Source organism: Castanea sativa, chromosome 3, assembly GCF_040712315.1.
Source record: "Castanea sativa cultivar Marrone di Chiusa Pesio chromosome 3, ASM4071231v1".
Taxonomy (NCBI): domain Eukaryota; kingdom Viridiplantae; phylum Streptophyta; class Magnoliopsida; order Fagales; family Fagaceae; genus Castanea; species Castanea sativa.
In genome coordinates this window covers 25,728,507-25,800,595 of record NC_134015.1, presented here as the reverse complement: position 1 = coordinate 25,800,595, position 72,089 = coordinate 25,728,507, and the positions used below count along the sequence as shown (strand labels likewise).

The 72,089-nt window shown below is 34.4% G+C and overlaps 5 protein-coding genes and 1 pseudogene across 6 annotated transcripts in view; 5 read left to right on the top strand and 1 right to left on the bottom strand.

Annotated features, from left to right (window-relative positions):
* Positions 1-4,260: 4,260 nt before the first annotated feature.
* Positions 4,261-9,921, top strand: LOC142627980 (annexin D5-like). Its single transcript, XM_075801896.1, has 6 exons — positions 4,261-4,501; positions 5,696-5,841; positions 6,009-6,227; positions 8,454-8,669; positions 8,750-8,839; positions 9,339-9,921. The coding sequence occupies exons 1-6, from the start codon at positions 4,297-4,299 to the stop codon at positions 9,540-9,542; spliced, it is 1,080 nt and encodes a 359-aa protein (XP_075658011.1). The 5' UTR covers positions 4,261-4,296; the 3' UTR covers positions 9,543-9,921.
* An 858-nt stretch (positions 9,922-10,779) lies between these two features.
* On the top strand, positions 10,780-14,546 carry LOC142627981 (purple acid phosphatase 17-like). Its single transcript, XM_075801897.1, has 7 exons — positions 10,780-11,000; positions 12,753-12,909; positions 12,981-13,088; positions 13,370-13,494; positions 13,607-13,735; positions 14,058-14,125; positions 14,232-14,546. The coding sequence occupies exons 1-7, from the start codon at positions 10,803-10,805 to the stop codon at positions 14,449-14,451; spliced, it is 1,005 nt and encodes a 334-aa protein (XP_075658012.1). The 5' UTR covers positions 10,780-10,802; the 3' UTR covers positions 14,452-14,546.
* A 5,900-nt stretch (positions 14,547-20,446) lies between these two features.
* LOC142628076 (purple acid phosphatase 3-like) lies at positions 20,447-25,012 on the top strand. Its single transcript, XM_075802039.1, has 7 exons — positions 20,447-20,849; positions 22,562-22,718; positions 23,432-23,539; positions 23,686-23,813; positions 24,088-24,216; positions 24,322-24,389; positions 24,475-25,012. The coding sequence occupies exons 1-7, from the start codon at positions 20,655-20,657 to the stop codon at positions 24,686-24,688; spliced, it is 999 nt and encodes a 332-aa protein (XP_075658154.1). The 5' UTR covers positions 20,447-20,654; the 3' UTR covers positions 24,689-25,012.
* A 7,997-nt stretch (positions 25,013-33,009) lies between these two features.
* On the top strand, positions 33,010-50,035 carry LOC142626781 (purple acid phosphatase 8-like; annotated as a pseudogene).
* Positions 50,036-55,298: 5,263 nt separating this feature from the next.
* Positions 55,299-61,540, top strand: LOC142626780 (purple acid phosphatase 3-like). 2 transcript variants are annotated; one of them, XM_075800484.1, is made up of 7 exons: positions 55,299-55,713; positions 58,895-59,051; positions 59,493-59,600; positions 60,067-60,194; positions 60,650-60,778; positions 60,904-60,971; positions 61,054-61,540. In XM_075800484.1, the coding sequence occupies exons 1-7, from the start codon at positions 55,519-55,521 to the stop codon at positions 61,268-61,270; spliced, it is 1,002 nt and encodes a 333-aa protein (XP_075656599.1). In that variant the 5' UTR covers positions 55,299-55,518; the 3' UTR covers positions 61,271-61,540. The 2 variants fall into 2 exon arrangements, with proteins under 2 accessions (XP_075656599.1, XP_075656600.1); XM_075800485.1 differs by lacking the exon at positions 60,067-60,194 and having other exon boundaries at positions 55,460-55,713; positions 59,493-59,596.
* A 9,336-nt stretch (positions 61,541-70,876) lies between these two features.
* The window catches only part of LOC142628745 (uncharacterized), a 1,615-nt gene continuing 402 nt past the window's right edge, over positions 70,877-72,089 (bottom strand). The window contains exons 2-3 of the mRNA XM_075802786.1: positions 71,892-72,056; positions 70,877-71,548 (exon numbers count right to left, since the gene is read on the bottom strand). Coding sequence (XP_075658901.1) covers positions 70,877-71,548; positions 71,892-72,056 — 837 coding nt within the window. The remainder of the gene's footprint in view (positions 71,549-71,891; positions 72,057-72,089) is intronic.

Here is a 72,089-nt window from a genome sequence, read left to right as displayed (position 1 = left end):
AGTTAAACATAATTTGACAACGTTTGTTAAACATAATTTAACAATTATTGTTAACAATTTTCGTCAACATCATTAAAAATAGATTTTAATCTTTTATAACCTCAAAATATCAAACCTTTATGCACTTAAAGTAATTAAGATAATAACAAGCATATAAACCATAAAATTAATTATGCAATTAAGCTTGAATGTCACAGCTACAATAACATAGTAGCATCTTATTTATATGATGATACTGTAGCAAAATTGTAAATTTTTTTACAATTACACTATCGGATAATGCACACTTTTATGGTTTTGATGCTAAAATCCCCCATCATATACCATTTGTAATACCTAATGCCAATGCTCTAAGGTGTTAAAGTGTTTTCTTATTGATGGAAGGTCTTCTATATTTTCTTCTTCTCAAATTGTACTTTGTGAGATATGGGTAAAATAAGAAATAAATGTAATCTTCTAGCAACACTCAGTTAAGCTAGTTAAGCACCTTCATGTTTTGAATTTTTTGGACATTCTATGAATAACCTCATTACATTGTAAAAATGGTTATTGAGAGTTTACGACTCCATTGTTGGGAATGGGGGTTTAAGATTATTAGTCCGCACAAAATGAGATGTCTATAGATTATGCTCAAAACAAAGTATTTTCAAATTTAAAAAACTAAGGTTGTGTTTGTTTTGGGTGAAAAGGAAATTTGGAAAATATTTTACACCCTTAAGTGTGTTTGGGTGCACATAAAAATATGGTCAAACTGAAAATACATTTCAGTTAATGTAAATTGATGTAGAATAGACCGTCATGGCCTTCCTAGACTCTCATGCGCATCTGAAATCATTGTGCAAGGTAAAAAGGCACTAGTAAAAATCATAGGCCTTGGAGTCAAAATTGCATAAAATTTGGCAAGCTAAAGCGAAATAGCTTTCTGAGCAATAATTATCGCTTTGCCACAAGGTACCCCCTAAAAATGGTGAATTCCCTCATTGAGGCCCTCGAAAACTGCGATTTTGCCATTTATAGTAAATTTTTTCCATAATAACTTTTCACTCAAAAGTCAGAATAAGGTTCCACTTGTTTGGGATGACGCTTAATGTTAGTAGTTTATGATTCTGCATTAAACTCAATTTTCCCATTTTTGGTAAATTTCGGTATTATATCACCTAATCGCATAATTAGTGAGAATTAGAGTTTTAGACGTTTTTCTTAGTATTTATATGTTTTGTCTCTATCAGAGGCAAATTAGACTTCTATAAATAAACACAGACTATTATCAACAAACACAAAGTCTAACCAACCAAGGCTAAACAGATCCTCTTCCTCCCAAACAATCTCTCTTCCATATCTTCCTCCCTCTTCCTCCATCTTTCTCCTTCTTTCTCCCTCAAAACCCACAACCTCTCTTTACTTTTGATTTAGTAATTATTTGTTCTTGTATTGGAATTATATACTGTTCATTTCCATTTTGTACTTTTGATTTTTTTTTTATTTGTTATTATAGGAGGCAACACAGGAAACCAGGCCCAAATCAAAAATAGGAATGGGCTGAAATGTAAGCCCAATGCAATTTATTTGTAAAGGTGGGTTGTTAAGGTCAACCCTTCGAGCCTTAGTAGCCTCAATTGATGAATTTAAAGAAAAAGAAATATATGAGTCAATAGTTTAAGAAGAGATTAGTAGAAAGAAAGAACAAGGAGTATTATTCAAGCTTTCTCCTTAGGCTATCCGAGGAACAATTTTTCTTATGATAACAAGTCTTTTGTTTACACAATTCCTAATTCCTCTGTCCCTTTCTTTTCTCTCAGTTTTTCTGATCCCTTTTTAGGAGGATCATTCCTACTATATATAGCTATTGGGATTGCATCCTTGCCTTCCAGTTGGAGAGTCATTGATCCTTCCTTAGATACTTGTCTCATCATTGCTTTGTTGCTGGTGGTAGAGTAGCATGTAGGGTGTTAAGACACTATTCAGGGATCATTTTGCCATTAATGCGGCTGGCTGAGTTGGTACAGTACATTAAATGTGGAGATGATGGGTGCTTTATCTGGAAGCTTCCTCCTTGCATTGCTTGCACGTCTCTACTTCCTTCCTTAGTCTTCAATCATGTGGCCTTGGTAGGTCATCTAAAGTCTCCTAAGGAGTGTACGCTCCTCGGGTTCCTCGGGTGGGTTAACTTCCTTGATCTTACTATCTGGATTGTTCTTATTGCGCTAGGCTTGAGATAACGAGTAGTCAGGCCCAATTGCTTCCTCGGTCCGAACCTAGTTGGTAATATTCCCCTTTTTTAAGTCCTCCCCTCCCACAGTTATTGTACTAGAATTTATGTATTTTTTCATTTAAAAAATTGTGGATTTTGGCATTTTTTGTATTTGGTTGTGGAATTATTGTGTTTTACCGTTGAACTTTTATATACTATCTTGTGTTGTGCATATGTGATATATATAGGTATGGTGAGATACTCAATTGTATTGTAGGCATAGTTTTTGACAACTTTTTTGGAAAATATTTTAAATTGGGAAATAGGATTTACATGCAATACCAAACATGTATTTTCTAGAACGCAAACAAACAGTTGAAAATATTTTCATTTTTATAACACTCGCAAACTATTTTACATATTGCTAAACATAGCCTAAGCAATTTTGAGCTTATGCGACATTTAATAAAAGTGAGGTTAACATATTTGGGTGGAGGTCAACATCAAACACAAAAGACAAAATTGAAAGTTTTTAAGTGTAAGGATCAAAATGAAAACTATCCCAAACATAAAGGTTCAAAATGTAAAGTTAGTCAAAAAGAAAAACATTACAATCAATTATTACACGTGTCTAAATTCAAGGTTAATGTATGTATTCTTTTTTGAAATTTTGACTTTATTAAACACGCACACACACACACAAAGTACCTTGCCATCTTAGTGGTGACTCCAAATGTAAAACCCTCAATTTAGGAGAAACAATAACATCTGTTGAATTATTATTTTGAGAGGTAATAACATAGTCTCACTCATTCACATGAGTTTGCCCTAAATAACGAGAACTTAAAAATGGGCTGAGGTCGTAGTCTCTCAAACTAATAACATGATTTTTTATTTTTATTTTTTTTCATATTTGAAATAAGATAAATATGATATAGTGGTCTCACATGCATCCTTCCTGACTAGCACTAATTTAATATTAGAATTTAGGATGGGTCTCAATCAACCCAATTTATATATTATAAAATTATAAAATTTCTTCTCATTGAATAAACTATTTAACATTGAATATGGTCTCTGCTATAAGAAACCATGAGTGTAAATGGTGATTATGGAAAATAATAATAATAAAGGATGTCAAATTACAAAATTGTAAATATCTTTTTTGTATTTTTGTTCAATTTTTTCCTCTCTTTCATATAGATCTTTTAAGTTTAAGGTGTTTCATTTTGGCCCATGGAGTTTGAGTTTATTTTCAAAAAGGTCACTCTCTCTCTCTCTCTCTCTTAACGGCCAGATTACTCATATAAATGGAAGTATCATTTTTTTTAAATGAAGTCAAACTTGGTGGACCAAAACAAAAGATCTTAAACTTAAAGGACCTAAATGAAAAGAAGCCAAAACTCTATAAGTGAAACCAGTAATTTAATCTAGCGGAAATTACATAAAAATATCTAGAGTTTAAATCGTATTTTGTATCTAGTCAGTTATGTCAATTAAAATCCTAAATTTATGAAATTATTTTAATTTGAAGCATGTGTCCATCTTTGTTATTCATTTTCATTATTCTAAACTATGTTTCACCTAGAACTTGTTCCTAACTTAATTTGATAATTATTATATAAAGAAGATAAAAAGAGAAAGCTTTGTTTAGAGTAAGAAAATGAATATGAAAAATTCAAAATTCATTTTTCTTAGCTTTGGTTTGCTTTGAGTAATGTATAAATGTTTGCTTTTTGTTAAAAAAATCGCATAAATTTAATTGTTACTTTAATATCTTTTATTTTTTTTTTTTGAGAAACAATTTAGACTTTAATTGAGTGTAAGTAAAAACTTAAAACTTAATGTGGGTTTAAAATCAGCTTATTTATTCTCCAAAAAAAAAAAAATCAGCTTATTTATCTTTTTATTAGAAATACGTTAAAATATACCAAAAGCAACAAAAAAAAAATTTGAAAATTGAAAAAAATTGTAATTAAAAAAAGTGACAAAAAAATGAAATTTGAAAAAAAAAAACCGTCGATAAAATCGAGAAAATAAATAAATAATTTTTATGCTTTACCGTTTAAAAATCAAATAAACAATAAATACAAAGCACAAGGTTGATGACTTTTTATCTTGACTTGGTGCAAGGTTGTTCACTTGTCAGTTGTGCATTTATTGGCAAAACAAGACTACTGCCGCTGCTAAAGGACAAGAGTTTCTCGATCTCTTTGAGAGAACAAAGAAGAAGAATGTCTACGGTGACTATACCTCCGGTGCTCACTTCGCCTCGTGATGATGCTATGCACCTCTACCGTGCTTTCAAAGGTACTTTTTATTTTTTTATTTTTTGGGTACCAAGCAAGCATACCCAAACTCTGTTTTTGGGTTCTCTCTTTTTTTTTCACAAATATTTTCCTGTTTAGATGAGAACTTTAAAAAAGAAAAAAAAAATTTAAATGTATGGGAAGTGAAAATGACGTGGAAAAAAAAAGAAGAAAGCCCATTTCGAAGAAGATTCGAAAGGCCTAGTTTTTTTGGTTTGATCTGTGACTCAAAACTGGAACTTTGGAGTGCAAAATGACTTTTGAGGGTATCAAATTTAGAAAGTGAATGTTTGCTGTTTCCCCTTTTAATTTTTTGAAATTGAACACACATGATCTATCTATTAACAAAATAATTGGAGAGCATTCATTTTATGATGTGAGGAGAGGATTTAAAAGTGTAAAATGCTTGGCAGAAGTAGAAAACAACACATAAAAAAGAATTACAAGAAACACAGTTGCTTCTGATTACTTTCTTTATATGATTGGATTATGAGTTCATGTCATGTATACAATATTTCCACAAATAAGGGGTTAAAATATATTCCAATTAGGCCATAGAGCCATCCCTTGTTTATAAATTAATCCATCTCACACGATTTGAAAATGTGTTCAAAATTGGCCACTTATCTGCATTGTGTCCGGTCTAGTACACTGGAGCATTGGACCGAAGCTTTGCCTGAAACTCGGGTCCTTGACAATCATATGTATTTTATTTGTATCATCTTTACCTTTCCAGTTCATTGTCCTATTTGAAAAGCAAGTGTATTCTAACTATTTGTTGATTTCTGTTATGTTATGATTGTGGCAATATGCTATTTTTTCAATGAATTGAAATGAAATTATGTGTGGTGGATTGAAATAGATGCTTGAAAATGTTTTCATCTTGCCCGTTTGTCAACTTTACTTCTTCGACAATGAAGCATAATAGAGTGACTAAATTTTATGATCCCTCCTTTTTCCGGGCTTAAGACCGGATTGGAACGAAATTTATAACACTAAGCATCAATTCATTAATTAACCTTTACATATATCTATACATTGCTGTTCCATTTATAGATAATCTTATTTCATTTCAAGTCTGATACTTTCATGATAGTTAGTGAGAAATATAATCTATATGAAATTGGGTTCTGAAAGTTATGGTCTTTATTTATTTATAGTTTCAATCAACGTATTTATCTATCTTCATTTACAGGATTTGGCTGTGATACTGAAGCAATTATCAATATTCTTGCCCATCGGGATGCAACCCAGCGTGCTCTTATTCAACAAGAATATAGAGCCATGTATTCTCAAGAACTTAACAAACGCTTGTCTTCAGAGCTAAGTAACAATGTCAAGGTATGTGAAAGATTTTTTTTTTTGTGATTTCATTCCCACGTTTGTGAAAAGTTGTAATCCTTATCATTTCTACTTTTGTCTATTATTTTACTATGCACTAGTAATTGGTGGATCTCTCTCTCTTGTGAACCTCATTTAGATATTTTTGTTTTATTGGTTTATGTCAGAAAGCAGTTTCACTCTGGATGCATGATCCAGCAGCACGGGATGCTACGATAGTGAGGCAGGCATTAAGTGGTGATATTGTTGATCTTAAAGCTGCTACTGAAGTAATATGTTCCCGTACTCCGTCCCAAATTCAACAATTTAAACAAATTTATTTTTCAACATTTGGTACTTACCTTGAGCATGACATTGAATATCAAGCCTCTGGAGATCTCAAAAAGGTCATCCACTCTGTTTCTCTCTCTCTCTGCATGTGTGTGCTTCAGTGCTTATGTTGTTATTAAGTTGCTTAACTTTCTAGTCTCTAACTCAATAGTTATTTAGTTTAATTTGGTCTTTGTACTTTTACCTTGTTGATATTAGTATCTTCTAAGTTCTCTATTATCCAGATATATAACATTACAATCTCCTTTGAGGCATTGTTCAAAATTTTTAATGAAAATAGCATGTTGATAGAAAGTTTTGTGTTTAAATTAGTTGTATTACTAAGAGGTTGATCTTTACACATGTGATGGGTGAAAATTCTTTTCTGATATGTGTGTGTGTGATGGATGCAAAAATGTTTACTACTTCCAAATTATATCATGCCAGTTCATCTAGAGGAGGACTGCTTAATAAAACAAGGCATTATGGAGTGTTAATTCTGCCAAATTAGAGTCCTATACAGGCTGTACGCCAGACAGGGAGAATTGGATAATGGATATTGATCTTGAGAATTTCTGCGTGTAGTTGTTGCTCATAAGAATTGAACTCATGCACTTGCTCTTGAGCGCTTGAGATATTATCAAGTCCTTTAAATTATTTCTTCTACTGATGTTAAGTATGAGTTTGTGTTGTATTGTCGATGCAATGGGAGACTATGGACCACCTTTTGATACATGATACATTGCAGTATGGCTTTTGACTTATGGTGTTATGTTTTTAGGATGTTTGGGATTCAGTGGGTAGTACCGGAGAAGGTTCTTGATTTATTATGTGGATGACAGATTGGGGGACCTAATCGTTTGTCAGCTATTTGGAACCTTGTTCCCTTATGTGTGCTTTGGAGTATATGGTGGGAAATAAATCAACATACTTTTGAAGATGTGGAATGCACGTCCACTCAATTTCTACCATCTTTCATTAGTTCTGTTTATGAGTGGTCGTTTGCTTCAAGTCTACAGAGAGTAATTCTGTTCAAGATTTCATATGTAGATAATTTTTTTATTGTAATTATTAATTTAGGCTATTTCATGTCTTTTTTCATGTAGTAGCCTCTTTTAAATAAATTATTCTTGACTATCAAAAAAAAATTGACAGAGCCTTTTGTGATGGAGAATCTGCTCCTGTAGATTGCTGATGTATGGTCATAGTTTTTTGACGATGTGTTTGAGAGATGAGGATTAATAAATAGTATAAACCATTAAAGAAAAAAATAGACTTATGGACAATATATGGGTGGTCTAGAAGTGTTTGACATTCTACTACCTATTCATGTAAAATTTGGGAAAAGGATGCATTGGTTATGGAATAAATTGGTGGCATGAAGTCACTCTTTCTTGGAAGAATGAAAATGTGAATGAAGGCACCAACCTGTAATAAATTCTTGTAAAGGAGAATTCTAATTTCTATATGTACCATTTAGGATATTACATAATTTAATATATATTTTATAATAGTGGATCAACGGTTAAAATTATGTAGCATAATACATGCAAAAAAGAAAAAAGTGTGTATAGTAGAATGACCCTTGTATATATTCTCAGTAAGGATGTAATGAAAATCTATGGTAACATGAAGTATGTAGGAAAGGAAGTGCTTTGGAACTATATATCTTTCATTTTTGTTGATATTGTAGAACATAGATGTAACAACAATGCATTTAAAGTTTTAGGAATGTCCACAAAGTTTGTGTAGAAAGGAAAGAAACAGTTGAACAAATCAGAAATACAGTTTCATTTTTTTGAAGGGTAAAATGCAATGAGAACCCTACAACTTTAAGTTGATTGCAAATTGATCTCTCATGCTTTCAATCTACAAAAAATGGTAAAATTTCTTCTACCATTCACCTCATGTCTAATTTTGTCAATTTAATGACTTTTTCTTTTTGCCACCTTTATCAGTGTGGGGTTAATTTTTCTTAGTTCAGTGTTAGTTTAAATTGAAATCATGATGGGTCATATTGCCACTGACCCAATGTTGGAGGAGTCTCACTGCTTATTGCCCACCTTTTATCACCTCACAAAGGTCTTCCACTATGTTGGTGACTCAGGTTCAAAGATGTTCTAGTGCAGGCAATATTGGCATTTGTTGAGTAGTTTTGCCCATTCATAGTAAATTTACATCTGCCACCACCAGCAGAGCCCCTCCCCTTCTCTCCCAAATATAAATCCAAATTGATATCCTCTTCTGGATTTTTTTTAAGCATTTAAATAATTAGTGTCATGATTTATATCATTTTTGTATAGTTACTGCTTGCATATATAAGAACACCACGCTATGAAGGCCCGGAAGTTGATAAATTGATGGTGGAGAAGGATGCAAAAGCTCTCTTCAAAGCTGGGGAGAAGAAATTGGGAACTGATGAGAACACTTTCATACAAATTTTCAGTGGAAGAAGCAGGGCACAATTGGCTGCAATTGATTCTGCTTACCATAATTTTTATGGAAACTCATTACAAAAGGTATGTCTATAGGGCAGTGTTGAGCCATCTTCCCTACAAAATCTTTGCTTCCCTGCTCATGCATCCTTGACTTATTGCAGGCAGTTAAAAAGGAAACCTCTGGGAACTTTGAGTTTGCCCTTCTGACTATCTTACGATGTGCTCACAATCCAGGAAAGTACTTCGCAAAGGTATCAATTTAACATTTTTCTGGACAAATGTTTTGACCCACAATTTCCTGAAGTTTGATGGAAAAGAAGAGTTGGATGCTTTTCCTTTTCTTCTAATTCCACATATTTTTGCTCTGAGATTTCATTGGACATAAAAATTGTATACTTTTAATATACTTGGAGGAGATGCTATGTCATCTACGGATGTTCGTTTGCCCTCTCACGATTGTTGACTTTAGAGAATCATGGAACCTCACACTAATTATAACCACAAGAACAACAAAGCCTTATCCCAAATTGTTTGGGGTTGGCTGGAACTACACCCTGATTATAAATTAAATTATGCTCATTCTGTAAATAATGAAAATTATTTGATTTGTTGAATTCCATTTTTATATTCTCTTTTGGTGTGATGGAATCTGGAATAAATTTTGGCAGTTTGTAACTCTGAATTTCATGTGTGTCAGTTGTGACATGGTTTACTTCAAATTGAAATGTAAACATTCATAAAAATTTGTAGGTTTTACACAAAGCAATGAAGGGTTTGGGAACAAATGACACTACACTGATAAGGATAGTTGTAACAAGGGCTGAGATTGATATGCAGTATATAAAGGCAGAGTACCAGAAGAAATATGGAAAGACTTTGAATGATGCTGTTCACTCAGAGACATCAGGCCATTACAGGGCTTTTCTTCTTGCTCTTCTAAGCCCCAGCCATTAGACTGGATATCACTCTCAGGTTCGTGTGAAGTAGGATATGAAGTATGTACTATCCATTTCTTAAGTACAATTTGTTTGGTAGTTTGTGAACCTGGAAGTCAAGTCAGTCATTGTCAAGAATGATCCAAATGCGTGGTGTTCGTTTCTGTCGCGTGAAGTGTCTGCTTTATGGTTGTAATTATATCAGAAAACATGGCATGAGAAGCAAAATATCTTGAATGTTGCATTTGTTCTGATGTTGATGTTAACTCAGCTGTTTTGTACAGTTATGTGTTGGATTGGATTGGATTGGTTCTTTTGGGCATTCATATGACAGCTGTATGTGTAGAAGTTTGATTTGTGATGAAAATATACTGCCTGAACGTCTCAAATATGAGAAATCCTTTGTGAGGATAGCGTGGGAATGCAGAGCTGAGTTTCAATAATCCTTGGCACAAATAGGATAAATATATAAAGGATAATGGAAAGTACTTATAAATTATAATTCTGTTAATCAAACTAAGCAGATAGTGGGCGAGCTTGATTCATTAAAAGCAAATACTTGTTCACCAATTGAACAAGCCATTTTCTAGCTTACTTACCTAAGGTTTAATTTTTAACATGCCATGGTTAAGCAATCCCAATTTTTTAACCCAAATGTGGAAAAACGAAGAAAGAGCAAATTTAATTTACATCCGATTTTTATTTATTTTTTTTAAATTTTTTCTCTCCGTTGCTTCTTTAAATGATATTAACCCATCATTGGCCTTCTAAAACTTTGGCTTGAAATTGAACGAACATTTGTTAAAAAAACTATTTATGTCATTCATTGAGAGATATAATTAAGTTGGTCTGTCAAAATTAGCTCTACGTTAAGTCGTTAACCCAAGAAGGTGTGAGTATAATAGAGATAATGATATGGGAGGCAGCAATTACATGAAGAAGAATATTCCAGTTTCTGTCTCATAGATTATCCACCCTTTGCTACCTAAACATAGTTAGTCCCTTGAAACGGGGAGTACCAGTTAGCATATTCCCAAAGGTGACAGAAAAAAGTTATCCCTTAATTTTGGTGATAATAGCATTGCAATACTAGCATGTATAAATACAATCACACAAGGCCTCATTGATTACAATTTACAATATAAAAAAGTTAAAAAAAAAAAAAAATTTCCTTGAGTTGTTGCCTTTAGTTTTTAAGTACTGTTTTCTTCTTCTCTCTCTCTCCCCCATTTGAAACCTTTGTTTGATTGTCTCTTAACCCCTTCTCCCAAGGAATGCCATGGTTGTAACCATGGCCACCAAAGCTCAGTGCCTTCATTTGACAGCTGCTATGTTATGCATTTCTTTGGTGCTACCCAGTTTTGCAGATCTTCAAAGGTTTGAACACCCGGCAAAAGCCGACGGGCGACTAAGCTTTTTGGTGGTTGGAGATTGGGGCAGAAGAGGGTTTTACAACCAATCTGAAGTTGCTCTTCAGGTCCAAAAACCTTTATTCTTCTTCATTATTTTGCTTCCAATTACTTCTCTCTCTCTCTCTCTCTCTCTCTCTCTCTCTCTCTCATACATGCATAGAGCCTAAGAAGCAGCGGGCCCAAAGGGGCCGGGCCCCTAGTCTTAAGAAAAAAAAAAAAAAAGTATATTTTAAGCCTAAAAAAAATTTATATTTAGGCACCTTACGGAGCTTGGCCCAATCCCCTCCAAAATCATCAACCCAACTTAGCTCAGTGCCCAAATTCGTGTAAACATAAAAAATTTATCAAAAAACAAAATAAAAACCAATGGTATTTTATGTCTTTTGCCTTTGTTGGTAAATAATTGTATTTTAATGTATTATAAGATAATGATTTTGTGTATTTGTCTTGATTAATAGTTTGTTAATCTATATGTAGCTTGAAATCCTTAAAAAAATCACATAATTTATAAAAAAGCTAAGGCACAGCGTGATAAGATACAACAATTATATGCATATTTTATTGGTAAGTTACTAAGTTTTCAAAATAAATAATAATTATAAAAAATTTAAAAACATATCTCAAATCAAAGAAACTATATATATATAGACACACAAATACAATGTGGACAGCCATGGAGTGCCATTGGCATGTTGGATACAAACACGCGTCCGATTCGGACACACCCAAGGTTTTAAAGTCTCTGTGCTTCTTTAGCATAGAGCAAGTAATAAAAATTATAATGATATCAAAATGAATAAAATAAAAGTGTTTAGAAGCACCAAAATTTTCATTTCACGTTTCTTAATGGAAGAGAAGGTAGTTTCATGATCAAACTTCCTGAAAGCTCTACAAGCCACAAGGAATTCCATAAGTACGGTAATTAAACGAGGATCATATAGGAAAGACAGGAAATTTGGTCAATTCGATATCAAGGATAAATTACAAGAAGGGTCATGAACCCTCCATTCCTTGGCTTTGAGTTTGTAACTTTGTATGCATTTATTAGGAATTATAGTGTCAAATAATATGGAAAAATTAGAAAATTTGTCACTCTAAAAGATGTACTATAATTAGAATGACATATATAGGAAAGTGATGCAAATGTATAACCTCATTATATGTGAACGACCAGTGTTCCAAATCTTGTATGATTGTTTTTTTTTTAAAGATCCGCTGTATAATTGTTATTGTTACTTTATTAATGTAATGAAGAGGACCTTTTTTTTTTTTTTTTTTTTGAGAAGCTAATGAAGAGGACCTATTTATATACTAGAAGGCATGCCTATCTTATTGTATGCAACATGTTTCAGAAAACATTGAAAAAAAAAAAGCATTTTGTACAATGACAGTTTACTCTTTTTTATTCATATTTTAAGGAAATATATATACGTACAACCGTTAATTACATTATCATGCCATCAAAACGTAAGGTGATATGGGAAATTTGGATGCTCAAGTGCTCAACCATATCATAATTAATTGCTAATTAGTTGCAAGACCCTATATAAGTGGGTGGGGGGAGGGGGGGAATGGGTTGTGTTTATGATACACAAACTGTCACACAGTTTTGCACATACCGCTTTTTTTAATTGAAACTTTCGTGATTGGTTCAAAATCACAGTTAAAAAATGAGGTGTGTATAACAACTTGTGTGCAACAAGTATTGCACAAAAAAATATTACCATACCAGTAATGCCACTTTTGCTTTATTAGTATTATCTTTTTCTTTTTAAAACGGGTTTTCTCTAAACACACTATTAAGTTACGCAATGTAGATGGGAAGGATCGGAGAGAAATTAGACATAGACTTTGTCATATCCACTGGAGACAATTTCTATGACGATGGATTAGAGGGTGTCAATGATCCTGCATTTGAGGAGTCCTTTTCTAAAATTTATACTGCCAAGAGTCTTCAGAAACAGTGGTATAGTGGTAAGTACTAGTAATCCCCTCTAAAATAAGGATCACTCTCTCTCTCTCTCAAATGCTAGTTTTTTGTGCAGTTCTAGGAAATCATGACTATAGGGGCAATGTAGAAGCACAGTTAAGCCCTGTCTTGCAGAAGATTGACAGCCGATGGCTTTGCCAAAGATCTTTTATCCTTAACACAGGTATGTCAATATGTCAACATGCATACACGTATTTATATATGTGCAAAGGTTGGAAGTTAATAGTTTTTGCAATTTTTTCTCAGCGGTTGAAATGACTTGTTGTGATTAGAGTAATGCTACTTAATTTTACCTAGTCCAACGCTAATAATACTTTTATTGTGTACCAATTACAATAAACTATGTCAATCGCTATGAAAAATGTTACGTCCTTAAGTCTTATTGTAATTTAATACTACAATACCAAAACACTTTCTCATTTTGCTTCTACCTTGATTCATTAGAAATTGCGGAATTCTTCTTCCTGGATACCACTCCATTTTTGGACGATTACTACAAAGAGACAGACCACAAGTATGATTGGCGAGGTGTATTACCACGAAAGACTTACATTACTAATCTTCTTAAGGTATCTATTTAGAATAAGAAGCTAGTAAATAATACAGTCTGAATAATTATTCTGTTAAGAGAACCTTAATCACATATACCATGATTTAATGGTCATAATTTTTGTTACCAAGGATTTGGAATCAGCATTAAGGGAGTCAATTGCAAAGCGGAAGATTGTGATTGGCCACCATGCAATCAGAAGTATTGGGCATCATGGCGATACACCGGAGCTCATAAAGTACCTTCTCCCAATACTTCAGGTAATATCACCATCTTTCAAACAAAATCAATAAGTCTAGAGGCATAAATTTTTTTTTAACAGTCAAGATAACATGTCGTGATTAGTAGTATTAATAAGAATAGTGATGGTAATACATCCATGTAAAAGTGATATTGCTTTAATCTTAACATACTGTGTCAACAATAATGAAAAAGATTGTGATAAATTGTGTCATTTGTATTACTCAAAGAATATAAACCCTGTTTGCAAAGGGCTAAGTATATATACATATACCTATATTATGATTTGAATGTCACAATGCTCTATCTCGTTCCTTCACATCTCCTATGCTCAATACACAGGCTAATAATGTTGAACTATACATAAATGGTCACGACCATTGCTTGGAACGCATTAGTACTCCTGACAGGTAAAATATATAGAGAACCCTTCTCTGCAGAATTTCTTTTCAAAATAAGCCATCTGGGTGATCAAATTTATGCTAATGAAAACATATATATGGGATTAAAATGCAGTCCCATCCAATTTTTAACAAGTGGAGCAGGTTCAAAGGCATGGAGGGGTGATGTCAATGTGAAGAGACTTAACAGTGATGATGTTAAATTCTTCTATGATGGTCAAGGCTTCATGTCTGTGCAACTGACTCAGACAGAAGCTGTGGTTGTGTTCTATGATGTCTTCGGCAAGGAACTGCACAAATGGGAGGTGTCTAAACAGCTTTACTCAGCCATGTAAATGTTGATCTCTACAAACAGTCGCATCATAGCTCTTGCTTTTTAGCTGGATTGTGAACATATCACTACTTGAAATGGAATTTGAACTAGGGCCGTAATTAGGATTTTAAACTTTGGGAGCCGAACTATGTATTTATACATTAGTAATATTGTATATTATATATAAAATAAATAAATTTAACATATTATAATATTTCTAAACTCAAATTACTACGCAAATATTGTCTAATTTGTTATAAACATGTAAAAAAAACATTTAGCAACTCCCATAAAAAAAATCTTTCATAAAATAAAATTTATCAATTATCAATTTTCACATGGAACTTCCTAACAATTTTCTTTTCATAAAAAAAAGGAAAAAAAAAAAGAAAAAAAGACTACCTTATCACTATGGCAACCCAAATTTCTACTACAAACTAATCAATGTTGGCAAAACTTATCAGCCTGAACCTAAAAGCAAAAATCAACTAATAAAAACAAATTGATGATGTAACATGAGAAAAATATATAGAACTTGGAGAAAAAGATTAAATTTGTGAAAAAAATTGATGAGGGAGAGAGAGAGTTTTCAACTTCAAGACTAAAAATGCAATAAATAAATAAATAGTACAACAATTTTGTATTCTTAGAAAAAAAAAAAAAAAAAAAAACAAAAAAGAGGCACGCTAGGGATATACTAGAGATTTTTGAAAAATCCTTGTTTTGTTTGGATGTGGTCGACTTGTGGGATTTCAAAGTCATTGAATACAAAGCCAGTCATTGTTTGTGGGATTTCAAACGTAAAAACATATATTCTGTCGGTGAAATTTTTGGGGGGTGGCAATCACTACATTTGTAGGGGCCACCTTATTTGTATATAATATTAACTAGGGATTCCAAAGTTTTGGGTGGCCCATGCCCTTAAGATTGTGCCTCCTCCCTGATTGGAAGCAATGTGGAAGGCTGAAAGCCAGAATTTTTTTTAAAAAAGTGGTCAAATTACATATATTAATAGTTTTAATAGAAAATCTATTAATATATTAAGTTTCTGTGACACATGTTTCCTATCATTTGCAGTAATGTTTCATCACTTTTTATGTAAAATGATTGGACTATATGACAGTTTAACAACTCATGAATCATGTTGAGGTATATGAGTCTCTTAAATAAAAAAGAATATAAATAAAAGAAGAAGTTTATTCTAACTGTGCTCCTCTCACAAAAATTTGAACTTCACATCTATGATTTTATAAATAACTTATTTTCCATTCAAATTATTGTATTACATCATATTTTCATATTTTACGTTTACCACCAACAAAACGTAGCGTTATTCTTAGCGTGCTTGCACTAAGGCACTGTTTTTTGATAGGCAAGAATATTCAAATCCGGTTGGCATATCCATTATGGATATGGGTTGAAAATGAGAATTCATGATCCTTAGGTGTTTGCATTGTCTTTGTAGCTCCCATGTGACATCTATCCCCCGGCAAGTTTCTCCCATCTTTTGTTATACATGGGCGGATCTATATAGGTTCCTTTCACTTTAAATCCATCTTATTTTGCATTATTTTATTTTAGTTGAGACAAATTTAACTATACCACTATATAAAAAAACATTAAAACCAAAAAAAAAAAAAAATTATAGTCGCCATCACGAGAAAGCACAATTCATTCAAGTTATAATGTATATAACTTTAAGAATTGTTACATTACTCATGTTTAATTTGGTAAGATTGGATTTTAAATTTTGGGAATTTTTGAGGTACTGTTTAGACTCATTGACAATTTTAGCAAAATTTAGCCATGATGATTAATTAATCAATTATGGGAATAATGATTTCAATTCATGGTCAGTTAAATCAATGCAACAAATCACAACAATGAAAATGTAGAAGTATAAATGAACATAGTGATTTGTGTATGATGTGAAAAAATAATGGCTACTACCAATGAAATAACACACCAAGGGTTTAGCCACCAACGATTGGCATGGACCGCATCCCCTTTTGTGCCTTACAGTTATCCCTGTCATGCAGCTAGGATGCACAGTCCGCTTAATTTCCATTTCTACGGTTTGAGCTCATTATTGATGATGAGCAGAGAGTACGCAAATATCTCTAAATAGAGGCATGAAAGAAATCTACCTAATTATAGATCCATGAACAATTATAAATCCATGATGAAGATCTACACACCAGACTAAGTATGGAGATAGGGGCAATCTCAAGAAGAGGTTAGGATCGTTAGGCATCCAAGCTTAAGACCGCCTAGCTCTAGTTGGCACTTATTCGTATTACAGAGTCATACTTAAATGGACTTTACTAAATAGGCCCTCACCCTAACCCTAAAATCTAACTAAGATGGAGAAAAAAAAAAACAAAAAACAAAAATACAAGCAAATAAAGGGAGTAGTGCATAAAATGAATCATCCAAACATTAAGCATATGATCATCCAAAAGAGATTGACATTTAATGATTAAGTTTTATTTAGGATGAACTTGATTAGATTAATGTCTACATTAAATCTTAAATATCTTCCCAAATTAGTTTGTACATTGAGAATATATGTATTTTTAGCTTTCATTAATACTATGCTCTTGCCTTTCAGAAAGCATCTCATCAATCAAGTAACCATTAATTCCCTTTCACAGTCAACTTATTTCAAATTCAAATCTTAAAGTCTCACAGGAAGGATTGTCAGTAAGGTTGTTAAAATCAGGATCTTACGTAGGATCATTGAAGGTAAGTGGGATCGTAAATCGTAAAATTAGATCGTAAATCGTAAGATCCTACATATATTTAGGTTTAAAGCAAAAAAAACACATTGATAGTGGCTTTGTATGTTGAATAATCACGTAAATTATAAATTCACCCATAAAAAAAACTTAGATTTGCATTATATGATGTAATTTGCATGTCAAACATCGCTAAGTCTATACTAACGAAACAAATATATTTAAGTTTTGACCCAATGTATCTAAAAAGTTCAATAAATGTTTAATTAGCAACCAAATACCAAAATATTTATCAAAACAAATGGAAAATATTTTCTAAGTTCTAAGTTCCAAATTTGAAATCCAAAATAAGTTAGCAAATGGAAACTAACTAACTACAATATGAAATCTAAAAGTAAGATGAATATTAAGGTGAAGTGAACATTTAATTATTCTCATTTTAAGGTTCTTATAACCACCGTCCTAAATTTCTAATCATCATCATCCATTTCATTATCTATGTATGCTAGAGTTGCAAAAGACATCAAGATACAATTTTGCATTCAACTATTCAAGTTATACCACTCAGCAATAATTAAATAACATGTTTTAAAAAATCAATCGATCAATATACAAATACAAGCATATCTAATAAAATTATATATAAAAAATATTTGAATAATATTAAAACATAAATTAGTATATTGATCAAACAAATTTAACAACATTATAGCTTAAAAGGCGGCAAAGCCAACATCAAATTCTTCATTTAAAAATGATGAAGCATCCTCCATTTTGATTACAAGTGAACTAGAAACTAGAAAACATTTGCTTAGTTTTTACATAATTTTATAAAACAAAAAATAAAAAGGCATACCATCATAACATGAAAAAAATTAAAACCCTTAAAGTTTCATCAAAATAAAAAATGTATCCCATAAAAAAAATTTTATGTTTTCGGTAGGATCTCATATGATCCTACGTATGATCCTACTATTTTTATGATCCTAGTGTGATCCTAAACATTTTGGTGAGGTGAGATTATAAAATTGTGTGGTCCTACGATCTGGATTGCAATTTTGACAACCATAATTCTCACATTAATTGGGTCATTAGTTGTCTTGTCCATTTTTAATAGACTTTCTAATTCAAATTTCAATTCAAAATTAACTAATGTGAATTCTTTAGGATCCGTTTTGTTGGGTAGATAGGAAAAAAAAAAGTAGGGGGATAGAAGAAATTTTAGTTTTTTTTTTTCATGGTGTTTGGTAGGGAGGGTGGAAAATAGAAGGGGTGGAAAACTTATTTGTTTGATTAGGAAGAAAAATGAGATGATATGATAGAAAATGTGGTTTGTATAAAATTTACTCTCATTCTCCTATTACATGATATCATTAAATAAATAAAAATTTACTTTTCCATTATATATATATATATATATATATATATATATATATTTGTATTAGAGGTTGAAAGTTTACTTGGTGTGTAAAGCATTAGTGAATGTTTAGACCCTCAATTTCAAAATTACTAACACAGGGTTATATTCAAACAATGTATGTGCGGAATGATAAGTATAAGCTATACCCAAACAAGTAAACTACTCTAAGTCATAATTTAATCACAACACAACAGTAATTAAAAGTAAAGAGTAAGGGTTAGAGAGATACAAACACAAGATAACACCAACACGTGTTCTCAAAGAGGAAATCGAAGAACTCGGCCAAAAACCTCTCTGCCACCCTCCAAGCGGTAAAATGATCCACTAGAAAATCAGTTGGGATACATGAATAACAATAGATCCTTCAAGCCTAATCTACCTGATACCCCTAAGTCCTCTAAGCTTCTTACTCCAACAGGGTTAAGCCTAACCTTGTTTTTTCTAGCTTACCGGATCCGCAATAAGCCCATTGCATCAACTAAATGAATTGGTCTTCTTTGAACTGCTTCCTAAGTACCAAATAATCTTCTCACTGATATAAGTATGGTGAGATAAGGATTTGGCTAAAGGTCCTCTCAAGGGTATGTCAATGGAGAGGGTGAGAGTAGAGGTATTTGAGAATCAAAGGTATAAGATTGTGGATGAGTCAATCTTGTGTTTCTTTAGGATTTCTCTCACAAAATTCTCTCTGGAAGCTTTCTACATTTTGTGGATATAAGGGTATTTATAGTATAGTATGAGAAGTAATGTGAAGAGTCTTTTTTTTTTGCATAACAGGAGGTTCTGGCGATTTGACTCGCGACTGGGACTAGTCGTGAGTTTCAGTCGGGAAATAACTGACTGGCCAGACTGTACTTTTTATTTTATAGTGTTCCAGCTATTATGACTCTTCAGCTTCCTACATACTTCACACATGTGGCATTTCTGGCGAGTCACTACTCGCGAGCCACTCGCGAATCCTCTTGATTGCACACATACTTGAATTCTTCACACTCTCACACACGCAATCCTTACATGATTCTCACCTAAATATAAGGTATCTAATTACTGAATTACAAGCAAATTTGACATAGAATAAATCCAAAAAAATGTTGAATAAATTCAACTTTACAGAGGTGAAAACCAACATTATATGGTGCATTGTAAAATGATGTGATAAAATAAATAAAATAAATTTTAGTGTGTCAAAATGACATTTGGAATAGCACAACTGATGTTAGTGCTCTAATCCTCATCATTGTTGTTGCTTCTCCCCCACAACCATAGTTGTCGTTGCTCTCTCTCTCTCTCTCTCTCTCTCTCTCTATTTTTAAATTCAAAATTAATATCTTTCAGTTTCTCTCTTTCGTAATTTTTAATTTAAAAATTAATTAATTTTCCAGTTTTTTATGGTATTTTGCTTGTGATATTTTGAGATTATACAATGTGAATGAACTAGTATGTTAACTTGCGTTAAATTGTTTTTTTTTTTGAGAATCAACTTGCGTTAAATTCAGTTACGATAAAGGATAGCATTCTGTGGGAAACAAAGAGAAAATTAGGAATTTTTTCTTTAAATTTCATATGAACCAAACCAACTATTAGAAACAATGAATTTTTCCTTAAAAATTTTTAAAATGAAAATATTTTCCATAAAAAAAAATTATGCTAAAACAAATGCAATCTAATATTATTCACAAACTCCTGTACTTGCCCAAAAAAAAAAAAAACATACCATGCACAAACGGCAGTTTCCAAAGATTGGTATCATGGTGTGGAAGTTTTGTGGGTCCAAGGTTTGTCTAGTGGACCCCGCAGTTTATTGTCCATTTGTGGATGATTACTCATAAATGTCATGCATATATAGGCTCCAACTTTAGGGAGTAATGGGCTTATAGTAAACTCCTATGATGATATGATGTGCCTTGTTATTGACACCACCCCCAGATAATTCATCCCTAGTCAGTTGCTTTATTATTGCCACCCCCATCCCCCACTACAGCCATATAAAAAGCTTGCTTGCCTCTCTGTAATTCCCATAAGCATAAAGCTTCCTACTTTTTATCTCAATTTCTACCCCCAAAAACCATGGCTGCCTTTTCTAAGAAACCTATCCTTTTGTGTGTTACATTTACTGCTATACTGAGCTTGTGTTTGGTTCCCTCCCTAGCTGAGTTTCAGCGGTTTGTACAGTCAACAAAAGCTGATGGATCTCTTAGCTTTTTGGTGGTCGGAGACTGGGGAAGAAGAGGGGGTTATAACCAATCTCAAGTTGCTCATCAGGTCACTATTTTTTCTACCTTACATATATAGTTTTCTTTTCCAACCTTACGTTATCTTGATATACCTCCATCAACATTCTAACTTTTTTTTTTCTCCTTGTTGCTGTTGTTTCAATTATTTATTTTGCTTATTTTTTGTACTTGAACGGGAAAAAAATGTTGTTTACTTGTTCCAATAATCAGAATATATCAATTTAATAATCGAAATAAGACACTCTAGCTCTTGAATTTGCTAGAGTCAACAAATGCCTAAAAGACAACTTTTTTTTTTTTTTTTTTTTTTTAATATATTAAGTGAAGGATGGGGGATTTTTTATTTTATTTTTTTAGTATGAGGACTCAACTATTCCACTCACTGTCCATGAAACATTCTGAAAATTTCATGTACCGATAATTTGATAGATGAAAAACGTAGATGAGCCTAGCACCCAACTTCACCGAAAGGATTAAGCAGACAATCTGAATCTCAAATCTCTTCTAACTAGTCGAACTAAAATACTTTTTGTTTTGGTATAGAATTATAATCATGGTAAGTTTAAAAGTTAAAACCAAAAACCTCATCCTCCACCTAATGCTTATAAATAAGACGTATAAAATGAGATACGCCAGTTAACCAATCTCAATTGCTTAACAATGGAACCTTAGCCAGTGAGTTGTGGAAGCAAATTTAATTTGGCCCATCATCTACTAGGTTTTTTTTTTTTTGGCTAACCATCATCTACTGGTTCTTAACCTTCTGGACAAGACTCAACTCTATTTTATTTTATCTTATGTGCTGTTGTCTAAGTTTAAAAGTCTCAACTCTCAACAAATAAGGTAGAGCTTAAAAATAAAGCCTAAAAAATCTTACATCCAATGCTGTAAGATTTCGAACACCATGATAGCTCATCACATCAACATCAGAATCTTTTTTTTTTTGTTCATTATTCCCCTCTTATCTTTTTTTTTTTTTTTAAATTTGTTTGCTATGTATGGGAATAATTCCACATAGATTCCTTATGCTCTCTCAATCCAAAAGTCATGTTGTTTGTATTGTACCTTATGGAGCCAGAGAAGCATGTAAGGAGTTCCCCCTTACCTACATTATGACTATAAGACAAACTTATTCACGTTATTAATATGAAACTTCCATCAAACAGTGCCCTCGGGGCCCTTTTTACTATTACTACTTTTAACTTTTTCAGAGGTTATTATTTTATTTTATTTTATTTTTAAGTGTTAAGGCTCCACTCATTCTGACGTTGGTTATAATATAATCTTTATCCTCTCCTCCTTATTAAGTTAAATAATTAAAAAGAAATAATTTGGGGTGTAAAGGCCCAAATTATAAAACCAATCAATTTCTGACAACAAGCATATATGAGACCGAGCCTAACTCGATAAATTAAAACTCTTGGTAACGTTCGAGGACAACTAGACAGGTCTCCGCCCATTGAAATATCGACATGGGTTTTCCTTTCACGTTTCAAACTTTGCACAATTTTCTTTTGTTTATTTATCAAGCAATAGCTAAAATCATAGATAATTGGATGGTCTTCTATTCAAATATTCACAACATTTTATATCTTATCTGTAACTCAATCCCATTAAGAAAATTATATAGTAATTTCATTGCTTTAAGTTAGAGGATATTAAACAAGAATCTTTTTATTCTTTTTTTTTTTTCCTTACCTAATAAATTAATTATATGTGATTTTGTTGAATAATATCCAGATGGGAATAATTGGAGACAAGTTGGACATTGATTTTGTGATATCCACTGGAGATAATTTTTATGAGGATGGGCTGACGGGAGTTGATGATCCAGCATTTGATGAGTCATTTTCCAACATCTATACAGCACCTAGCTTGCAAAAGCAGTGGTACACTGGTATAATTCTACAAAACATTCTATTTAAATATAGTGCAAATATTATATTTTAGTTTTACACCCTATAATTTTGGTGTGCAACAAATTAAACTATGTAGTTTTAGGGATAACAAATTAAATCATCTACTTTCAATAGAAACAAATTAGTTTTTCTGGTCTCAAAAAGGAATTTAGTTTTTCATAATAAAAAAAAAAAAAAACAAATTAGAGCAATGCTACAACATACATAATATATTTCACAACAAATTTTATAACAAATGGGTTGTCAAGTTATTATTTATTCTCATTTGAATCCATTATTAATATTACTTTATTATCTGATAATTATAACTTGTCAACTTAACAATTATAAAAAAATATTATAATTTTAGATCTATTGAACAAAATAAATAGTATGGTTTCAAAAAGTGACAAATAAACTTTTAAATGGTCGAGCTTTAATTCATTACTTTTTAATATCTCATGATTTAATTTGTTATTTATGAAACTATATGTTTCAATTTATAATTTTTGAAAATTTTATGATTTAATTTGTTATTTTTAAATTTAATTTAATTACTATGTTACTACACTAGAAAGTTTAAAATATTATGTCTTTTTTTTTTAAGTTTAAAATGTAATTTTTCAGGAAAAAAATACAAGTAATATTAATAACATTATAATAAAATAAAAAGTGAAACATTTTTTAACTTCTTTGTATTATTATGTTGCAGTTTTGGGCAATCATGACTATAGGGGGGATGTTTTGGCACAACTCAGTCCTATCCTCAGGAAATTGGACAGCAGATGGCTTTGCTTGAGATCTTTTATCGTGGATGCAGGTAATACAACTCCACTTTACAGCTTTTCCTTTTTTTAATTTTTTTTTTATTTTATAAAAGCAACTTGGGAAGATATGACTATTTAAAATTTTAGAAAATTCAGTAGATTTTTTTATAATTTGAATTACTTTTCTATTTTTTGGCAGAAATTGTAGAATTTTTCTTCGTAGATACAACTCCTTTTTCGGATAAGTACTTCACGAGCCCAAAGGATGATGTCTATGACTGGAGAGGCGTATTACCTCGAGACCAATACCTTTCAAATCTCCTAAAGGTAAATCATTTAATTATATGCTCATGTGTTATAAAAAAATTAAAAAAAAAAAAAAAAATTCTCAACACATAAATAAGCTTCCTCTTCTCTTTTTTTTTTTTACTAAATAATGAGAAATTTAGTGAGAAAAGGACTTGGAAACATTATAACACAAAAAACAAAAACCACAAAGTTGAAAAACCAAAATTTATCTATGCACTACCATTTGTTTATAATGTACATTATAAACAAATTTAGATAGTGATCTAAATTTATAGTGAATCATCCATTTTAGGAATTGGATTTGGCATTGAAAGAGTCGACAGCAAAGTGGAAGATCGTGGTCGGTCATCATACAATCAGAAGTGCTGGGACTCATGGTAACACTGTAGAGCTTGTGGCTCAACTTCTTCCAATCCTTCAGGTAATTCAAAACGTTTACCAAATGATCTAAAAAAAAAAAAAGTCCCATGTAAATTATTTTCGAAGTAAATGAATGCTTCTACTCAATACTGTTTTAAATCTTCAGGCAAACAATGTCGACTTTTACATTAATGGACACGACCATTGCTTGGAACACATAAGTAGTCCTGACAGGTAAATATGAGTAATAATGATAATCCGAAACTTAAATTTTTGAAATGGAGAAAATCATAAAATTGAACCATATTTTTTGATGCAGTGCACTTCAATTCTTAACAAGTGGTGGTGGGTCAAAGGCATGGAAGGGTGATATTGATTGGTGGAATCCAAAGGAAATGAAGTTCTATTACGATGGACAAGGTTTCATGTCAGTGCAAATTACTCAAGCTGGTGTTGATATTGCATTCTATGATGTTGCTGGCAGAGTTTTGCACAAGTCGGGTACAAACAAACAGCTCTTCTCTACCATCTAGAGAAGTTTCACTGCAAATTAAGAAGAAAGGCTTAAGATCTAAAATATGAAGCTTAGCCCTCTACCGGGGGTCTTTAGAAAGAAGATAGAGTTTTTTATGTATTGGTATTAATATAAAAGCAAAAAACAGCAGGAGGAGGCTTTGGGGGATATGTATTATATTAGAAACTTCTTTTGCCGATTGCTTGTTGGGAGATATGTTAACAAAAGCAAGGAAAAGAAAGGATGAAGAGGAAGATTAAAGATATCTATTAATCTATGGTTTCATATATACCATGCTTTCAAACCTCTGTAGTCTCTATTAATGAAGTTTGTAGTTTAAAAATATCTGTTTGGTCTTGCAAGGTAAATGCTACTTTTAATCTATGGTTTCCAACTTTTATCCATGTTTGACTACAATAAGGTAAATGCTACTTTAATAAAATAAGAACAACTCATGCATAATGTATTCTAACATCTAAGTCTATAAGCTACTTAGATAAAGTTCTATCATGAATGCACAAGTATTGAAATCAAATAAAATACTATTTATCACATTTAATCAACAATACTCATTCACATTTGTAAGAAATGAAAAACACTCTCAATATTAGTTTAACCCATCTTATAACACCATGCAAGCCACTCGCTTGTTCCAACACAACATACTATCACAAAACCAATCACAAACATCACAAGTATAGAGTTTTACAAGTATTTAAATCAAATAAAATAATATTCATCATATCTAATCAATAATACTCATTAATATTTGCAAGAAATGAAAAACACTCTCAATATTAGTTTAAGCCACCTTATAACATCATGCAAGCCACCTGCTTGCTCCAACACAACATACCACCACAAAATCAATTTCGAACATCACAAGTATAGAGTTTTACAAGTATTGAAATGAAAAATAATACTATTCATCACATCTAATCAACAATATTCATTAACATTTACAAGAATTGAAAAACACTCCTAATATTTATTTAAACCACCTTATAACACCATGCAAGCCACCCGCTTACTCCAATACAATAACCCACTACAAAACCAATTTCCAACATCACAAGTATAGAGTTTTACAAGTATTTAAATTAAATAAAATATTAGTCATCACATCTAATCAACAATACTCATTTACATTTGCAAGAAATGAAAAACACTCCCAATATTGGTTTAACCCACTTTATAACACCATGCAAGCCACCCGCTTGCTCCAACACAACATACCACCACAATTCCAATTTCCAACATCACAAGTATAGAGTTTTATAAGGTTTTCAACTAAAATTTACTTACTTTGCTCAAGCTAGGCTTACAACTTTCAGAAAAAAATCCAAAGTCATTGCAAACAATGTGTATTTAGCCTGCAAAAGAAAAGTTCAATTTATAAGTACTCCAGTCTTGAAAATAATCCTCTCATAAATTACTACACAAACTCATAGCTTACACATGTAATACACATAGTGCTTACACCAATCAGAAAAGTGATGAATAGTATTTTATTCATAAAATATTATAACCTTCAATTCAGTAAAGGCAGTTAAGTGTTTCCCAATTCCCTACAACACTTACAATTACCCAACTCAAATACTGTCAAAATTTTACAAATATTTACCAACCCTACATTCAACACAACCTTTCAGCATTAACACCACCTCTATTTATCTCTCCAATAATTCATGGACTTTTTTTTAAAAAAAAAAAACCTTAAAAAGTGAAAGAACACCAATAGGACATATTTACCACTTTTTATGAACCTTTTAATTACCACACACCTTTCACTTTTCAATAATTCAAAATACAGAGAGCCAGCCTTACAATTTCAATAATTCACTCTCTCACTATCATCAGCACTTAAAACTCAAAAGTCGGTCATTGACTGAGACCAAAACAAACCCATCCAGAAAGTGTTACTCACAAACCCCTAAACAAATCAAAATCAAATAGAAACCCAACAAAATTTTTGCAAACTAAACCCAAAAAAAAAAATGTCTACTTCATTAATGCAGCCAACCTCTCCAATCCCATCTTCCCACCTAATAATATGCACCAAATACCAAACAACAAACTCAATCATACAAGAACCAAATTTCCTGTGGATAACTATTGAGAAAGTGAAACGGTGTCGTCGTTCTTCTTTCATCGCACACAACTTTTTCCGAAGAAAATGAAAACCAAAAAAAAAATCCTTACCGAATCGTCGCGAATGGTCCGGATCATCGCGAAGACTTCGTCGCGAATGGTCCGGATCATCGCGAAGACTTCGTCGCAAAGGTTCCTAATCGACGACGAATGGGTTCCAATCGGTGACGGTGGGAGCTGAAAAATATTTCCGAATCGGCAACAAATGGGTCCAAAACTTCAAAACCGTTGCGAATGGGTTGAGATCGGAGACGAAGGGGTTTGGATCGGCGACGAATGGGTTTGAATCGTTGAGAATCGCCGAGAATGGGTTCGAAAAGGCGATGGTGGGAGCTGAGAATTGTTGTGAATGGGAATCGGATACTGGGAATCGTCGCGAATAGGAATCGTCGACTGGGAATCGTCGAGATTCGCCGAGAATCGTTGTGAATGCGTCATCATCGGCTGTGAATCGTCAAGATTCGCCGAGAATCGTCATGAATGCGTCATCGGCAACTGTGAATCGTCGAGATCGGTGCGATGGGAATAGGACTGGGTTTGGCGTTGGTGTATTTGGGAGGATTTTGGGAGCTGAAATAAAAGAAAGATGTTATAAAATGAAAGGGAAGTGAAGTAAAAGGCATCAGGTTTTTAAGTTTTTAGTGACGAATGTCAGTTTTGTCACTAACGAACCCAGCTTTGTTAAGGTTTTTAGGGACGAAATTTATATTTCGTCGCTAAAGAATACTTTTAGTGACGAATTGTGATTTCGTTACTAAAAACATTAAGTGTAAAACTATTATTATTTTTAGTGACGAATATTTTTCGTCGCTAATTCTTTCTTATAGCGACAAAAAGATTTTCGTCACTAATACTATCCACAGCAATACTTACAGTGACGAAATATTTCGTCACTATAGATTAATTTACTCGCGCCAAAGTTTCCCTCCACTGGTGCCCATTTTTCAGATCACAATAGTGACGAAAATTATTTTTCATCACTAAATGTTATAATTTTTTTCATTATTAGTGACAAAATGCATATTTCGTCACTAAAGCTGTATTTTTAGCGACAAAAAATATTTCCTCACTAATTTTCGTCATTGAAAATACATTTTGTTATAGTGTTGGTTCAATGAGTTCTAACCTCCAGTTAATACTAAAAATCAGTTTCATGTCATAAATTGTCTTAGAACTGCACTGAACATACTAAAATAATGGGAAAAAAATATGAGGAAAAGTAATGGAAATTTTGTTACCAGTTTATTTGTAATTAGTGTAGTTAATTATAGTAGGTTTACAAAAAATAGAAATGGAAAATACAATTTTAAAAAACACACACACACTATATATATAGGATGAAAAATATTAATGTTCTTTGGCCTTATGCTGCCTACGTCCATGCATGATGTCAAAGAAAACATCTTACTAACAAAAAAAAAGAATGAAAATTTAAGAGAGGTGGAAAGGGAGAAATAGAGAGGAGGTTAGCAGCCCTCAAAAGTCTCTTGCCATTTCTTGGGCAGCGACTTGAGACATGCTGAAAGAAGAAAAATGAGTTGAAGCAAACATTAAGGCCATTCCTCCATTTTGGTGAAGTCCCAAAGAGGTGTCTGAAACTGTGTGAGAAGCACAGTAATAAGAGAGGAGAAGGCAGAGAGAGAGAGAGAGAGACACATTGAGAGTGTGTGAGAGTGAAAAAGGACATGAGAATTTTGGCTCAAGCAGAACAGTGCACACAAGATAAATTGGTGGAGTTCTCCTATAAAATATGTTGAGTGCTACAACTATAAAGAGTTGAAGTGTTCAAAGAGAAGATCTTTGCTATTAGGTTTTGTGGTGAGATTGTATTTACTTCTTGAAATTTATTTGTTATATATCCAATTTATTGTGAACCCAAGTTTGACAAAAACTTGAGAGTTGTAATCTCTATTTTCATAGTGGGTATTATTTGGAGATGTCTTGTAGTTTTTCCCTCTACACCAAAGGGTTTTGCACGTAAGTTTCTATGTGATTATGTATCTATGGTGCTTTTCCTTATAGATATATTAATATGGCTCGGTAGTCATTTATTTTAATTCACACATAAACATTGAAGAAATTTAGATTTTTCCCAAAAATTCACACCAAGTCCTTAATATTTAGTTAATCTTAGTCTTAAGTTGTTAAGAAGGTTTGAATGTAGCAAGTACGGTGGATGAATAAGTAATGAGAGTTGTGAGAGTTCTTAGTTCAAGATCTAAGGAGAGGCTTTGTAGCTAGCTTGGGGTGTCCCTAGGGTCTGGTTATTGAATAACAAGTGAAGTTATTGACCCCGGCCGTGTTCTTAAAAAAGTGGTAAGCTTTAAATTTGCTTTAGCTTAGGTAAAGAAAGGAGTTGTTTTGGTCATGATTAAGGAAAAATGTTGACTAAACTTGATTGACTTCACTTTCTCAAATAATTCGACCCCAATGAAAGCTGATTAATGTCATAAAACTTATCAGAAATCAACAAAACAACATGCTTTTACGGGGGAAAAAGAATCCAACTACAACTTTAGCAACATAAACATAGGCTTCCATTTGTATGAATGTAGCTTGCATATGACTCGTGTGTAAACACGGCTTATAACCTACTTTTAATATGTATACTGTTATGAGTGTCTTAAATGCACAAGTTAAAGATTAATAAATGCTCAATTATGAGCTATAATATATATTTGTCAAAGAAAAAAAATACATTTATCAATGATTAATTGGGTTTCACACACAAATTTATTATGATTAATCCGTTATAGGTGCTTTTTATTTTATTTTATTATTATTATTATATATGCATACACACCAAGGACTATGAAATGAGAATAGATAAATGTTTTTCAACCAACATTACTTTATGTTCCACGTCCTACTTTTCTGCCTACAAACCACCCACAACTTTTATTTAGGCACTAATTTTCGTTACCTTGAGCTTTTAGGGTAGGATAAATACTCCTCAGGACACTTACTTGTCAGACCTCCATTTATATTCTTCTTCTTCTTTTGTTTTTTTGATGGGATATTCTTCTTCTTTTTCCATGTAAAGTAGTGTACTAGTGCCCCACCACCTTGTGAATTTACAATTTCTCCCCAAATGACAGCCAATCCCACTCAAAATTCAACTTTCCGAAGATGATTTTTTTTTACCGAAATGATAGAAACTTTCCAGGGATGAAAAACTTCAACTTGGCAACTGAATACGTATAAAACACAGAGAATAAAGTTTCTTTCCAACTAGGTTGAAGAAAAATTTTACAAAATTCTCGTATATCTCTATATTGAGTGTTAATTTTGAAAATTTAATCGTTAAATTGCATTTTCTTATTATATTCTTCATGTATGTAAAATTTCAAGAAGATCAAAGATCAATTGCAATCTTATCAAAATGTTTATTGATCAAATAATAAATAATATCCAATTTAAACGAAATTTGATATGCATGTTAAAACGTAAAGAACATGAAATTTAACGGTTAGATTTTTAAAATTCACAAAAAAAGAGATATATGAGTAAGTTCTATTTTAGAACAAAGTTTCTCTCCAAACTAGTTTGGAGAAAAACTTTGTTCTAAAATAGAACTTACTCATCTTTATTGTTTATTTAATACCATTTTAGGCATTCTAACTTTTAAATTGAGTGGTGTATTAACAGGTAGGTATGTGACACTTATGCTTGAGTTCCATTTACTTTCCAAATCAAATATATTAAAGTTTCCTTATGCCAAAAGGAAAACCTTATTTCACGTATCTCTCCTGCACTTCATTTCTTCCATTAATTTACTTGCAATATGCATGGCCTTTACCTTTTGATAAGTGCTATGAACACAATATTTTTACAACATTTTCATAATAAATTATAATTGATATGTTGCTGTTGGTTTTAACTTTAATTCACAACTTAAAATACATTGTAAAATATATTGTCAAATTGTTGTAAACCTAGCATTTCTATTACCTTTTCCCCTTTTAACCAAAATAACATAACTAAATATACATGGCATATATATATTTTTTCCTTTTATATACATAGATACGATAAGATTTGAACTTATAACAGTAAGACACCAATTGATATATTTTCATGTCATGCTGGTTTCTTAAATAGCATGAGTTACTTTTTTCTGCTATTTAAAAAAAAAAAAAATTATTTGAAGGAAACTATTCTAGTTCCAATAATTTATTGTTTTTATTTATTTATGTTTTTCTCCCTATATATGTGGTATACATGTCCTTCAAACATATTAACCTAGGTATATGTGTGTCTTCTTTCTTTTCTTTTCTTTTTTTCTTTAGAAGTATTCAACAATATATTGAGGTCATTCCTTCACCCAGCCCAATGTTTCTTGTAACAACATCTTATCCTTCATTGGTTCCTTGCTTCTCGTAATATTTTTGATAATCAGAAAAGGGAGGGCGGGGGCGACCATATGTGGCTTACCTCCCAAGGTGTGACCTAATAGGGGCACCCTCCCGCTAGGGAATGTTGGATTGAGCCATAGCTATTGTAACCGGGATGCCACAAACCTCATCCTAGCACCCTAAGAGAGCCAGCGAAGGAGGCACAAAGCATGCTAGGAGCCCACCCCCCACATGGTACTCGCCACGACTCGAACGAGGGACCTTGTGCATGCTTGCGGGATCTCCCACCAACTGGGCCACCCCTCTTGGGGTGCTTCTCGTAATAGCCACAACTATTCCTTCTTTCTCCAATAATTCAACTGGTATGTACTATGTACCACCTCTAGAGTAGCCCGTAATTATAAACCACCATTATGAGATTGGACTAGCCGAAGGACTTAGTTGAGCCGCTTTTAGCTTTATAAGTACTGTTTAGTGTCTTTCGGTCGGTTGGTGCTTGTTAATATTTTTCCCGCAACTTTGACACTTCTTTTTAATTCAGTGGAGCCAATCTTACAAGAATACCAAATTGGCTGATTCTCAAAAAAAAAAAAAAAAAACTAAATTTGCTATCAATTTTATTAAATAAATTTACAAATTTACCTACTAATGAATTTAATTGAGTTTTTTTTAGAATACTAAATATTTTAATATACACACCAAAAAATTGGAGAAGGTCTTAAAAAAAAACTGACAGTGGTATATATCCAAAGGAGTCTAACTCTTAAATACACAGCACAAATTTTAAACCTTTTTAATTCACATTCACTTTTTCAACGTGGGATTAACCCACTGTTTTTGTAACTAAAATTATGTTTTTAGTTTATAAAAACACTTCGTTAGTGAATAAAATTTCCAAATCAGCTCTTTCCATGTAATATCAAAATTTCCTTGACTGTAGGACTGTAAATAAACCAAGCCGTTCATAAGCAGCTCAGGTTTGACTCAATAAAAAGTTCGTTCATATTTGTTTGTTTATAAACAAGTCAAGCTTAAGCTTTAGTATTAAGCTTGTTTAATAAACGAGTCGAGCCCAAGTAAAAAATATTGTTCATGAACAAGCTCGTGAACACCAAAACTCAATACAAAAGTAACAAAATAAGTTGAGCCTGAGTTCATTTATGAGTTTAGTAATAAAATTGATATGAGCTTGACAAGTAAACACACATCCTTCTAAAACTTTAATTAATTATAAGTTGAGGCCACTCATACAAACCAAATAGATTAGATAATAAACTTGATATAACTAGGCTTGATAATATACTTATGTTGGATCTCAAGCTCAAAAGCATGATATCGAGTTTGAGTTTGGGCTTGATATTGAACTTGAGATTGGCTTGACTAAAGAATCAAGCCAAGCAAGCCGAGCTCAAGTTTTTATACTTTCCAACGAGCTCAAGCTTAAACATTATTTGTAGGCTCGTATCAAGCCAAGCTTGAACATTCTATTTTTATTGTCGAGCCGAACTTGAACATTCACTACTCGACAAATCTCGACTCGTTTACGGCCCTACTTGACCGCTAGCAATATTCTTTCTTGTTTTTTTCGTAGAAAGGACCGTTAGTAATATTTCATTTTCAAGGAAATCGGACACTTGCATCATTGAAGTTTCTGAGTAATTCTTTATCAATATTTACTCCCTTGTAATAATCTAGATTTTGTTTTCTTTTTTGACCTTATTGCATATTTTGCTCGTCTTCTAACTCCTAACCTAAAAGCTATATATATAAAAGGAACGTGGTTCACCAAAGCCACCATATGTTTTTTTTTTTTCTCATTCCAAGCATTGCAACGATGGTTTCTCCTCACAATTCCATGCTTTTATTTATTTTCTTTACTGCAAATCTTTGGCTATGCTTTGTTCCTTCCACGGCGGAGCTTAAGCGTTTTGAACACCCCGTGAAAGCTGATGGGTCTCTAAGCTTTTTGGTCGTTGGAGAGATTGGGGAATTAAAGGACTCTACAACCAGTCCCTTGTTGCTACTCAGGTCATTATACAATATATATATACACACACATAAATAACATGCATTTGTGGGTTTGCACATGCACTTTTTTTTTTTTTACACTTTGATAATTCATTTATTATATTATTTAAATAACATTAATCATATTTCTGTCACATTAGTTTGTAAACTTTTTGTCCTAAAATTTGTATTAGCTATAACATTTTTCATACATGTAATGATGACTAGATTGTATTTCTATTAATTCTTTTTTTTTTTCGGAAAAAATATTAAACTTATTACAAATTTTACTACAAAAAGTTTACAAATTGATGTGGCAATAAGGTGGTATTTCAACAAAAAAAATAAATGAGTATTGAATTACTTCATTGGTGACATATCAATTTATAGAACTTATGTAATAAAACTTGTAATATATTAGCATAACTGTAATATTTTTGGTCTTCTTAAGACTGGGAAAATAAAAATACTCCTTACTCACATTTTTTCTTTAATTAAGAAAAAAAAACTTACTGCCCCATATTTGGGGCCTTAGGCCAATGGCCTAGGCCTAGGGCCGGCCTAGATAAAACTGTTAGGTACGACATATTTGATGCCTTTTTTTGGGAAAAATGTTTTGATAAAATGTCAAAATACTTGTAGCTCGATTGCATTGTTTGCTCGGTATTACAATTCAAATCTTCCTCTCCTCTCCAATGCTATAAATATTGAATGAATAAGCACAAAATGCAATAGGATGTTTTCAATTATTAAGAGATCAAAAGAACTCATGCATTATCCAAGACGGTAACGTATTTTTTTTTTTTCGAGAGTGTTAGTATTTAATATTAATAAACTATTTAGCATAAAATAATAATAAAAAACTGTGAATGTGTCCAATTTCTAAACAAAGATAACAGAAAATGAACTTGTAGGCCAGTAATTAACTGAGGAACAAGTAACAACTGCCCAATCAAATTAAGGTTGGCATCAGCATGAGCCTATTAATTTGAGTCAAACAAGCTTTACATTTATCATATCATGGGATAATAATGAAGATGCTTGCATCAGCATTGATCAGCTAATGGCTTGAAATAACTATACTCCCAAAAGGATATTCGATATAATATATGCATATTTCTTTTTTCTTTTTTTTCCTTCGTTTTGATCATGATTCTTGTGGAGAAGTAAACCCCACGTCATTAAACTATGATAGACGACGAGGTTTCAGAGGTCAATTTCCTTGCACAATCCAAATTGATCCTTGGAAAATTCACTGCAAATCCTCATCAGCCACTAACGAATATTTTTTTGGTATCTATGCTAATTTCACATCAAACTTTCTTATCAGCCACTAACGAATATTTTTTTGGTATCTATGCTAATTTCACATCAAACTTTCTTATCACACTTTTAATCAGTGCATGAAATTGCAGATAAAACTTCTTAACAATGGTCCTTTCTAGAGAAAGAGATATAGATTATGATTTTTAGGAATCAATTTCTCCTTTTCTAAAAGGAAACAAATTTTTTTTTTTTTATTTTTATTTTTATTTTTATTTTTGTAAATTTGGGCAGAATTATGCTTGCGTTGCTAACACTTTTCTTCGTAAATAGTTTTTCTTTTTTCTTTTTTCTTTTTTTCTTTCTTTTTTTGAGAATCAGGAGTCACCTTCATCTGAAACAAATAAAATATTTGATGGATCCATCAAATAATAAAATAATAATGATAATAATTGATGGATACAACACCTTAAATAAGTATTCAATAAATAGAGTTGTTGCACATTCCTTTCCCTTTGGTAATAGTCAATTACAGAGTGATAACATGAGTACTACAAATTTTATTGTCATGAAATTTTCAAATTGATATGTCAATTTTAAAACATAACATAAAAAATTATTTATTATATTGTTAATTTGTCATTAATCATATTTATTATTATATCAATTTATAAATATTTTATAGTAAAATTAGCAGTAATTTTAACATCTCTACTTGCTGCTAATTGTTATAAGTATATAATTAAATAATTAAATTATCATATTCCAACATCTTAATCTTACAGGAGAATTCGTAATTTAACATAACATTAGATATTGTAATTGTAATATTTTGCGAAACTGTCAGAGGAGGAGTTTTGACAATTTGGCTTTCACATTAATATGCACATCCTCCAATGACTAAGCAACTACATGTGAAGACTGATCATTCTGGTCTTTTTTCTTCTTTGGGGAAGACACTGAGTTTTGCCACCGGTACTGAATTTTTCACACACAAAATTTCACTAGGCTTTTTCCAAACATTTTCTCATTATATCAAGATTTCTTATTGGGTTGAAAAAAAAAAAAATTTTATGTGACTTTGTTTTGCATGGTTTGAAAGTCATCAAAAACAACAGGCTTTAACGCCCATTGTGGTTCTTCAAATTACTTCTTTCTTCTTCTTCTTCTTCTTTTAAACTCAAAGAAAATTACAAAGAGTCTTCAAACAGAGATGTACAAAAAGCTTGTGGGATAATTGGATAAACATTTAAAGACATTATTTATTAAAACTTTTAAAAGACAAATTAAAAGGCCACAGACGTAACACATTTGCAGCATTATTTGTTTTGTTTTTTTGTTTTTGTTTTTTTTTTCTGAGGCTCAAATAAATATCCTAATCTAATGAACCTATACTACCCCCACCCCTCCTCGTCCAGGACCACTCAAACTTGGATCCTCAAACCTCACAAACCTTTAAGGTTTGAGGAAGTACCATTCCACCGCCCAAGCCCAATGTGGGCGGTAGTACTTTGAGCATTCTTTAAACTTAGTAGAAACTAGAAAGTCCTTTTATGTCACCTGCAAGTGCTAACATAGTTTCAGAAAATTATTGAATACTCTGGAAGTACAATAGTTTCATGCATACTTCTCAAGGTATCTATAAACATTTTTTACACATGCAATAATTAAGTATATCCCTTTGTGTCTCATCAAAAAAAAAAGTATATCCCTTTGTGCTGTTTATTTTTAGGACTCATATGGCTGAATTGTGAATTGAAGCCACTTCATTTATGATAACAAATTAATGTCCTATTATTGTTGCATCTTACTTTTACATATAATATAGGGCCTAATAATCCCATGCATATTCTGAATGGGTCCTTTTATATTCCAACTACCAATTTTCTTTCCAGCAAAAAGAAAAAAAAAAAAATATATATATATATATATATATATATATATATATATATATATATATAAAGAATAAATATTAAAATATTTTTTAGTAACTAATAATGAGGTATATATATAAAGAATAAATATTAAAATATTTTTTAGTAACTAATAATGAGGGATATATATATATATATATATATATATTTTTTTTTGCAGCCAAAAGAGTTTTAGCTGCACATTAATAATAATTTTAGTTTTTAGAGACACGGCTTTCAAAAGGATCAAACATAGCTAGTTGAAAACACAAACAATTCGGTCTCTAAATTATTAGTTTTGGAACCAAATCACCAATATAAAAAGTGATGGGACTAACCAGACCACTCCTTGGACGAAATAACGAAACACCATCGTCCACATACAAAGCGGCATAGATGAGGACAGACAAAACATTAATAAGAGAATTCAATGCTTTAGACGGTTACTACCTAGCTATCAGACCGTTGGAGTCTCATCAAGACCTGCATTAATAAGCCCTAAGGCATTACAAGAAGAGTATTAAAACCACAATCAAGGCCCCAACAACTAGAAACCCCAAAGACTATATATACACGTTCATTAGAAACACGAAAGGTACACAATTCCAACCCAAAGAAATACTTTTACACTTCTCATTTACTCTCAAAGGATTTCTTGATATTAACTTAGGTATCAGAGACGTTGTGGCAGGCACCACACCGGTGTCCCTCTCAGGAAAAGCTTTAGTCCCATTTTGCATAAGCAGTGACAAGGTCTCGACATCATCTAGACAAATACACTCGACTGACGAATAGACTTCATCAGTTTGGTGTCATCTGTGGGAACGACATTTTCGCATTGAGGTTCGAGAATATAGTTCTAACCATTCTCTACAGTCCAGATGAAGCCTAATCAAGATCCTGCAGTAATGGCTTTGCAGATCCAAGCACTCATAGCTAGCGTGGAAGAGCTCACCAGACAAAATCACGAGATGAGGCAACAACTCCAGCAAGAAGATAACTGCTCTAGGGTCAATCAGGAGAATGAAGGGGATAGCCAAAGGCGAAGCGGTAGCAGAAGACCAACTACCCTAGAGGGGCCGAGCTTAGAGCTTTTTCCGGGAAATGAGAAAGGAGATGGACAAGTTGAGGAACGCCATTAAAGAGAAAATAGATCAAATTTTGGACAAAATGGTTAGGACATTGGATTCCCCCTTCACGGCAGCAATTCTAGAATGCCCGGTGCCGTCAAAGTTTCGCCTGCCTTAGCTTGAACCGTTTGACGGACTCAAGGACCCCTTGGACCACCTCAACACCTTTAAGACGACATTAGGCCTTCAACAGCCTCCTGACGAGATACTGTGTCGTTCTTTCCCCACCACCCTCAAAGGAGCTGCAAGAGAGTGGTTCACTAAATTACCAATATCATCCATCGACAACTTCAAACAGTTGAGCAGCACCTTTTTGCGCGACTTCGTCGGGGGACAACGTCTAAAGAGGCTAGCTGACCATTTACTCACCGTTAGACAAGGGGAGAAAGAAACTCTGAGATCGTATGTGAAACGTTTTACTCGAGAGACTCTAAAGGTAGACGAAGCCGACGACAAGGTGCAGCTAACAACCTTTAAAGCTGGGTTGAAGTCCAAAGAGTTCGTGGTTTCACTAGTGAAGAATCCTCCTAAGACGATGCCAGAGATGCTCCTGAAGGCACAGAAGTACATGAACGCTGAAGATGCTCTAGCTGCGATAAAGGATGTGGAAAAAATAGATGACACAGGAACAAAGGAAAACGAGCGCAGAGGACGAAAAAGGGAGCGATTAGATCGTCAGACCAGAGACGGGAGTAAAAGGAAGGACGAAAAAACTCCTCGAATGGTAAAATTCACTCCTTTAGTTATGCCTGTTGACAAAATTTTGGAGCAGATTAAGGGTGAACACTACCTTAAATGGCCAAGGCCACTGCATTTGTCACCCCACGTGCGCGACAAAAAGAAGTACTGCCGGTTCCACAAGGATCACGGCCACTGCACTGATGATTGCAGAGACCTAAAGGAGAAAATAGAGGAGCTTATACGAAAAAGGGAAACTGCAGAAGTTTATGAAAAAAGGGGAATCTAGTAGATTCAGGGATGATAATAGAAACCAGCGCGAATCCACGCCCAAGGACGAGGATCACACGTCCCAACATTTGCCAAGTGTGATAGGGGAGATAAAGACGATCATAAGTGGGCCGTCCACAGGTGGGTCGGTCATTTAGATCTCTCAAGAAAGCATGTCAAAGGCAGGTGAACAGCGTTCACAGACTACCCTCGTTTAAGAAGAGACGGATGGACCGAGACATGTTTTTCTTGGAAAAAGATGCTAGGAGAGTGAAGCAGCCTCATGACGACCCCCTGGTCATAATGCTCATGATAGAAGGATTCAATACTAGGAGAGTCCTTGTAGACAATGGCAGCTCTGCAGATATCATCTACCTCTCTGCTTTTCAGCAGTTGAAGCTAAATCTAGAAAGGCTGTGCCCATTTGACTCCCCCCTCGTCAGCTTCAATGGAGACAAGGTGTATCCCAAAGGCATAGTGACACTGACGGTCACAGTGGGGACTCACCTGAGGTAACTGACTTGTCAATTAGAATTCCTAGTGGTGGACTGCCCTTCATCCTATAATGTGATCGTAGGAAGGCCCACACTCAACCATTGGAGAGCGGCTACGTCCACCTATTGCTTGAAGGTAAAGTTCCCAACTAGAAATGGAGTCGGATAGGTGAAAGGAGATCAAGTACTAGCTAGGGAATGCTACCAGGCTGTGCTAGCTGCAAAAGAGAACCATACATGGATGATCGAGGAGAAGGAAGAAGATAAAGTGGAAGCCTTGGAGATAGTATAGCTGGTTGAAGGAGATGCAGCTAAGATGACCAGAATAGGGACTGCATTAAGCCTTGAGATGAGGACGAGGCTCCTCCAGCTTCTTAAAGAGAACCTGGATATCTTCACGTGGAGTCACAAGGACATGCTGGGTATATCCCCAAAAGTCATCCAACACAGACTAAATGTGGACCCCGAAAAGAGGCCCGTCTAGCAAAGATGTTGGGTCTTCGCCCCAAAATAGAATCAAGCAATTATGGACAAGGTTAACAAACTGTTGTCAACAGGCTTTATTTGAAAAGTCTATTACCCAGATTAGCTCGCCAATGTAGTCTTAGTGAAAAAAGCAAATAGGAAATGGAGAATGTGTGTGGGCTTCACGGACCTGAACAAGGCTTGCCTAAAAGATAGCTTTCCTCTGCCCAGGATAGACCAGCTCGTAGATTCTACAGCAAGGCATAAACTACTGACGTTCATGGATGCATTCTCGGGATACAATCAAATAAAAATGGCTGAAGAAGACCAAGAAAAAATTGCTTTCATCACGAGTCAAGGGCTCTATTGCTACAAAGTGATGCCCTTTAGTCTGAAAAATGCAGGGGCAACCTACCAGAGGTTAGTAAATAGAATGTTCAGCAAATGGATCGGGAGAAATATGGAGGTATATGTAGATGATATGTTCATCAAGAGCAAAGAAGAGCTTGTTCACCTGGACGACTTCAGTGAAACATTCGCCACACTCAAGCAGTACCAGATGAAGTTGAACCCCAGTAAGTGTACTTTTGGAGTAGCCTAGAGGAATTTCTTGGGATGCATGGTGTCCCAAAGGGGGATAGAAGCAAACCCGAAGAAGGTGCAAGCTATACTCGACATGACATCGCCAAAGACCGTTAAAGAAGTCTAGAAGCTCACAGGCAAGATAGTGGCACTCAATAGGTTCGTCCCTAAAGCGATGGAAAAATGTCTACCCTTCTTCAAGACATTGAAGCAAGCCTTGTGAGGCAGCATTTCAAGAACTCAAGCGTTACTTGAGCAATCCACCCCTCTTAAGTCCGTCCAAGGAGGGGGGAAAACTTGTATTTCTATTTGGCAGTATCAGCTACAGTCGTGAGCACATCCTTGATTTGTGAAGAGGACATGAAACAGCTTTCAGTATACTACATCAACCAAGCTTTCCAGGGGGCAGAAGCCAAGTACCCAAGAATTGAGAAGATTGCATTTGTATTGATAGTAGCTTCGCGCAAACTGCGACCATACTTTCAGGCGAACCCCATTTTGGTAATGACTAACTAACCCATTAAAAAGTCCATGAACAAGCCCGAGGTGGCTAGGAGAATGGTCCAATGGGCGATTGAGCTTAGCCAGTTCGACATTGAATACCACACTAGGACAGCAATTAAGGTGCAGGCTTTGGCGGACTTCATTGCCGAGTTCACCCTCCTAGATGAGGACAGCCACCCTGACGAGATAGAACGTTGGACGATACAGACCGATGGTTCATCAACCCGAAAGAGGGGAGGAGTAGGGGTCATCATCATCACCCCAGAAGGAGAAGTGCTTAAATATGGGGTCCAGCTAAAATTTCCGGCCACCAATAATGAAGCTGAGTACGAAGAAATATTAACAAGGCTAAGAGTCGAAAAAGCACTAGGAGCAAAGAACGTGTTCCTCCAGAGTGATTCTAAGCTGGTGATAAGGCAGATAAGGGACGAATATAAGGCAAAGGAAGAAAGAATGGGAAAATACCTCATGCTAACGAAGCATTTAACACAAGAGTTGGACAAAGTGGAATTTGTATAGATCCTAAGAAGCCCAAATGTGATAGCAAATGAAATCGCGAAGTTAGCATCGTCAGAAGAAGGATCAACGAGCATGAGCTTGAAGATGGAAGTCCATAAACACCCCAACATTGAAGAAGTCCCTACATTTGCAATCGAGAGTTCAAATAACTAGATGACCCCAATCGTATCCTTCCTCCAAGACGGACACCTCCCACAAGACGCCGAGGAAGCCAGGAAGGTCAAAAAGAGAGTAGCCAAATTCACGATCCTGAATGATACCCTGTACAAGAGAGGCTTTTCCATGCCCTACTTGAAGTGCGTCGATGAAGAGGAGGCCAAGTACATCCTGGAAGAGATTCATGAAGGGGTTTGTGGAGACCACACAGGCCCCAGGGCCTTGGTCCAAACAGGTTACTTCTGGCCTACTATGCAGGTCGACGCAAGGGAGCTTGTCAAGAAGTGCGACAAGTACCAGAGATTTGGGAATGTTCAATGCCTTCTAGTCGAGAAGCTGAAGACGATAGCCTTCCTTTGGCCATTTGCACAATGGGGCATTGACATCATCGGTCCACTTCCACGAGGAGAAGGACAAGTAAGGTTTCGACTAGTTGCTATTGACTACTTTACAAAGTGGGTTGAAGCAGAGGCATTGTCAACCATTATTGAAGCAAAAATCTAGAGCTTCGTATGGAATAACATAATCTGCAGATTCAGGATTCCACGGACGATCGTATCACGCAACGGGCAGCAGTTCGATAGTCAAGACTTCAGAGATTTTTGCTCAAGCTTAGGGATCAAGAACCAGTACTCATCCCCAAGACACCCGTAAGCAAATGGTCAGGCGAAGGTGACGAACTGAACGCTACTCAAGATCATCAAAACCAGGATGAATGACGCTAAGGGAGCCTAGCTGGAGGAATTGCCCAAAGCCTTATGGGCTTACAAGACTACAGCGAGAACCCCGACAAGAGAAACCCCCTTCAGACTCACTTACGACATTGAGGCGGTGATCCTGGTCAAGGTGGGAATAACTAGCGTCAAACAAGAGACATTCCGTGAAGAAAGCAACGATGATCAATTGAAGGTCAACCTGGATTGTATTGAAGAAGGTCAGAGATGAAGCCTCAAAAAAATTTATGAAATATATGCAAAATATGGCCAAGTACTATAACAAAAGGGTAAAGCTTAGATGACTTGACATAGGGGACCTCGTCCTACGCAAAGTCATCCCAGCAACCAAGGATCCAACCCAAGGGAAACTCAGCCCAACCTGGGAAGGACCCTACCGGGTCGTCCATTACCCTAGACAAGGCAGTTACCACCTGAAGACCCTAGACGGACAGAGACTTCCACGACCATGAAACATTGAGCACCTGAAGAAGTACCATCAATAAAAGTAACAAAAAAACTGTATTCATTTTTTGAGAAATAATAGAAGGACTATTCAGCCAATGATCCAATACGAGCAAACATAGCAGCCTAAAAGTCACAAAAATTGGCAAAGTAACAAGATTCCGCATTGACGGATGTAAGTTACTGACGAAGCCAAAGATGACAAGATTCCTGAAATAGGGTGTAAGTCACAAAAATTGGCTAAGTAACGAGATTCCGCGTATACGGATGTAAGTTACTAACGAAGCCAAAGATGACAAGATCCCTGAAATAGGGTGTAAGTCACAAAAATTGGCTAGGTAACAAGATTTTGCGTAGACGGATGTAAGTTACTGAAAAAGCCAAAGATGACAAGATCCCTGAATTCAGTGTGAGTCACACAAGGAAAAATGACTAAGTAAAAAGATTCCACCCAGGCGGATATAAGTTATTGACGAAGGTAAATGAATGACCGAACCCCTCAAATGAGGGTGAATCACAATGAACAGCCAAGTGACCAAGTTCCACCTGGACGGAGAAAAGTCACTGACGAATAAAAACCCCTTCAATGAAAGTGCAAGTCACAAGGCACTAATGCAGGGGGAGTAACTAAAGGAATAAGGTAAACAAAGATCACACAAAAACAAGAATGTAGACAAGTAAGTACACAATCACGGATATAATTAAAGGCCTAAAAACAACGGGCAACATTGTCTCCATATAAAAAAAAAACATTGTTCTTAAAATAGAGATATTGTTCTTAAAGTAGAATTAAAAGCCCAAAACACACTGGGCACCTAAAAAAAAATAATACACAAAAATATATGAAATAAGTCATGAAGAAAAAGCAGGTTCAGGCGTTTGGAGGAGGTAAAGGGGCGTTCCCAGGAGCATCACCCTCAGGAGCAGTGGACTGAGAAGCTTTGTTAGCTATCATCTCCTTGCCCACCTCTTCGAGGTCCAGGTTCCCCAAATCTACTCTAGCTGGATGCTTGACGAGATACTGCCTCAAGAGCTTGAAGCCGTTGAAGTACCAGCTGAAGAAGACAGTGTTGTACTCCTCCATCGTTTGGAAGGCTTCCATGAACTTCGCAGCAATTGTTTTAAGTTTTTTCTTTGCAGCCAAGAGCTGCTCGTCCTTTTTCGAGACAAGCTGCTTTTCCACCCTCAGCTCATTGGAGAGACCCTTAACCTGCTCCTTGACGGTGTTAGCCTCTCCCATAGTGGTGATCAGGTCCTTCTTTAGTTTGGAATTTTCTGCCTCCAAGGCCTCCACCCAAGACACCGCTGACGACACCTCTGCCTCCTAAGTAAGAAACTTCGAGGTAATGTGAAGGCTCTCCCCCAGCACCTACAAAAGAAAAGCTAGATCTAAAAAAAAAAAGGACAAATTTGCACAAGTACACTACTTGGACGAGATTGTGAAGATGACGACTCACCACCTCGTTGGGAGACGAGCCCGATAATACTTTCATATCCTCAGCAGTGATGATCTCTTGCGCTCTCGCCAACGCAACCCTAGCATCGTTCTAGACGCTAGAAGAATGAGAATCAACTTTATCCTTCCCCATGTCATCGGTACGCGGCCTCTTCCTCTAGGGGATGATCTCTTCAATAGAGGTAGCCGGGGAGGTTGTCTTCGTCGTCTCAGTCCCAAGGGTGGCCGGAGTACCTAGAGTGACGGAGGCCCCCTTATCTATCACACGAACACCCTTGGTTCCAATGTTAGAAAGGGGCTCATTCTTCTTAGCCCTCATGCGTGCATACATCCCTTGGTTAAACTTCATCGTCATCTCTGCAAAAGAAAAACACTTTCTAAAAAAAAAAAAAAGAGGAAAAGAAAGAAACCTCGTAGACAAACTCAACAAACACTTACTTTTTTTCTGCTCGATTTCCAAATTCCGCAGGACAAAGGTAGACGGATTAGGACTGAAGTAGTAAAAAGCTAGAGTCCCTAGATCAACCAAATCATTGAAATCTTCGATCATCCTCGCGTACTCGATGGCCTTCTCAACCCGGTCCTTATACCTGCTTTTAAGCTTAGGCCGTCGCTTAACTGCACGAGACAAAGAACAGAAGGGTTAGTGCCGATAAAATGAACACAAGTTAAAGATTAAGGGGTTAGAAGAAATGACGACGCACCTAAAATCGGGGTTCTCCATCGACGGAGCAACCTAGGGAGATCACCCCAAACTTCATCAAAGGGAGTCTCCCAGTCATCCCCGGACACAAAAATGAACCGGGACTTCCAGTATCTGAATGACGAAGGCAGGTCCTAGACAATCCTAGTCCTCCTTTCCCAAGGCACCAATTTGTAGTACCCATGCTCCTTCGAAGGCTTTAAACGGTACAACTAAACAAGCTTGTCCACCCTAATCATATCCTTGTCTGTAGCAGCCAGCCATATCTCCATACAGCTGACCATTATTCTCCACGAATTGGGCATAAGTTGCCCGGGAGCAATACCAAAATGTCCAAAGAGTTCCATAATAAATGGATGGATGGGTAATCTGAGCCTACTCAGGAAGGCAGCTTCATAGAAGCACACCTCCCCAGACGAGAAGTGGCAAGCTCATTCCTCCCCATAAGGAAGACAAACTCTAACCCTATCTGGAAATTGGAATCTATCCTTAAACCTAGAGAGTGTCTCCCCGTCCAAACCACACACCTCCTCGAGGGCGTGAAAAGCCCTAACCACTTAAGGAATGGAGACGATGGTGTTCCCCTCCATGGGGTCGTCACTAGATGACAACCCAGTCTCAAGTTCGCTCGACCTCACCTCAGACATTGCCCCTCTCTCACTCACCAAACTCTCAAACCAATTGATTAATTGACAGAGCACATGGAGCAACTCACCCAATGCAACACCTAAACCATTACCCTTAAAAACAAAATTTCCAACCAAAGGGAGAGAAGCACGGGAAGTACCTAAAGAAACCCCCAAACGTGCAAAAAAGAAGGAAACCAAGGGACAAGCTACCCTAACCTCAACACTATTGACCATGAAAACCGAAAATTGGAATGAAAGAGAGGAATCGTAGAAACCCCAAAGCACCAAAAAAAAAAAAAAGCAACAACAACAAATGTATAGACAAGAGAGAAAAAGGAAAAAAAAAAATCAGAAATTTGTCATAATCTATGTCTATACCATAAAAGCGGGAATGGAAGAAGAGTATACCTTAAGAGGAAAAAAGCAAAGAGCTCAGCCACAGAGCACACAGGCTCGAAGAAAATCACAGGGAAAGGGTGGAGAAAAAGAAACTTAGAGCAATGATTGGGAGTTGGAGAAAGTGAAGGGGAAAGTGAAGAGAAGAGAAGTTTAAAAACTAAGCACAAAAAATGAAATTTAGTGGGAAAACCAAGAGTCACACAATTAGGGCATTAGCTGCTCCGGTCAGAGCACGCCATATGGCCACGATGCGTGAGACACCACCACTATGCATTAAATGTGGAACAGAACCCCAAAAGCCACGTTTGGTCAGAAAACTTTTCAACTTCCGATGGTCGTCCTGATGTGCCACGACAACCACGGAACTTGAGGGAGCAGTTGATGGGACTAATGAGACCACTCCTTGGACGAAATAATGAAACACCATCGTCCACATACAAAGCGACATGGACGAGGACATGTAAAACATTAATAAGAGAATTCAATGCCTTAGATAGTTACTACCTAGCTGTCAGACCGTTGGAGTCTCATCAAGACCTGCATTAATAAGCCCTAAGGCGTTACAAGAAGAGCATTAAAACCACAATCAAGGCCCCAACGACTAGAAACCCCAAAGGCTATATATACACGTTCATTAGAAACATGAAAGGTACACAATTCCAACCCAAAGACACTTCTCATTTACTCTTAAAGGATTTCTTGATACTAACTTAGGCATCGGAGACGTTGTGGCAGGCGCCACACCGGTGTCCATCTCAGGAAAAGCTTTAGTCCCATTTTGCAGGAGTAGTGATACGGTCTCTACATCATCTGGACGAATACACTTGATTGACGAATAGACATCATCAAAAAGAAAATGGCAACTATTGTAAATTAAGTGATAAAAACAGTGATGTTGATTAGGAAACAAATTATGGAACATTGTACTTGAAATTCTAAAAGTGCCTATGGCTAAATGATTAATTAAGCAATATAATTTTCCACACAAAACAATATGAAAAGATGGTTTAGTAAATTTAATTTGTACTTTGTACAGCTTCTTTTATCATTTCATATAAGCAATTTTTTGTTTTTCTTTCCAATTTGTAGATTTTTTTTTTTTTGATGAACTTGTAAATTTGTAGATGGGAGTAGTTGGGGGAGAAACTAGACATAGACTTTATGATATCGACTGGGGATAATTTCTACGAAGATGGATTGACAGGGGTGTCTGCATTCAATGAGTTATTTATCAATATCTACATTGCCTCAAGCTTGCAGAAACAATGGTATAATGGTAAGGTTCGCCTAGGATTTTCAAATCTTCTTGCAACTAGTTTCCTTATTAGGATCTTAACTTTTTCTTTAAAAAAATACTTTAATGAAGTATAAAATAACAATTTTTTCTAATAATAAAATTTGTGAATAGATTTACCACCGCACACCCTTGGTGCGATGGTTACTTCACGGGTATAAATGCTTGTGGAGTGTGGGGGGTAAGGGCCGGAATTCAAGTCTCTAGAAATGAGCTTCACACACATATACACTTAAATTAGACTAGAGAAGAAATTTTATCTTGTATCAAAAAAAAAATTTGTGGATAGATTTGAGCTTTATTTACACGAAGATTTAAAATGATTAGGTTGTAGGTATACAATGTCATTTCAAATCCATGATATCACAATTTTTTTTTTACAAAATATCCAAAACCCAAAGTCATGTATTAAATTTTGTTGGGTATACACCAGTGAAGTTAATACCGTACCGTACCGGTTGGTACGGCCGGTATTTCTCGTTCCGGTGGATAAAACGGTACCGAAACACCCTTAAATTGTACCGCTCAAAATACTGGTTTATACCGGACTATGCCGGACGTACCGGCAAATATCGACCATTTCGGGCAGAAAGTAGAAACCGGCCGGTACAAAAAGCTTCTTAAAAAAAACACAAAATACAAAACAAAACATAAAAGTACCAAATGGCTCATGTCGCCTTCAAGCCCAACACCACTTTGTTGGTCGTTGTTAACATTTAGTTGATTATCCCTTCCTCTTCCTCCTTCAGTTTCGTTCCTTTCACTTCCCTTTTTTTTTTTTTTTTTTTTTTTTTTTTTTTTTTTTTTCACTTCTTCTTATCTGATGTTTAGAGTACAGCTGCATCCCTCTTAGTCCTTTTGTTTTGTGTGGTTCCTATGGTCTTATTTAGTGGTGTGTTTTGTGTGGTTGTTATGGTCTTATAATGTGTGTACTGATACCACATGTATGACATTGAAATTTGAAAAAGTTTGAAATTTCAATTACATCATTTAATTCAAATTTTCAACTATTGTCTTTTCTTTTCTTTTTCTTTTTTTCTTTTTTTTTGCTGAATATTCAACTAACGTCACCCACTAGTTTTATATTTTTATTAATTAATAGGCTGATATGTGAGCTAGAGATAAACAATAAATGAAATATTATATGTTTATAAACATGGTTCTAGAGATTGTGCGTGTGTATATATATAATATATATAAAATAGCGATAAACTCGAAACGGTACACCGGTATTGACCGGTATTCGAAATATATCATACCACTGGCTAAACCGGTATAGCCTTCGGTACGGTATTGACTTCCTTGATATACACGTATGGGTGAAGTCTCACGTTGAATAAAAATGAGAAGAATGAATAGTTAATATAACATAATTGAGCACATACCCATTGAAATTAAATCTTTTAAGTTAAAACTTACAAATTAATGTATTCCCAAGTTTTATTCATATTAAATTTGCAACAATTCTGGGAAACCACGACTACAGGGGCGATGTAGAGGCACAATTGAGTCCCATCCTCACGAACATGGACCCCAGATGGCTTTGCTTGAGATCTTTCATTGTGAATGCTGGTATTCAAGTTTTGCTTATTAATTAGAATGAAAAAAAAAATAATCTATTTGTTATATTAATTTCTTGGAGAGATCTAGTCATAAAACTAGAGATGGATAAGAAAACAATCATACATGATCTTACATTCTCGTTGTTTGATGTGTTTATTCTGAAATGTGCGTGATTTGTAAGGTAAAATATATGTTAGTACTACTTTTGCACCGATACATATATAATGTAAGAACAAAAAATATCATTGTTAAATACCACCTACATATTTACAAAATATGCTTCATTATTTTTATATCTATTGCATACGTACGTATTGGGATCATCTTTGTTATTTTTTTCTTGAATTTTTTAAAAGTATACTCGGTAAGGGTAACTATGTTATGTACAACATCATATAAATGTTACAAACAATTACTTAAAAATAAAGCAATTTTTTGGATTTCCATTTTACAGGACTTGTGGAGTTTTTCTTTGTGGACACAACTCCATTCGTGAATGACTAGTTTACCGACCCAGAGGAGCATACCTATGATTGGAAAGGCATTTTGCCACGACAGGAATATCTTTCAAACCTCTTTAGAGGTAACCTAAGATTCTTCTCATTGGTTTTTTTTTTTTTTTTTTTGGGAGAAAGGAGAAGGGAAAGCCACAGACCTACCTCAAAATCCATGTGCACACATATTTTAGTTGATAATTTCATAGCCAGAAATTCGTGTGCACACATATATATGATATAAATTAATAAATATTCCGGACAATTCATATTCTCTCATCTCTAATAATCAATATTATTTTACAAATGGTATATATTGGAAATGCAAAACTTCTTTTTAATTTGTTAATGTGAGTGTTCAGAACTCTTCGAGCATTTGTTTATTCTTCATGAGTGATTATATGGAGGAATCCCTAGGAGGCCTCCCTAAGATATTGGCTAGGAATTTGAACCAAAGACCTCAACCACACTTAGTGCATCACTTGAACCTCCTTACGTATTGGCGCACGAAGGTACTCAATAGTTTTGACTTTTGATTGTGGTTTTGCAGTAGGATGTGGATTCAGCATTGAGGGATTCCACTGCAAAATGGAAGATTGTGGTCGGTCACCATACAATCAAAAGTGCTGGGCAGCATGGTATCACTTTAGAGCTTGAAGAGCAGCTTCTCCCAATCCTTCAGGTAATTGACTAATAGTAAATATTTTATTTAGTTAAGTTTCCAAAAAAATCGTACAATTTTTTGGTAAAAGATTATTGTAATTGAAGTTACAATTTCCTAAATCCATTGTATTTTCAGGCAAATAATATTGATTTGTACGTAAATGGGCCTGACCACTGCTTGGAACACATTAGTAGTTAGTATTATTATTATTATGTGTGAAAATAATTTATAGAATTTAGTTTTACTTTTAACAGCTAACTAATAACATGGTTCTTATGGCAGCCAAATTCAATTTCTAACGAGTGGAGGTGGCTCTAAGGCATGGAGGGGTGATATTAGGGAGTGGAACCCTGAGGAATTGAGGCTATATTATGATGGACAAGGTTTTATGTCAATGCAAATTACTCAAACCCTTGTGGATATTGTGTTCTATGATGTTTTTGGCAATGTTTTGCACAAATGGGGCATCTCCAAAGACCATGACGCTGCCGAATTATGAAGAGAAATATATGCTAGCAGTACCATGGACAAAAAGCTCCACTTCTCCAAGAGAGAGATCGAGGGTAAAAAAAGAGGAAGCATAAATATACATGTTCACTAGGTTGAGTTTGTTAACTACCAAAAAATGGCATTTTCCTTCTTCCATTTTACTCAATTACTAGCCGTATCAAAGTTAAAACAATACATACAGTTCATTAATGTGGAAGAGTATCAACTTAAAGAACATGACATTTGTAATATTATGCTTTATTATAAGGTAAAATTGGAGCCTCAGTGGGGTAGATTAAGTGGTTGATGTTTGAATCAAAGACACTGAAAAGAGTAGTACTAGACATGGGCACCACCCTCAGTTATTTCTTGGCGTTACACATTGCAAATCAAAGGGAAAGAAACAAGGGTGGTGGTTGTGTTTATTAAATAAATGTTCAGTGAATTGAAAAGCTTGGTAATGCTTCAACTTCAAAGAGCTTCCTGGTTTTTCTTATTTTGGAGGCAGTTTGGAGGCTTTGAAAGAAGAGGTAGTGACTAGTGAGGCCTTGTTAGTGTTATCACCAAGAGATATACGTATAACATCCATATGTTGCTTTTACACCAAGAGGAAGAGAGGGGGTGAAAAGGAAGGTAATTATTTTATTGTGGTTATATACATATATTTGAAGGAGGATGAGGAAGAGAGATTCAATGTCAGTGCAAATTACTCAAGCTGGTATTGATATTGCATTCTATGATATTTCTTGCATTCTATGATATTTCTGGCAAAGTTTTGCATAAGTGGGGTACAACCAAACAGCTCTTCTCTACCATCTAGAGAAGTTTCGCAGCAAAGAAGAAAGGCTTAAGATCTAAAATATATGCAAAAATATGAAGCTTAATTTAGGGCCGGCCTTAGACATTTTGGGGCCTCAGTGAGAACTAAAATGAGACATTTTTTATATTCATGTATTAATTAAATTAATATTTATTTAATATTTTTATATTATAATATATTTCATTTTAAATCTTATTTTCTTGCACTTTGAGATGCAAATTGATTAATTAAATTTTGTATTGAAGTTCTTCTAATATTTCATTTTCAATCTATAATATAGTTAATCCACTTAATTTTCTTGGACATTGTCAATCTTAGATATGATTTAATTAATTTTAATTTTGAAAAACTTTTTTCCTGCAAAAGCAATTGTATCAAGTATTGTTAGTAAAATTTTATAAGCAATGCCTGTATCTAGAAATAAATCCAACCTTTTTATATAATTTAGTATGTCAATTGGGGCATATTCTTTTATTTGTAAAATTTCTTTCAAAACTTTTAACTCTGAAAATAAATCTAAACCACCAATATCATAATAAACATCAAGTTTGAGAAAAGATTCAAGTTTAAAACAGTATTTTTGCAAACTATCATGAGCACAGAGTTCAAACGGATCACTCCTCAGATCAAAGGAAGCATGAGCCACCAACAAAAGGATTTAAAAGTAGAACTAGTGGAGGGAAAAAATGAGATAGGAGGAGAGCAAGAGCTGAGAGAAAGAAAAGGTATAAGTAAATTTTAGGAATTTGAGATTTTTTATTTGAGATTGTTTTGTGGGTAATTTTTTAGACCGGATTTGTATTTTAAGCCTTAATTAGCCCTCTACTAGGGTCTCTAGAAAGAAGAAAGATTATTATGAACTGGTATTATTATAAAAGCAAAAAAAAAAAAAAGTAGGAGTAGACTTAGGGGATATGTATTATATTAGAAACTTCTTTTGTCGATTGCTTGTTGGGAGATATATTAACAAAAGCAAGGAAAAGGAAGGATGAAGAGGAAGATATCTATTAATCTATGGTATTCATTTTATGCTTTCAAACCGATGTAATCTATATCAATGAAATTTGTAGTTTAAAAACATCTGTTTGGTCTTGGTTCAAAGAGTTCTCAAACCACTGGTCAATCCTAAAAATCAGTTCCATATCACAAATTGTCTTAGAACTGCACTGATCCAGTCAAAAAAAAAAAAAAAAAAGAACTGCACTGAAAAACCTAGAGTAATTCATCATATGATATTGAAATAATGGAACTCTTTTTGAGTGCTACAATTATAGAGAGTTGAAGTGTTTAAAGAGAAGATCTTTACTACTGAGTTTTGTGGTGAAATTGTATTTACTTCTTGAGATTTATTTGTTATATCTCTAATTTATTGTGAACTCAAGTTTTGCATAAACTTAAGAGGTGTATTTTGTATTTTCACAATTGATTTTTTTGGAGTTGTCTTGTGGTTTTTCCCTCTATAGTATTAGAGGTGTTTTTATGTAAGATTTTATGTTCTTGTGTAGTTGTGTTTCTATAGTGCTTGCTAAAAATTTGTTTCCGTGTATGTGTGTGTGTGTGTATTGCTATTACTTGGTAGTCATTTATTTTAATTTACACATAGACATTGAAATGGTTTTTTCCCCTACAATTCACATTAAGCCCGTAATATTTATTTTAATTTACACATAGACATTGAGGGGGTTTTTTCCCTTACAATTCACATTAAGCCCGTAATAATTTGTTACTCTTAAGTGGCTAAGAAGGTTTGAATGTTGCAAGTATGGTGACTGAAAAAGTAATTATGAGAGTTGTGAGAGTTCTTAATTCAAGATTTGAGGAGAGGTTTTGTAGCTAGCTTGGAATGTCTAGGGTCTGGTTATTGAATAACGAGTGAAGATATTGACCCCATGTTCTTAAACAAGTGGTAAACTTGTTTTTGCTTAGGTAAAGAAAGGAGTTGTCTTAGTCATGATTAAGGATAAATGTTGACTAAACTTGATTGACTTCACTTTCTAAAATAAGTCGACCCCTAGGAAAGCTTACTAATGGTATAAAACTTGTTAGAAATCAACCAATGGAACAACATGCTTTTATGGGGGAAAAGGATTCACCCGCGACCATAGCAACATAGAGACAGGCTTCCATTTGTGTGCATGTAGCCTGTGCATATGACTCGTGTGTAAATACGTGTTATAATCTAATTTTAATATGGGTACTGTTATGAGTGCCTTAAAAGTACAAGTTAAGGATCAATAAATACTTAATTATAAGCTATAATACATATTTTTTAAAGAAAAAAAAATTTATTAATGGTTTATTAAGTTATAAACACAAATTTACTGTAGTTGTATGTGTGTGTGGTTTTTTTTTAATATATGCGTACACGCAAAGGACTATGAAAAGAGTCAGGATAATTATATGTTTTTCAACTGACCCTACTTCATGTTCCGCGTCCTACTATCAGCCTACACATACAAACCACCCACAGCTTTAATTTAGGCACTAATTTTCTTTACCTTGAGCTTTTAGGGTAGGACAAGTAGTCCTCACTCCTCATGACACAGACCTCCATTTAAATTGAGTGTGTATTCATAGATACGTCTGTGACACTCATGCTTGAGTTCCATTTACTCTCAAAAAAAAAAAAAAGTTTCCGTATGCCCAAAGGAAACCTTTTATTTCTCCTATGTCTCCTGCGCTTCATTTCAACACTTCCATTAATTAACTTCCAAAATGGAATTGAGAAATGTTACATTCACAACATTTTTACAATAAATTATAAGTGATAAATTGTTATTAGTTCTAATTTGAATTAATTTATAACTTAAATTACTTTTTTGCCCACCCGTAACCACCGATAACAACCTGCTATCTATTTAGGATATAGTATATACTATAAAATTATTATAAATATAGCATTTTTCTTAATTTTTTCCCGATCAAAATGGCATGAGTATATGACCAAATAAACATGGCACATATATATTTTTTCCTTTTATATACATAGATACGATCAAATTTGAATTTATGACTATAATACACCAATTGATATATTTTCATTGCCTTAAGGCATGCTGGTTTCTTAATTGTATGAGTCACTTTTTTCTGCTATTTTTTTAAAATTTATTTGAAGTAAACTATTCTAGTTCCAATAATTTTTATAAAAAAAATTTCTTTATGTGTTTCTTTCTATATATGTGCTGTACATATCCTTCAAACATATTGACCCAGGCAGGTATATCTGTGTCTTCTTTTCTTTTCTTTTTTTTTTTTCTTAAAAAGTATTCAACAATTGAGGTCATTCCCTGACCCAGCCCAATGTTACTTGTAATAGCGTCTTACCCTTCATTGGTTCCTTGCTTCTAGTAATAGCCACTACTATTCCTTATTCCTTCTTTCTCCATTAAAGAATCCATTCAACTGTGTGCCGTACCACCTATAGAGAAGCCCGTAATTAAAAACTACCATTATGAGATTGGGCCAGCCAAACTAGGTTCGTTTGGAAACAAGTAAGAAAAATTAAAAATTAAAAATTAAAAGTAAGCTGAATAGTACCAAAAAGTGGAATGAAACTCATAAATAATATAAAAAAATTAAACTAAATAAAGAAAAGAAGATTTTAAAGAAACTGACAGTAGTGTATATTCAAAAGAGAAATGATATGTTCACAACATTTTTACAACAAATCTTAAGTGGCAAGTTGTTACTGGTTGTTATTGTTGGGGCAAAAAAGTAATCTTAGTGTTATGTTCAAATTTGAACCAATAACACCTAACCACATGTGATTTGTTGGGAAAATGTTGTGGACGTAACATCTCTCTATTCAAAATAGCCTAATTCTTGAATACACAACACAAGTTTTAAACCTCTTTAATTCACACTCATATTTTAATGTAGGATTTACCTACTGTTTTCTCTTTTAAGAATACTAAGGACCCGTTTGGTTTGTAATTTGTCATCACTCAATTTTCATCACTCAACACTCATCACTTAAAATACCCCAATTTCCCAAACTCCCTGTTTGGCACTTAACTCAGACCCAGTTTTCCACTTCAATAGTTGCACTGGGTTTAAAAAAAAAAAATCCCAAATTTTGTCAAACATTGCAGCTGGGTTTCACCCAACAAAAAAAAAAAAAAAACAGTCTTTTGTCAAACATTGCGGCAACTTGAAAATGTCATCATAACTCTATTTCCAAAACTTAAAAATACCTAAAATGTGTTTTCAGTTTTCATAACTCATCACTCAAAAATCAGAGAATTGAGTGATGAAAACAAGACTTGAAAACCAAGCCAAACAAAAAAAAATTGTGTGAGTCCCATGTGTTTTAATAACTCAGTTATGAATTTTGGATTATATCACTCAAAACTCCTCTAAACCAAATAGGGCTAAAAGTACTTTAATACACACTTGGCAACATATATGATTATATTCTTTTCTGTTTTATTTCGCAGAAAGGACTGTCAGCAATATTTCATTTTCAAGGAAATCAAACACTTGAATCATTGAAGTTTTTGAGTAATTCTTTTCGCAAATACTAATATTTACTCCCTTGTTATAATCTAGATTTTTTTTTGTTCTCTCTTTTGACTCTTATTGCATATTTTGCACGTCTTCTAACTCCTAAGCTATAAAAGGAACGTTGGTTCACCAAAGCTCCCATTTTTTTTCTCATTCCAAGCATTGCAACCATGGTTTCTCCGTCCCAAAATTCCATGCTTTTCTTTCTTTTCTTTACTGCAAATCTTTGGGTATGCTTTGTTCCTTCCACAGCGGAGCTTCAGCGTTTTGAACACCCCGTGAAAGCTGATGGGTCTCTAAGCTTTTTGGTCGTTGGAGATTGGGGAAGAAAAGGACTCTACAACCAATCCCTTGTTGCTACTCAGGTCATTATACAATATTCTCCTCTTCTTTTTTAGAGTTCTTACATCAATTACTTTGATATATCTGCTTAAAAATTCCCTAATTGATATATTTAAACTCCCAAAAACCAAGCTTATCTTCATGATCAACATGCATGTGTATGTGTATTTACATATGCAATTTTTTTCATAAATCTTTTTTACACTTTGATAATCAATATGTACATGTAGTGCTGTAAAAGCCAAATAAACTAGATTAATTAATATACAAGTAGTTCCCTGTCTAGTTGGATAAAACTGTCACGTAGCAGACATATTTGATGTCTTTGTTTGCTAAAAGCAAAACAAAATAATGTGATTAGATACAAGTAGCTCTATATCTATTGCATTGTTTGCTCTCTATTGTACAACACGAGAATTAGAATTCAAATCCTCCTCTCCTCCTCAATGCTATAGATATTGAATTAAATAAACACAAAATGTAATAGGATATTTTCTAGTAAGAGATTAAAAGAATACACGCATTATCCATGACCGCAACCTTATTAAAAGATTCGAGTTTTTTGCAGAATACGCAAGCTATTAACTAAGAGTAGGTTTTATATGTAGGGAAATTAGTAATAATATCTGTCTAGTACTTAATAAACTAATAGGTTCTAGTTAATTCAATTAGTAAAATCTGTAATAGTTAAATAATAGATTTAGGGCTCAATCCCCGCTTATACTAAAACAGCTCACGATTAGTGTCTTAATCTGTTGATAAAGAGCGATCATAAAAAATGAACGTCATAGATTAAAACTTTCTCAAAAAAATAAATATTAATAAACTATATATTCAACAAAAGAAAATGATAAACTATTTAGCATATAAGGAATGATAACAAACTATGAATGTGTCAAATTTCTAAACTTGTAGGCCAATAATTAAGTGAGGAACAAGTAACAACTGCCCAATCAAAGCAAGGTGGGCCTCAACGTATTAATTTGAGTCAAATAGAATTTCTCTCTTTGGACTGGACTTTTATGTGGTTCAGAAATACTCATAAACCTTAAGTTTAATTTAAAAAAAAAAAAAAAAAAAACTTGAGGACAATCCGACAAAAATATATCTCTAACTTTATTTAAAATACCTACAAAATAGATCACTCTTCTACTAATACATGTCTTAAAAATAAATTTATCCAAAATAAAATAAGTAAAAAATCATGTGATAAGGCTAGTGACGTGTGATAAGGCTAGTTATCATATACTAATGAAGATGCTTGTCTTTGCATTGATCAGCTAATGCCGTGAAATAACTATACTCCCAAAAGGTTATTCGATATAATATATGCATATTTCTTTTTTCTTTTCTTTTTTCCCTCCTTTGGACTCTTGTGGAGAAGTAAAGCCCACGTCATTAAACTATGATAGACTACGATGTTTCAGAGGGCAATTTCCTTGCACAATCCATATTGATCCGTCGAAAATACACTACAAATCCTAATCAGCCACTAACGAATATTTTTTTGGTATCTATATATGCTAATTTCACATCAATCCTTCTCTCCACACTTTTAATCTGCGCATAAAATAAAAGATAAAACTTCTTAACAATGGTTCTTTCTAGAAAAAGAAAAATATATTATGATTTTTAGGAATCAATTTCTCCTTTTCTAAAAGGAAACAATTTTTTTTTGGGTAAATTTAGGCAGAATTAGGCTTGCATTGCTAACACTTTTATTCGTTTTTCTTTTCTTTTCTTTTTTCTGAGAAACAGGAGTCACTTTCATCTGAAACAAATAATTGATGGATCCATCAAATAATAATAGTAATAATAACAATTGATAGATACAACACGTTAAATAAGTATTCAATAAAGACCTTTTTTGCAAATTCCTTTCCCTTTGGTAATAGTCAATTATAAAGTGATAATATGAATATTACAGATTTTACTGTCATGAAATTTCAAATTGATATGTCAATTTAAAAACATAACATAAAAAAGTAATTAAAAAATTATTTATTATATTGTTAATGTGTCATTAATCATATATTTTATTATATCAATATTTAAATATTTTATAGTAAAATTAGTAGTAATTTTTGCATTTTCACTTTCCACCAACCAAGTACTGGCTGATCATTCAATGGTAAAACATGTTAATATCATTCTGCCAGTTCATGTCAGCACATGCATTGATTCCCTTTGATTGCAATATTTTGTGGAACCTTCAGAGGAGGAGTTTGGACAATTTTGCTTTCACATTTGGTATACACACACATGCATCCTCCAATGACTAAGCAACTACATGTGAAGTTTATCACCCAAAAAAAGAAAGCAACTGCATGTGAAGACCAATCATTCTGGTCTTTTTTCTTATTTAGACAAAATTTCACTAGGCTTTATCCCAATCATTTTTTCATTGTATCAAGGTTTCAATAATAAAGTATATCCCTTTGTGCTGTTTATTTTTAGGACTCATATGGCTGAATTGAACCCACGTCATTTATGATAACAAATGTCCTGTTGTATCGTTTACCCAAAAAGAAAAAAAAAAAAAATTATATTCCAACTTCCATGTTGAAATGAGAAAGTGGAAAGTGGAAACACAACCCTCATTATTAGTCTCTATAAAATAGTTTAATATTTTTCTTTATATTTTCTTTTTCTTTTTCTTTTTTTACGGCCAAAAGAGTTTTAGCTGCACATTAAAAATATTCTTAGAGATGTAGCTTTCAAAAGGATCAAAAGTAGCTAGTTGTAAAGACTAACAATCTGGTCTCCAAATTAGTTTTGGAACCAATATAAAAAGAAGGGTCCAGTTAATGTATATTCTTAATCATCTATTTTAAGAAACATTTAATGTGAAATTGAAAAAATTATCAAAAAAGTTAATAAATTTTTTATTTTCTCATAAAAAATTTCTTTAAATGATTTATTAATAGATACTATAAGGACATACGATAATAAAACTCTTAAAAGAAAATGGCACCTATTATTAAGTGATAAAAACAGTGAAGTTGAGGAAACAAATTGTGGAAAACTGTACTTGAAATTCTGAAGTTGCCTGTGGCCTAAAAAATTTTAATTACGCACTAAAATTTACCACACAAAACATTATGAAAAATGCATGGTTTACTGAACTTTGTCATTTGTACAACTTCTTTTATATTTTTATATAAGCAATTAATATTTTTTTTCTACCAATTCCTAAATTTGTAGATGGGAGTAGTTGGGGAGAAACTAGACATAGACTTCGTGATATCAACTGGGGATAATTTCTACGAAGATGGATTGACAGGGGTGTCTGATCCAGCATTCAATGAGTCATTTATCAATATCTACACTGCCTCAAGCTTGCAGAAACAATGGTATAATGGTAAGGTTCGCCTAGCTAGGATTTACAGTTAATTATTCTTGCAACTAGTTCCTTTGAATCTTAACTTTTTCTTTAAAATACTTTAATGAAGCAAAAAATAACAATTCTTTTTCTGATTATAAATTTGTGAATAGATTTGAGTTTTATTAATACAAAGATTTAAAATGATTAGGTACACAATTTCATTTCAAATTCATTTTATCACAATTTTTTTTTTTTAAAAACAAAATCTCCAAAACCGAAAGTCTGTAAATTTATATGTAGCTATTTATACTAGCAATTATTCTTTAAATCCCTTCATTTCAAATCCTCAAATCCATATGCAACAAATGGTAACTTTTCTTTTGTATGAATATTGATGTTTGATACATAGCTAGTGCTCAGGCAGGGTAGAATTAATCAATGTATTCCTAAGTTTTATTCATATTAAATTTTCAACAGTTTTGGGAAACCACGACTACAGGGGCGATGTAGAGGCACAACTGAGTCCCATCCTCACAAAGATGGACCACAGATGGCTTTGCTTGAGATCTTTCATTGTGAATGCAGGTATTCAATTTTTGCTTATTAATTAGAATGAAAAAAAAAATCATCTATTTGTTATATTAATTTCTTGGAGAGATCCAGTCATAAAACTAGAGATAGATAAGAATACAATCATACATGATCTTACGTTCTCGTTGTTTAGATGTGTTTATTCTAAAATGTGCGTGATTTGTAAAGTGAAATATATGTTAGTACTACTTTTGCACCGATACATATTGTAAGGACGAAAAATATCATAGTTAAAATACCACCTACGTTTCTTTAATAAATAAAACCACCTACATATTTACAAAATATGCTTCATTATTTTTATATCTATTGCATACGTAGGTATTGGGATCATCCTTGCTATTTTCTCTTGAATTTTAAAGTATACTCGGTAAGGGTAACTATGTTACATACAACATCATATAAATGTTACAAACAATTACTTAAAAATAAAGCAATTTTTTGGATTTCCATTTTATAGGATTTGTGGAGTTTTTCTTTGTGGACACAACTCCATTCGTGAATGAATATTTTACTGACCCAAAGGAGTATACCTATGATTGGAAAGGTATTTTGCCACGACAGGAATATCTTTCAAACCTCTTGAAGGTAACCTAAGATCTTCTCTCATTGGGTTTTTTTTTTTTTTTTTGAAGGAGAAGGGGGAGGAATAAATAAAGCCTTACATATCACTTATAAAACCAGCATCGACGTGTACACATATATTCTCGTTGATAATTTCATAGCTAGATATACATGTACACACATATATATATGATGTAAATTAGTAAATATATTGGAAATGGTATATATTGGAAATGCAAAACTTTTTTAAATTTGTTAATGTGAGTGTCTAGAACTCTTCGAGCACTTGTTTGCTCTTCATGTGTGTGTGTAATCCTTACATTTTACACACATTTTAGTGATTATATGGAGTAATCCCTAGGAGTCTCCCCAAGATATTGGGTAGAAATTTGAACCAAAGACCTCAACCATGACTTGAACCTCCTTATGTATTGGCATACGAAGCAAGGTAATATAGTTCGATTTTGGTTTTGCAATAGGATGTGGATTCAGCATTGAGGGATTCCACGGCAAAATGGAAGATTGTGGTCGGTCACCATACAATCAAAAGTGCTGGGCAGCATGGTATCACTATAGAGCTTGAAGAGCAGCTTCTCCCAATCCTTCAGGTAATAGACTAATATTAATAGTAAATATATTCTAATTAGTTAAGTTTCCGATAAAATCGTAGAATTTTTTGGTAAAAGATTATTGTAATCGAAGTAACAATTTCTTAAATCCATTGTATTTTCAGGCAAATAATATTGATTTGTACGTAAATGGGCATGACCATTGCTTGGAACACATTAGTAGCACTGACAGGTTATTATTATTGTGTGTGAAAATAATTCATAGAATTTAGTTTTACTTTAACAGCTAACTAATAACATTGTTCTTGTGGCAGCCGAATTCAATTTCTAACAAGTGGAGGTGGCTCTAAGGCATGGAGGGGTGATATTAGGGAGTGGAACCCTGAGGAATTGAAGCTATATTATGATGGACAAGGTTTTATGTCAATGCAAATTACTCATACCCATGGGGATATTGTGTTCTATGATGTTTTTGGCAATGTTTTGCACAAATGGGGCATCTCCAAAGACCTTGACGCTGCCGAATTATAAAGAGAAATATATGCTAGCAGTACCATGGACAAAAAGCTCCACTTGTCCAAGAGAGAGATCGAGGGTAAAAAAAGAGGAAGCATAAATATACCTGTTCACTAGGTTGAGTTTGTTAACTACCAAAAAATGATTTTTTTTTTCCCTTCCATTTTACTCAATTACTAGCCGTATCAAAGTTAAAACAATACATACACTTCATTAATGTGGAAGTAAGAGTATCAACTTAAAGAACATGACATTTGAAATATTATAATTTATTAGAAGGTAAAATTGGAGCCTCAGAGGGGTAGATTAAGTGGTTGATTTTTGAATCAAAGACACTGAAAGAGTAGCACTAGACATGGAATGAAGGCACCGCCCTCAGTTATTTCTTGGCGTTTCACATTGCAAATCAAAGGGAAAGAAACAAGGGTGGTTGTGTTTATTAAATAAACTAGTGACTCATTCACGTGGAGAGTGGAGCCCAGATTTGATTACCTCAAATAGAACACGGATGTAGGCTTGTAGCTACTAAGCTTTTTTTTTTTATTTATTTATTTATTTATTTATTTTGCTGAATAAAAAATTGGGTAGGGAGCGACTAACGTGACAATCCTACCTGGGAGTAACCATAGGGTGCTACTAAGCTATTAATACATGAGGCCTACCAAGACCACATAAAGTGAAAGACCCCAAACATAGAGTTAATTACTGATGGACTAATATACCCCTAGAACAATTAATTATATTTTTAAAGTGCTTCTTGTTGCAAAGCATTTCTCACACCAATTTTATTATTATTTTTTTTTTTTGACTGAAGACACCATTTTAATTTTAAACAGGTAATATGAAAAAATATTCTGCTACGCTATATTGCTATGTGAATATGAAATTTGGTATACAATTTGGCGTAAATGCACTTTTAGTCTCTACATTTTGGCGTTTTTTCATTTTAGTCCCTACATTTTAATTTTACCACTTTTAGTCCCTAATTCAATTAACGCCTTCCATTTTAGTCCTTTCCATCAGTCAATTGATGGATATAGCTGAGGTAGCTACCGGAGGAATTAAAATATTATAAAAAAATGTCACATCACCCATGACACATCAACATATAAATTTAAAAAATTAATTTATTAATTTTAACCAAATAATAAAATTAAAAACAGAATTAAAAACTAAAATTGACATGTATTAAGATTGTTCTTCATGTTCTTCATTTTACAACTTGTTCTTCATATTCTTCGCAAATTAAACCCAGCAACCAAAAACTCAAACCCATCACAAGAACACAAACCCAACAACCCAAGAACTCAAACCTAGATCACTAAGACATAAATGAAAACAAGAAGAAAAAACTCAAATTCAATACCTCAGAGATCATCAAATCCAGCACCATCAGATCTACCACAAATCAAGATCATCAAATTCTTCATGTTCTTCCCCAAATTCTAAAACAATCAACACTGAATTCTTAGCAAATCAAACCCATAAACCTAGTTAACAAAATATCAAAAAATTAAACAAAATATCTCAAAAATTAAACAAATTCAAAACACAAAAACAAAGAAATCAAAATTTGAATACTGAGTGGGTTACCACAGATTGAGATTGGAGTTGCTTCAATCTGTACAATCTATCGAGCTCGATTTCGAGGCTCTTCTGAATCTCCCCTCTCTCTTCGACCTCCTTCATCTTCATCTCCAACATCAAGTCCCTCTCTCTAAGCATCTTCTCCGTTCTCTCTCTGTCCGACCTCAGCCTCTCCATCTTCTTCCTCATCACGCTCAGCTCCTCCGCAAGCGACGCGTCCAGAGATTCGATCTGAGTCGGACGATGGAGGATGTTCTCTTTGTTTGACTAGTCGGCGATGCAGATCTCGACCCGAGTTTGCTTTGCTGGCTTGGTGTGTGAAGAGGAGTAGGTGACATGGTTCGCCAGAAAGTTCAGCTACTTTAATTTGAATTTTAGTTTTTAATTCTGTTTTTATTTTTATTATTTAGTTAAAATTAATAAATTAGTTTTTTAAATTTATATGTTGATGTGTCATGCGTGATGTGGCATTTTTTATAATATTTTAATTCCTCCAACAGCCACCTCAGCTATTTCCGTCGATTGACTGACGAAAAGGACCAAAATGGAACGCGTTAATTGAATTAGGGACTAAAAGTGGTAAAATTAAAATGTAGGGACTAAAATGAAAAAACGCCAAAATGTATGGACTAAAAGTGTATTTACGCCATTTTTTTTATTGTGGTTATATACATATATTTGAAGGAGGATGAGGAAGAGAGATTCAACGTCAGTGCAAATTACTCAAGCTGGTGTTGATATTGCATTCTATCATATTTCTGGCAGAGTTTTGCATAAGTGGGGTACAAACAAACAGCTCTTCTCTACCATCTAGAGAAGTTTCATTGCAAATAAAGAAGAAAGGCTTAAGATCTAAAACATATGCAAAAATATGAAGCTTAATTTAGGGCCGGTCTTAGACATTTTGGGGCTTTAGGCGAGAACTAAAATGAGACATTTTTTATATTTAAGTATTAATTAAATTAATATTTATTTAATATTTTTATATTATAATATATTTTATTTTAAATCTCATTTTCTTGCCCTTTAAGATGCAAATTGACTAATTACATTTTTGTATTCAAGTTCTTCTAACATTTCATTTTCAATCTATAATATAGTTAATCGACTTAATTTCTCTTGGACATTGTCGATCTTAGATATGATTTAATTAATTTTAAGTTTGAAAAACTTCTTTCTACAAAAGTAATTGTATCAGGTATTATTAGTAAAATTATTCTATAAGCAATGCATGTATTTGGAAATAAAACTAACCTTTTTATATAATTTAGTATGTCAACTGGGGTATATTCTTTTATTTGTAAAATTTCTTTTAAAACTTTTAACTCTGAAAATAAATCTAAACCATCAATATCATAATAAACATCAAGTTTGAGAAAATATTCAAGTTTAAAACAGTATTTTTGCAAACTATCATGAGCACGGAGTTAAAACGGATTACTCCTCAAATCAGAGGAAGCATGAGCCACCAACAAAAGGATTAGAGTAGAACTAGTGGAGAGAAAAAATGAGAGAGGAGGAGAGCAAAAGCTAAGAGAAAGAAAAGGTATGAGTAAATTTTAGGAATTTGAGATTTTTTATTTGAAATTTTTTTGTGGGTAATTTTTTAGCCCAAATTTGTATTTTAAGCCTTAATTAGCCCTCTACTAGGGTCTTTAGAAAGAAGAAAGATTATTATGAACTGGTATTATTATAAAAGCAAAAAATAGGAGGAGGCTTGGGGGATATGTATTATATTAGAAACTTCTTTTGTCGATTGCTTGTTGGGAGATATATTAACAAAAGCAAGGAAAAGGAAGGATGAAGAGGAAGATATCTATTAATCTATGGTATTCATTTTATGCTTTCAAACCTATGTAATCTATATCAATGAAGTTTGTAGTTTAAAAACATCTGTTTGGTCTTGGTTCAAAGAGTTCTCAACCACTGGTCAATCCTAAAAATCAGTTCCATATCACAAATTGTCTTAGTACTGCACTGATTCAGTCAAAAAAGAAAAAAAAGAAAAAAAAGAAAAGAAAAAGAACTGCACTGAAAAACCTAGAGTAATTCATCATACGATACTGAAATAATGGAACTCTTTTTGAGTGCTACAAGTCTACAACCATAGAGAGTTGAAGTGTTTAAAGAGAAGATCTTTATTACCGAGTTTTGTGGTGGGATTGTATTTACTTCTTGAGATTTATTGGTTATATCTCCAATTTATTGTGAACTCAAGTTTGGCATAAACTTAAGAGGTGTAATTTGTATTTTCATAATGGATTTTTTTGGAATTGTCCCGTGGTTTTCCCTCTACAGTATTAGAGGGGTTTTTATGTAAGATTTTATGTTCTTATGTGGTTGTGTTTCTATAGTGCTTGCTAAAAATTTGTTTCCGTGTGTGTGTGTGTGTGTGTGTGTGTGTGTGTGTGTATTGCTATTACTTGGTAGTCATTTATTTTAATTTACACATAGACATTGAGAGGGGTTTTTCCCCTACAATTCTCATTAAGCCCGTAATATTTATTTTAATTTACACATAGACATTGAGATGGTTTTTTCCCCCTAAAATTCACATTAAGCCCGTAATATTTTGCTACGTTTAAGTTGCTAAGAAGGTTTGAATGTTGTAAGTACGGTGACTGAAAAAGTAATGAGAGTTGTGAGAGTTCTTAATTCAAGATCTGAGGAGAAGTTTTGTAGCTAGCTTGGAATGTCTAGGGTCTGGTTATTGAATAAGGAGTGAAGCTATTGACCCCATGTTCTTAAACAAGTGGTAAACTTTAAACTTGTTTTTGCTTAGGTAAAGAAAGGAGTTGTCTTAGTCATGCTTAAGGATAAACGTTGACTAAACTTGATTGATTTCACTTTCTAAAATAAGTCGACCCCTAGGAAAGCTTATTAATGGCATAAAACTTGTTAGAAATCAACCAATGGAACAACATGCTTTTATGGGGGAAAAGGATTCACCCGCGACTATAGCAACAAAGAGTCAGGCTTCCATTTGTGTGAATGTAGCCAGCATATGACTCGTATGTAAATACGTATTATAATCTAATTTTAATATGGGTACTGTTATGAGTACCTTAAAGGCACAAGTTAAGGATCAGTAAATACTTAATTATAAGCTGTTGCAAGGTTGCAATTTATACCTAAGCCGAACAAGAGGAAGGGTATAGGCCCAAAGAGCCCAATACAATAAATTTATAGAGAGTGGGTCAGAAATCTTATTTTTAATGAGCTTAAACGGTAACAACAGTGGTCTAATATTACAAAATAATAAGGATGGATGAGTTTATATGATGAAACTTGTCCTCGGACTCAAGTCGAGGATCAGATTCTTATATTTCTTCTCTTTTAAAGATTAATTACAGATATCAAGTCTACAGTGTTTTTTCTTCCTATCTCCCGATCCTCCTCTTCTCCGGGACCTTCCTCCTTCTTATACTTCTTCCCCTTCTTCATTTTTGCTCTCCACGTGTGGATCTAGACTATTCACATTGATACTTGTCCTATCAGCACCTTCTTGAAGTCTTTAGGTAATAGCTGTAAGGCTGAAAATCACTGTTCAAATATCACTTCCTCATTAATGCGGCCAAAGACTTAGGTACAAAGCATTTAATGCGGTGATAACAACTTTCTCTAAGATATTTCCCAACTATTCTTGCTCTCTGTGCCCTCATGAAACATATCTTCATCCATAAGACCTCCTAAAATATCATTCTAGTTAACATGACGTACCATCTGACTCTTACTTCACTTAGCCAATGAGATATCCCTCCTCGGATTACTTCCATTAACTTCTTCCACCACAGTTTGCTTATGGGTCTTTAAGTTTGACATCCTTATTACCATCAATCCGTCCTCGGATAGGTAAACATCCTTGGACAAAGCTCATGGCCCAAAAACGCATCTTGGGCCTTTTATCCCCACAATAGCCCCTAAAAACTCCATTTTTCTCTCTCATCCGAGGAGAAAATTGGGGTTTTGACCCAACGTAACAGCTTCTACACCCTTTCCCAACCTCTACACGTGAGAATATCGATTCCCACTCTTGTAACTGTTTCTAATGCTTCAAAGCCCGTGATGCCTCATTAAATGCTCTAAGCGGCGCCCTATCCTCCATATTCAACGGTGCGATGCAAATCCTACGGTCAGAATTTCTCCTTGAATTTTGAGCGGGATAACTCCCACTTAATCCTGCCTATCATATAAAACGTTTGGGAGATCACAATTTTCTCATTACTTCATAAACCGGTTAGCCCTTAAGAATCTCTCACTTTCCTAACCCAGGGAGTTGGTTTGAGGTATTATGCCCCAAACCAGATACTTACCGATAGGCAAGAAGGGGAGGTCATCATTCCTATAATCGCATTCATAAAAGGAGGAATGACGCTTCCCATAGGGAGCGTAACTCGAGACTACCTGCATAACCATAGGTTGTACCCTCACCAATGTGTACCCAATGTATTTAGAATTTTAGGTAGCGTCAACGCTCTCAATGAGCAGATGGGTTTGAGACTCACATGGCATGACGTTGTCCGTATGTATGAGTGTCACTCACTTGCTGACTCATGGTATTACCTAAGTGTAGGTCTAGCGCTGTTAGGCTTATATCGTGTCTTCCCAAGTCCAACAAGGGCATGAAATACGACTACCTAATCGCCTCTAGGGAGTGGCACGATGGTCTTCATTGCCTAGTTCAAGAGGGAACACCAGGTGTGATTCCATAGGATTAGGCCCTTTGGCACGAGATTTAGTTCTTTTAGCTTTATCATTCATTTTTTGTTTTATATTCATTTCCTTTTGGTGGTGGATTTTACTGGTCTGACCATGATTTGCTCCTCAGATGTTTTTGCAGACAAGCAACACGTAGCGCCCCGCTTAAGCCTAACCAACGTCAAAGACCTCAACAGAGTTTTAAGGTCCGAGGTGTTTGTGAGTGAAGACGGGCAGCTGAGGGCGGTCCATCTCATCTTGGGCTTTGAGTCAATATCGACCATCTTCCAAGATGTAGGTAACGCAATCACAGCGGGTGACCCTAGGCGCCAAAGAATAGACGTCTCTAAAGCAAGATTTCTTGCCCGACAAGACCTGCTCGACGAGTCTCCTCCCCTTCTTCTCGCACGCCCAATAGCAGCAATTTCCCCTCCTGTACATCTCGAAGTAGCAGCTTCCAGGGAGGAATTTACCTCCTCACGCTTGTCTCTCGAGGAGGAAATAGATCAATTCCAACTAGAGAAAGAATAAGATGAGCAAATCAATCCAATCGACCTCTTAGAATCTAAGAGTGAGTCCGATAGATCAATAGCTCACTTCCCTCCTTTGATAATCGTTGAGGTAGATAGCGAGGTCGAGGAAGAATCAATGGCTTTGAACCAAGGAAGGGTTTGAAGGATATAATGGTTGCTAGGCACAAAGGGTCGTCATCCAAAGAGGCCCCTAAAACCCAACTTCCACCCACTCTTCCACCTAACCTTCCTCCTCCTATAACCACAATTGGCCTGCTTCCCATGGATAACTTGAAGAAGAAGAGGAAGGAGCAAGAACTGGAGGAGGGAGAAATGGTCCCTCGAAAGGGGCTAAGCAACAAAAAATGGCAAAAGATAAACAAGTCGCCCCCGCGGACCACAGGGAGGATCTGACTGCAACCGAGGTGCTCTAGCAACATGTTTGGGCTCCTCAACTGGAGTTGGATGGTACCACCATCTTGTGGGATTCCTCTATTAGAGAATTCCAGAGGGGGCATTTGGCATACATTGCTGAAGCTTTGGAGCAACCCATTCTCTTGCCGAGAGACATGGATGCTCTAAAGAATATGAGAGAGCAAGACCTCTTCATGTTGTTGAAGAGAGATCTTGGCATGGTAAGTTCTACTGTCACTTATGTCAGATAAATTTTAATGCTTCCTTTAATCCTTTATTCTCTTACCCACTCTCTTTTTCTCCTTTATTGATTCCTCTGTCATTTTTATGCAAGCTATCCAGGAAGTTTTTATGGCCGAGGAGTGGGTCAAGGATGCTCGGAAGAAAACCCAGGCTGAGGTCCAATTCCACGCCCAAACCATTAAAACCCTAGGGGCCGTGAAATAGGAGAAACAAGAGCTGGCCAACAAATTGATCGCCGAGGAAAGGGCGCGTAAGAGCGCAGAGTCTAGCTTAAAGAGCGCAGAGACCCAGGCTAAGGACCAGCGCAAGTAGCTTTATTTAAAGGAAATTGATCTGGCCACGCAAAAGCAACTGGTTCTGGAGCTCAAGGCGGACTTGGAGAAAGCCAAAGCCTCTACTCGGGTGGCCGAGGAAGCTGCGGTGGCCGCAAAACTAGCATCCTACAACCGCAGAGTAGAAGAAACTGAGATCCGGTTAGCTGAGGAATTGGTCGAGGTGTGTAGGGATTACTGCAAGGAAACTTGGGAGAAATCCCTTGACCTTGTAGGGGTTTATGCTTCCTCGGAGTGGAGGCAACCTGGGAAAGTGTACTACCACCCTAACATTTGTGAGATCCTAGTTGCCCCCACACCTTCTCCTGCCATTGCTCCAGAATCTTCTAGGCAGCCCCTTGCTACACAGAGCCTTCCTCTGCCCCCTGAAGCTTCCAAAGGATCCACCCAAACTAGTGATGAAGGCCAAAATGGCGAGGTTGGCAAGGATAAAGGTAAGGGCAAGGAGGCCAAGCCCCCCTCCGAGACCAAAGGCGATGCTAAGGCCAAGGACAATGCCAAGTTCAAGAATGCTGCCAAGGTCAAGGCTGATGTGGCTAGAGTGAAGGAGGTTGAAGCCAAATCCAAAGAGGTTGATCTCACGGTCAAAGACACCAACACCTCTCAATCAAAGAAAAAAGAAGACCCTCCTCCTCCAGCCAAAGAAAACCCTGCTCCTACATTCAAAATTTAGCTTCTAGGGTTTTATTTCTTTTATGGCCATCTTTCTCATCTTTTGTAATTTGTTCTTTATATTTTTTTTTTTTTTTGGTGATAGCATTTTGCCACTATATGTAAAGGGATCTTTTGTAAGCAAATTGCCTCTTCCTAAGGCTTAAATTAATGAGAATTGCAAGTCCTTTATTCATGGTGTTTATGCATGTGTTCTTCTCTTGTGTAATTTATATTTTTCTTAGTACTAATTTAGTAGGATAACGAGACGTGCCCCATTTTAATATCTACATAAATAATAATACTAAAACAAACATTACTAAATCCATAATTTCAATAAAACACATTTTTAACTCAATAATCCATACTTCATATCAAAGCTATCATCCACATCATTTCCCTTAAGCCTAAAGATTTTGAGGAAGTAATCAAATACTGACCAGGCAACATATATACATACATATATATATATATATATATATATATATATATATTTAATATGCTTACAAATACTTTAAGTGATGCTCATGAACCTCAGTTTTTCCAAATCACTGTGGTCCGTGGAGCAAAATGTAACCAAAATAAATTTCCACACTTAGAAAAATAATAGAATATATCAATTTTTCCCAAGGCATGTGGTCTGAGGAACCAAGCATAACCAATGTTCTGTTTGATACTTAGAGAAATAATGGAAGATATCAATTTTTCCAAGATATGTGGTCCGAGGAGCCAGGCATAGCCAATGTTCGGTTTGATTCTTAGAGAAATAATGGAAGATATCAATTTTTCCAAGGTATGTGGTCCGAAGAGCCAGGAAAAGCTAAGGTTCTGTTTGATTTTTCAATTTTTCCAAGGTATATGGTCCGAAGAGCCAGGCATAACCAAGGTTCTGTTTGATACTTAGAAAAATAATGGAAGATATCAATTTTTTCAAGGCATGTGGTTCAAGGAGTCAAGCATAGCTAAGGTTCTGTTTGATTCTTAGAGAAATAATAAATGTAACGCATAAAGTAATAGGCTACATATAACTGGAAAGACTTTCATTAATAATAATACATTCGTAGGTTATTTACATTCGAGGAACGTGGTACAACATTTTCATCCAGATCTTCAAGATAATAAGCCCCTATTCCAACTACTAAGGTGATGCGATATGACCCTTCCCAGTTCGGCCCTAACTTTCCCTAAGCTAAATTTTTTGCAGTACCCAAAACCTTCCTTAACACCAAATCCCCTAGCGCCAGTGGTCTTAACTTCACGTTTGAGTCATAACCCTGTTTAAGCTTGTGCTGATAGTATGCTAGTTGAACCATAGCACTTTCCCTTCGTTCTTCAATCAAATCCAAACTCCTTTCTAACAATCCATCATTTTTGTTTGGACTAAAAGAGCTCGTCCTCAGCGTTGGGAAACCTATCTCGAGAGGAATTACTTCCTCGGCCCCATAAGTTATTGAAAAATGAGTCTCTCCTATGGACCTACGAGGTGTAGTCCTGTAGGTCCAAAGGACATGTGGCAACTCTTCCACCCATCTCCCCTTAGATTTATCAAACCTCTTCTTAAGCCCATTAACTCTTACCTTATTAACAGCATCGGCCTGTCCATTCCCTTGTGGATAAGCCGTTTGTAATACCCAGATCGCCGCAATATCTTCTAAAGGCATTACTATCAAATTGAAAACTATTATCTGAGATAAGGGTATGAGGAATTTCAAACCAGGTGACAATATTTTTCCAAACAAATCTTCTTGCATCCAGATCCCTGATATTTGATAGTGGCTCGGGTTCAACCCATTTAGTGAAGTAATCTGTGCCGACCAGCAACCATCTCCTATTCCTTGCTGCCTTGGGGAAAGGTCCTACAATATCCAAGCCCTATTGAGCGAAAGGCCAAGGACTGGATAGAAGATTGAGGACACCCCCTAATTGATGAATGTTAGGAGCAAACCTCTGACACTGGTCACACTTCTTTACATATTCCAGTGCTTCCTTCTGCATATTAGGCCACCAGTATCCTTGGGTAAGGGTTCTATGAGACAAGGATCTTCCCCTTGTATGACTTCTTCAAATCCCCTCATATAATTTTTCTAGAAGTAGCTCTATTGCTTCAGGGTGTATACACAGTAGGTATAGTCTAGAAAAAGAGCGTTTGTATAACTTTTGATCCTCGGATAGCCAAAATCAAGGAGCCTCTCTACGTACCTTGTCAGCTTCAGATTTTTCATCAGGTAAGATATTCTCCTTAAGGTATAGCACAATGGGGTCCATCCAGCTAGGTCCCACCTTGATCTGATGAACACGGACTATATCCACATTCATCTTGGTAGGCACACACAAATCTTCCACTAAAATAACCCGAGACAAACTCTGTGTTGAGGACATTACTAGGGTGACTAGAGA

Excerpts from the sequence above, each read along its gene's own strand:
- LOC142628076 (XM_075802039.1), top strand. The coding sequence starts at position 20,655 with ATGGCTGCCTTTTCTAAGAAACCTATCCTTTTGTGTGTTACATTTACT. Across the intron at positions 23,540-23,685 it reads ATCTTTTATCGTGGATGCAG|AAATTGTAGAATTTTTCTTC; the intron begins GTAATACAACTC and ends ATTTTTTGGCAG. Across the intron at positions 23,814-24,087 it reads ACCTTTCAAATCTCCTAAAG|GAATTGGATTTGGCATTGAA; the intron begins GTAAATCATTTA and ends CATCCATTTTAG.
- LOC142626780 (XM_075800484.1), top strand. The coding sequence starts at position 55,519 with ATGGTTTCTCCGTCCCAAAATTCCATGCTTTTCTTTCTTTTCTTTACT. Across the intron at positions 59,052-59,492 it reads GCAGAAACAATGGTATAATG|TTTTGGGAAACCACGACTAC; the intron begins GTAAGGTTCGCC and ends AATTTTCAACAG. Across the intron at positions 59,601-60,066 it reads ATCTTTCATTGTGAATGCAG|GATTTGTGGAGTTTTTCTTT; the intron begins GTATTCAATTTT and ends TCCATTTTATAG.
- LOC142627980 (XM_075801896.1), top strand. The coding sequence starts at position 4,297 with ATGACTTTTTATCTTGACTTGGTGCAAGGTTGTTCACTTGTCAGTTGT. Across the intron at positions 4,502-5,695 it reads CCTCTACCGTGCTTTCAAAG|GATTTGGCTGTGATACTGAA; the intron begins GTACTTTTTATT and ends CTTCATTTACAG. Across the intron at positions 8,670-8,749 it reads ATGGAAACTCATTACAAAAG|GCAGTTAAAAAGGAAACCTC; the intron begins GTATGTCTATAG and ends GACTTATTGCAG.
- LOC142627981 (XM_075801897.1), top strand. The coding sequence starts at position 10,803 with ATGGTTGTAACCATGGCCACCAAAGCTCAGTGCCTTCATTTGACAGCT. Across the intron at positions 12,910-12,980 it reads TCAGAAACAGTGGTATAGTG|TTCTAGGAAATCATGACTAT; the intron begins GTAAGTACTAGT and ends TTTTTTGTGCAG. Across the intron at positions 13,089-13,369 it reads ATCTTTTATCCTTAACACAG|AAATTGCGGAATTCTTCTTC; the intron begins GTATGTCAATAT and ends TTGATTCATTAG.